General features: G+C 27.5%; 7 protein-coding genes across 13 annotated transcripts in view; 4 read left to right on the top strand and 3 right to left on the bottom strand.

Moving 5' to 3' along the window:
* Positions 1–904, top strand: part of LOC101495235 (phosphatidylinositol/phosphatidylcholine transfer protein SFH8-like) — a 5,139-nt gene extending 4,235 nt beyond the window's left edge. For all 3 annotated transcript variants that reach the window (XM_004499135.4, XM_004499132.4, XM_004499134.4), the window contains exons 13-14: positions 484–558; positions 670–904. In XM_004499135.4, the coding sequence (XP_004499192.1) occupies positions 484–558; positions 670–693 (99 nt within the window). In that variant the 3' untranslated portion in view covers positions 694–904. The remainder of the gene's footprint in view (positions 1–483; positions 559–669) is intronic.
* Positions 905–2,678: 1,774 nt separating this feature from the next.
* LOC101494480 (inositol-pentakisphosphate 2-kinase-like) lies at positions 2,679–6,615 on the bottom strand. Of its 3 annotated transcripts, none has more exons than XM_004499128.4 (8): positions 6,393–6,615; positions 6,214–6,315; positions 5,454–5,663; positions 4,964–5,147; positions 4,494–4,534; positions 4,220–4,330; positions 3,427–4,023; positions 2,679–3,039 (listed from the first exon to the last, which is right to left on the bottom strand). In XM_004499128.4, exons 2-8 carry the CDS (start codon positions 6,313–6,315, stop codon positions 2,884–2,886), a joined length of 1,401 nt encoding a protein of 466 aa, XP_004499185.1. In that variant the 5' UTR covers positions 6,393–6,615; the 3' UTR covers positions 2,679–2,883. The 3 variants fall into 3 exon arrangements, with proteins under 3 accessions (XP_004499185.1, XP_004499186.1, XP_004499187.1); XM_004499129.4 differs by having other exon boundaries at positions 4,988–5,147; XM_004499130.4 differs by having other exon boundaries at positions 5,000–5,147.
* A 4,892-nt stretch (positions 6,616–11,507) lies between these two features.
* On the top strand, positions 11,508–15,685 carry LOC101493954 (probable jasmonic acid carboxyl methyltransferase 2). Its single transcript, XM_004499126.4, has 4 exons — positions 11,508–11,699; positions 12,068–12,487; positions 12,714–12,986; positions 15,199–15,685. The coding sequence occupies exons 1-4, from the start codon at positions 11,640–11,642 to the stop codon at positions 15,559–15,561; spliced, it is 1,116 nt and encodes a 371-aa protein (XP_004499183.1). The 5' UTR covers positions 11,508–11,639; the 3' UTR covers positions 15,562–15,685.
* A 10,608-nt stretch (positions 15,686–26,293) lies between these two features.
* LOC101493428 (large ribosomal subunit protein bL31c) lies at positions 26,294–27,101 on the bottom strand. Of its 2 annotated transcripts, none has more exons than XM_004499124.4 (2): positions 26,942–27,101; positions 26,294–26,842 (listed from the first exon to the last, which is right to left on the bottom strand). In XM_004499124.4, the coding sequence occupies exons 1-2, from the start codon at positions 27,005–27,007 to the stop codon at positions 26,501–26,503; spliced, it is 408 nt and encodes a 135-aa protein (XP_004499181.1). In that variant the 5' UTR covers positions 27,008–27,101; the 3' UTR covers positions 26,294–26,500. The 2 variants fall into 2 exon arrangements, with proteins under 2 accessions (XP_004499181.1, XP_004499182.1); XM_004499125.4 differs by having other exon boundaries at positions 26,294–26,836; positions 26,942–27,092.
* Positions 27,102–30,770: 3,669 nt separating this feature from the next.
* LOC101492767 (dihydroflavonol 4-reductase) lies at positions 30,771–35,590 on the top strand. The gene is made up of 6 exons (XM_004499122.4): positions 30,771–30,998; positions 31,383–31,552; positions 33,514–33,708; positions 34,489–34,648; positions 34,825–35,017; positions 35,198–35,590. Exons 1-6 carry the CDS (start codon positions 30,881–30,883, stop codon positions 35,376–35,378), a joined length of 1,017 nt encoding a protein of 338 aa, XP_004499179.2. The 5' UTR covers positions 30,771–30,880; the 3' UTR covers positions 35,379–35,590.
* Positions 35,591–38,353: 2,763 nt separating this feature from the next.
* Positions 38,354–42,344, top strand: LOC101491984 (dihydroflavonol 4-reductase-like). Its single transcript, XM_004499119.4, has 6 exons — positions 38,354–38,614; positions 38,714–38,883; positions 40,246–40,440; positions 40,560–40,719; positions 41,355–41,547; positions 42,027–42,344. The coding sequence occupies exons 1-6, from the start codon at positions 38,497–38,499 to the stop codon at positions 42,214–42,216; spliced, it is 1,026 nt and encodes a 341-aa protein (XP_004499176.1). The 5' UTR covers positions 38,354–38,496; the 3' UTR covers positions 42,217–42,344.
* Positions 42,345–43,706: 1,362 nt separating this feature from the next.
* On the bottom strand, positions 43,707–50,334 carry LOC101491245 (auxilin-like protein 1). Of its 2 annotated transcripts, XM_004499118.4 has the most exons (8): positions 49,768–50,334; positions 46,629–48,738; positions 45,509–46,541; positions 45,308–45,405; positions 45,158–45,223; positions 44,998–45,087; positions 44,356–44,532; positions 43,707–44,014 (listed from the first exon to the last, which is right to left on the bottom strand). In XM_004499118.4, exons 1-8 carry the CDS (start codon positions 50,130–50,132, stop codon positions 43,979–43,981), a joined length of 3,975 nt encoding a protein of 1,324 aa, XP_004499175.1. In that variant the 5' UTR covers positions 50,133–50,334; the 3' UTR covers positions 43,707–43,978. The 2 variants fall into 2 exon arrangements, with proteins under 2 accessions (XP_004499175.1, XP_004499173.1); XM_004499116.4 differs by having other exon boundaries at positions 45,509–48,738.
* Positions 50,335–63,370: the final 13,036 nt, after the last annotated feature.

The following is a 63,370-nucleotide window of genomic DNA, read 5'->3' as shown; positions in this document are numbered from 1 at the left end:
TACCAGTTCTCAATTTCTAGGAAAAATATTGTATGCTGTGCTATTATTTAGGAACGAATTAGCCTGTCTACTAATAATCTGCTCAGTTATGATATTGCGATTACTAATGTGACGTTATAACTTGTTTAAGTAGTGAGTTTATTAAGATACATCTGCAGCATTTAATGCAAGTAAAAATTATAAGCATGTCTCCTTAGTTTATGCTCTTGACTTGAGGTAGATACTGCTTAGAGTTAGGAGTCTTGTAAACCAAATTGCACCTGTGAGATCTTTGTTTTATCTCACAGGTCAGGGGAACTTGTTCTGTGTTAGACTTGAATAGGAAAACTTAACAGCTTTGCGGTCGATTATATATTTTTTACACCACTTTTTGAACCGTCCATGGGCAGCTGTTTTTTTTTTCCGTATAAACTATAAGATTAGCGGAGTTTTTTCGTTTAACATGTATAGTATAAAGACTAGTGTTTTCTGTTTGATAAACAGGCTTTATACGAAGCTTTGATTAGGCAAGAAGAGCTTATGGCATACATAGACTGTCAGGAAAGAAGAAAATTTGAGGTAAGTCAATGATATTTGCATCTTGTGTAGTTTCAAAGTTTAAAAAATCCAAATGCTTGTTACTATCTTGCATGGGAACTCTTAAATTTACTGTCTGTTTTTGTAAAGCAGAAAAAGAAGTTTTGCTGGTGGTGAAGAGATATCTGTACAGAACAAAGCTGTACAAAGTTTAAAAAATCCAAATGCTTGGTTTCTGTATAAAGTTCTTGTGTGATTGAATTATATATGTATACGGCTACTTATTATCTTTCTTAATTTTAATATTGTTGAGTTTGAGTGTTGAATTGTAAATTATTGTGAGACATTTTTCAAGTTCAATCAAAGTTGTAAGTTGAAGTTTGATTCACTTTAGTTTCATTCCATATTACGCTTTCAAATATATATATTGTTATTTCCTTAATACAAGGATCTTCAACTCATACATTAAACTTTTAGAACTTGAAAGTGATTATCACTTTTCAATTATTAATAGGACCAACAAGACAACAACGCATCTTTCAAGACTAAGTCAACTGTTTTATTCGAATGTACTATGACTGAGGTTTTGATGTATTTAGATTGTACAAAGAAAGTGAATAGGACAAGTTGTTGATTGCCTACCTCTGTTTCCTTATATTTCTCTCTATACCTCTCTACATTTGTTTTCTCTTTCATAATTCTCTTACTATTTTAAACACCACTCTCTCTTATTTTACTTCAAAATTGCTTAAAATTACTTTATCGAAGTACAAAGGTAGAGATTCAATTATGTGTTGGTGTATGTTTGTTTTAAGTATAAAAGGACTTTGGTATTGGTTTGAAGGGGTTTCCCGTCTCTGTTTATTAAGGTAAGGTGTGAATTATTTTGTGGCTCTTTTTGGTATGGCAGTAGGGTTTTTCATGTGGAGACATAGGCGAAGTTAGGATAAATTTTCTGAGGTGTGAAACATAAACATAAATAAGATGAATCTCTCTCAATGTTATAAACATAAACATTTTTATTGTTGATGAAACTATCTCAATAGTAGATATTAGAAGTGTTAAAATAAGATGGATAGATTTAATAATTAAGTGATAATTTTTTTACTGTCTTGTTTCTATTAATTTTTTACAAATAAATTTATTTGAAGAACTTAAATATATATTATTAGAAATAACTACATATAAAAATATACCAAACTATTAAAAAAAGGGGTAGCCAGAGCTACCCATGGATACAAGTAGCTTCACCCCTGATGGAGGTTTCTATCCATTTTTATTGATTGTTGATGTCTTACCTCTCAAAGTGTGTGTAGTTTCTACCCCTGGTGTCTTACCCCTCTACAATAAATAGTAAGAAATAATTTTTAAAAACTAATAATTAATTCTAAATTTCGAATACGACAAATTAAAAAAAATAACTTAAAAAGAATTGAAAATAGTACTTTTTTAAATGAAGAATTTTTTTAGAATGAGATTAGGACCCGTCGGCTTCGACTAATAGTGCGTTTGGTATGCAGTTACCTACTTCCACCACATGTTCAATTAGCATTCCACCTTTAATTTTAAGAAGGAATATTTCTAAAAAATATCTTGAGAATGAGTAGTTATGCATGTTTGATTTGTTCTTTGCTTATTTTTTATGTTGTAAGGAAGAAAAAACAGGTTGAATTGTTCCTTACCACAAACAAGTGTTTTAACCGCATAAACAGAGATGTTGTCTTTTGGGTCATTGTAAATTGTATGTGTCAATAGAACAAGTTGGCAACCAGGGATAATGATGTTAAAGCCAGCAAGTATTTCATCATTTGAGCTGACATCATATGTATTCATTTTCAAACCAGCAAAGACAGAGTTCTATCAATAAATATGCCATGTTTGAGCATTATAATATATACACTTTTCACCTATGCCTCATCACTATACTTTTCCTATTTGTTATGCACAATCCAATGTGATCTAATGCAAGCACGTTGCAGATGCATTATTATTAGCTAAAATGCATATAACTGAACATCTCACATCAATGGTATTATTTGAGAACAAGCTTCTATAATCCAATGCTTCATGCAGAATACTAACTAAATATATTAACAAAAACAGTTATTTTATATGAGTTATCATATATGAGGCAACAAATAATGGAAGGAATAGAAAGATAATACACACAAAAATACAAAATAATTTTGTAAAAGAGGGAATCTGACAGTCCAAGTATACATAAGATTGATAGCAGGGTTGCACAAACAACAGGTGAGGAGGGTAATGAAACAAATACAAGTTCCATCTTCACCTTTCCAACTAGTATCACAAAACAACATTTTGTAAGGAAGAATTAAATATTATCAAACAAAAATCTATGAAATCTCATTCTGCAACTTCAGGTCCCTGCAAGTTTGCATCTTCATTTCTCCCACGATTCATTTTGCTCATCTGTTTGTAGCAGCTCACTATCTTCTTATCTAACTCATAGTATTCATCCATTTTACTCATACGCTTCAAATCGAGGTCAATGAAATGCACCTGATACAAATAAAATTGCAACCAAATATGACATTTAATCTCATTTTGACAAGTAACATAGCTGTAATACTTTTTTTTTGTAGAATGGACTCTTCAAGAATGGCAATGATGTACCTAACATATGGCTAAAGGAAACAAAATTCATAGCTATATTAATATCATTAAAATCTTGCAGTTGTAAGTTAAAATACTAACCATTGATTTTCTTATCAATGATTGAGAATGTTGAAAAATAAGAAAGTCTCAAAATGACTGAAACTAAGACAACTAAAGTGAATTGCCAGGCCTAAATCTACCAACAGAAAATGAACTGAATATATTCATATGGAGCACTGGACATAAATAAATTTGAACCAATAATAATAACAACTGTAAAGTTATGCCTACCTTAAAATCAAATGCTTGTTTAGTTGACTCAAGATAGATAGTATTGTAAGCAGCTCCAGAATCCTCCGCTTTCCTCGGTCTAAAACATATCATCAAACTGCAGTCTTTTGCAGTTGCTGCTATCAGGTAGTCCTTCACGATTCTCAAGCTTTCATCCAATGATGCAGAATGCAAAGAGGCATATCTTTTTGCCTGTTCTTCACTTAATTCTCTACACACCCTGCACTGTTGAGAAGTAATATCGTAATATGCATGGATGGCTCCTTCTATGTCAACATTATCAAGCTTCTGAACCTTCAGGAGCTGATCAAGGACTCCTGATTTTTGCACGGCTTCAGTAATAAGAGTAAGTAAGTTCTCTGTACATAGCCCATCATCAGCTTGAATGATCGAGTTAAGTTCATCTTCAAGTACTTTAGCAATACAGACATCTGTAGTTTTAGCACCACCTCCCAGTCCTCCGAGTATGAGAGAACCATTCAAAAATAGACGAAAATTGTTTTGAGGAGTAGCAAAGAGATCTTTGATAGCTTTATGAATTCTCTCCTTGGATCCAGAGAACAGATCAAGTGGGTTGTACGCACTCGGCTGTGAAACCTGCGAACACATTCAAAAGTCTCTAACAGGTTTAGTTGTAGATAAATAATAATAGATATTGTCTTGTAATACATCAATCAAAAGACAGATGATTAAATGCTCAGGCTAGAAGCTATGGCAACTGGAAGTACAAATTATGTTATGTAGCTACAGAACCACTATCCAAAGTAAAATTTTGTAGGTAAATCCGATTTACCTCTCCATGTTGCAATTTCAGAGCTTGATGCATTTCAAATCGAGTTACCCTCCTTTTGATAGCAGTTCCTTCAGATATGAATTCTGACTGAGGAAGAAACCCGCATTTGGGCTGCTTTTTGAGGAATAGAAAAGTTAAAAAATGTCCCAATCAAGCCAAAGAGAAAGAGGAAGGGGCAAGAGTGAGATAGAGATACTAATTTTAAAAATAATGCTATTCTTTAATGAGAGACAGAAAAACGCAAAGAACAATAACATAATGGAGGAGACCATACCTTTATCTCAACTGATATGCTGGGGCTAGATCCTTGACAACCTGAAATGAAACAGGAAACTTACTACATAACTTTTAATTATTTGACAAATCTATGTACAATAGTTAAAAAAACATAGATCAACTGTTTAGTACTTACTAGGTAAATACTACATTCAAAATAAAAGATGAAGCACTTAATGTAATAGTAATATCAAATTAGATTTCACGCAAGTAATTTTGCCTTCTTACATTACATTTTTCTGTTAGTAGTTGTAATTCTCATATAACATTACACCCACCATAAAATCATGTTCATATTCCGACCAATGGGAGGCAATGTAATCCAAGCACTGTAGGTAGTTTCAAGTTTAAATATTAACTTATCACTCATGTACAAATACAGTGGATGATTTCTGTGCAAGGTAAGTTACACGGTACAGTGCTAATATTAAGATATTCAATTCAAATTAAAAAAAGAGAAGTGGTAACCAGTAGAATCAAGTGCAGTAATACATGTCTCAGTACCATCAGGGAAGAGTGAATGATCCGACATGAGAAGACCAAAATCACATTGTGTATCAACCCGGGAAACATCAACTCGCCAAGCAGGACGTTGACTAACAACATTCTTCTCAACTGACTCAAGAAATTCCTTGGTCACCAAAATGTGATTCTAAAAGGTACCAAAATAGATATAGATCAGAGATCATAATCACAAAACATTCTCATGCAACATCCTCACCGTTATTTATTCGTAAAATAGGGAAGCTCACAAAAACCAATTTTATCAATAAAAATTCTTGGTGATTTACTGGAAACTGATTTGGAATCCTCAAGGTAAGCACCCAAGATGATAAAAACAACCATTTTGCGTTAATGGATTTCCAATATGATGATAACACAACAACTTTCCATTGATGTAGCAGAAACCAGCACAGGAAAATGATGTGGCAGAAACAACGAAACAGTGAGTACATACCCCAGCATCAACATACTTGGAACCAAGCAAAGGCTTCATGACATGTTGAACATATAGTTGCCCTGCAATTTCCTTATCCGAAGAGGAAATAAGTTCATGTACATCTTTCCAGATGAGGCGTTCATGTGGAGTCAGAGCTATGCTATTCCTTACTCCCTTCAATAGTGATTCCTTCCTAGGAGACTTACGTATGCGCATCACTTTCCCAATCTAAGACACATTTGGATAAACATTTTAACTAAATGTGTGTTTGGTTTTGCGGTAACAAAAATTGATTCTGGTCTAAAATGAGTTCAAGGTAAAGTGATTCATGTTTTGACACATTCAAGTAAACGTGAATTGAACAATAAATTATGTGTTAGAAATCAATTGTTGAGGCAAAAAGCTCCAAAATCTAAATTCGTGTCAGAATCGTTTCTGGAGCTAAACCCAATTCTACTCTAGAACATCCAAATATATCAAAATCAATTCTACACCTCTAAAATCAATTTTGCCTCTCCAAAAGTGAAACGAAACATACACTAAGCACTTATTCAATAACCTATTTTTAAAATATTATTGAAATAAGCTAGAAAAATCATAAATTTAATTTACAATCCAAAACATGCAACACTGATACAAGTGTTTAATGCCATAAAACGAACTCAAATAAACTCCTTAACAAAATACAAGTTAGGCTTAAAATAAACATTTATTTGAGTATCATCTAAGCAAAATTCAATTACAAACTAAAACGAAAGAAGAAGAAAAAGGAACTTACATAAGAAAAAGAGGACCCATTGTAAGATAGAACAAGATTAGCAGCACCTTCACCTCTATAAACCCAATTATCAGCGTCTTGTTCAGTTAAAGTCAACTCCATCTGTTTGACATAAAAAAATTATCACTTAGGCATTTCATCGAACAGTTTAAGAACAAACTCAAAAGTAAAAATTGTACCTTGCGTTGGGTTTGTTCCACTTCAAAGGAGAATCATCAACGTGCGAGAATAGAAAGGATAGGGAATTTGGTGCTGTTGGTTTGTGGTGTTCCTATGTGATTTGGTCTTATTTGAGTACATTTTATTTGTTTAATTTAACTAAGATTTTTTAAAATTCATAATTTTCTCAAATTTGTTATAACTGTATTTGTGTTGACCGTGGAGGACTCCAAATGTTGTCATAGCATCCACTTCACGCCACGAAATATATCATACAAATAAAAGTTAAATAAGTATTTAAATTGATATATGAAGTTTCACAGCATAAATTCAAAAGTATCTAACAATATTTAGTTTTATTTAGATATGATCACATAAAAATTAATTCATTTTAAATTAGTTGAATGTTTGATTTAATTATATTAATTGTCATTTTCAATTCTTCTAAGTAAAATTTAAATTTTATTTGTTAACGTTGCAAAATCAAACTCTTATTATTACTAAAATGACACATTATAAATAATACTATTAAAAACACGTAAAAAATAGAAAACACAATTCAAAGAAAAAAAAAGTAATACTAACAACAATAAATATATAGTTCGGTCTTAGAGACCTGATATTTCCATAAGAGTTTTTCTTTGTCCCTTTGCTATACCCTTACTGAGAAACATTTACAAGAATCTCAAAACCTTTCACCACTCTATTTTCACACAATATTTTCATCTCTCTAATTTTCTTTTTACAATATTTACATGAAATATTTCACACTTGCCTCATTCATCATACCCACATAGAGATACCTATATTCTATTTACAACCACTGATACAAGCTGCAACTGAAACATAACTCAGTTAAATCAAAATTACACATTTACTCTAATGCAAATTTCTATTGGAAGATAAATTAGAGTACGAACAATAAAATTTTGGTATAAAAAAAATATAACCTTGATTTATATGAAAAAATAAAAGAGTCAGTAACACTTTTAGTCTCTTTAATATAGATTGAATCTAGTTATAGTTTCTACATTTTTTCTAAATTTTATCCCTACAATTTTAAATTCATCCGCTTTTAGTTTTAGATCTCAATGGTAAGCATATTGTTGTACATGGTTCTGAAAATTATATCAATATTATCATTTTTTATTACAAATAGAAACATAAATTTTTGTTAGACAATTGTTATGCTATAGGTAGCTATATCTAGGAAACGATTCTTTTGCAATAAGCTTGGTCCCTTATTCTTTTTAATTTTTTGAATTGGAGTTGAATTATGTGGCAACAATGGTTGCTTAAATTTAACATACATCTGTTTTTTTTAAGTTAACATTTGAAAACGTGATTCCTTAACCATTTAATGTTATTATTTTAATGAGATTCTTTTATTGATATTTCTCATTTTTATGTATTTCTTGTTATGTATTTCTCATCATTTTTGTTTATTATAATAAAAATTAGAATAAATAAATCATATGTATATGAATTATTATTATTTTTATTTATATTTTTAAGTTTGTAATATTTAATATATTCATATGTATTAACACTACGCCAAAAATGGTATTTTACAGCGCTTTTTTTAAGCCATTTACAGCGCTTTTTCAAAAAAAAAAACGCTGTAGAATCTAGCGTTGTAAAATGATACAACAGCGCTCTTTAAAATAAAAAAGCGCTGTAAATCTCTTCTAAAAACGCGTTGTTTTGTTGTACTAGTTTTACAACGCTTTTTAAAAAAAACGTTGTAATAGGTGCATTCCTTTATTTCAGTTAGATCTCTTTCTGGGATTATATCAACAATCTCCTTCATGAATCGCAATATATAGGATCCGCAGTCTATGTTGTTAGTTTGACGAGGGCACTATAAAATAAAACATATAAGTCAATAAATATTTGTGTATTGATTGTTAATGAAATTTTAAAGGCATATATTTCAAACCTTTATTGGAATCCATGTGATTTATTTGACTTTTGCTTCGACACTGTAACACCCATTTGAGCTCGGAAAACTTGTAAAGTACTATCAAATAAATGTGATTATTAGTATTAACAAACATATTATATATATATATATATATATATATATATATGTAAGAAATAAATGAATAAATGAATACAATACCTGAAGAGTGCGAAGAAATACATAGGGTTCGTAGGGTTACGGTTTCGTTTAAGAAGGAACAGCGAGAATGCGCAGAAATACGAACGATTCGTAGGACAGAGTAGGGTTCGCAATGAAAAGAGTACGTAATAATGTTCGTAGGGATAGTAACAAATATGAAGATGGTTTGCAATGGAGATCGTTAACAATATGGTTCGTAGGGATAGTAGGGTTCCCAATGAGAAGGACACTGAAGCGTAGTGAAATTTATGTAATGAAGAGGAAACTGAAGTGTTTAATGTTATATATAAAATCCTATTACAGCGTTCTTTTAAAAAAAATATAAGGAGGTCTTTTACAGGGCTCTTTAAAAAAGCGCTGTAATAGACTTTTAAAAAATAAAATAAAGATGTCTTTTACAACGCTTTTTTAAAGAGTGTTGTAAAAGACCACCTTATTTTATTTTTTTTAAAGCCTATTACAGCGTTTTTTTAAAGAGCGTTGTAAAAGACCACCTTATTTTATTTTTTAAAGCCTATTACAGTGCTTTTTTAAAGAGCGCTGTAAAAGACCACCTTATTTTATTTTTTTAAAGCCTATTACAGCGTTATTTTAAAGAGCGCCGTAAAAGACCACCTTATTTTATTTTTTAAAGCCTATTACAGCGCTTTATTAAAGAGCGCCGTAAAAGACCACTTTATTTTATTTTTTTTAAAGCCTATTACAGCGCTTTTTTAAAGAGCGCTGTAAAAGACCACCTAATTTTATTTTTTTTAAAGCCTATTACAGTGCTTTTTTAAAGAGCGATGTAAAAGGTCTCCTTATTTTATTTTTTAAAAGCCTATTACAGCGCTTTTTTTAAAGAGCGCTGTAAAAGACCTTCTTATTTTATTTTTTTTTAAAGCCTATTACAGCGCTTTTTTAAATAGCGTTGTAAAAGACATCCTTATTTTATGTTTTTAAAGCCTATTAAAGCGTTTTTTTAAATAGCGTTGTAAAAGACCTCCTTATTTTATTTTTTAACAGCCTATTATAGCGTTTTTTTAAAAGCCTTTTAAAGCGCTTGTTCAAAAACGCTGTAAAAGACCTCCTTATTTTATTTTTTAAAAGTCTTTTACAGCGCTTTTCCAAAAAGCACTCTAATAGGTCCTTTATTATGTGAAAGCGCAAGCTTTTTACATCGCTTTTTTTTACGGCGCTTGTCAAAAAAGCGTTGTTGTATTCTCCGATATTTTTAAAATATCATACAACAACGCTTATATTTAATAAGCGCTATACAAGGCGCGCTATAAAATGTCATTTTTGGCGTAGTGTAATCTATATACTAAATAACATCATATATATCTATATATATATATATAAAACGTCAACTCCAAATTTAATTACTAATTATTATTAATTTTAGTTAGATATTTTCAGAAAAATCATCTTTAATAACTTTATTATTTTTTAAAGTTTAATTTATATCGACACCATTTTTTAAGGAACTCTAAAATTAACTACTACTATTAGACATATATTTTACTATACAAATTTATCAACAACAAATTTTTTTAAAAAATTCAAAATTTAAAATATACTAAATGATTATGACACTTAAATTTAAATAAGTTCGGATAATACATTATAAAATTGAACCAAATGAATTAAAATAAAATATACGTTATGCAATAATATACATATAAGAATCATGACAAATTTTTAAAAAAAAAACAAACAAACGCAATAAAATAAAAGCAAGATAGAAGGATGTATTGTACTCGATTCTCTCCTAGTAACTATTGTGTTTTTTTTTTTAAATGCTATAGTTTTTAATTTTGTTAAAGAAAATAGTTAAATCTATGACATTTCTTTACTTTATTTTTTAAAAAATTACTAAACCACCTTATATTTTATAACTCTCTCTCCTAGTAAATAAAAATGTTTGTTAAGAAATTCTTTTGTTATATCAAGGACCAATTATTTTGTTATAAGTTTGGTCCCTTACATTAATTACATCGGACTTGAGTGATGTGACAATAATGGTTGCTTAAATTTTAGATACATGCATCGCTTATTTAATAAGGATATATTTTAAGGGGAGTGTTTGGTAAACTGAAAAATTTAAGTTTATAGCGTTTAAAATAATAATTTTATTTGATAATTGTTTTTTTAATAAATTTATAGTGGTTTCTTAAAAGTTTATATTGTTTTTTATAAACTACTTAAAATATACAGCGTTTGAGTTTATAATGATTTTTTTTTTAATTTAAAATATACTTTTTATTTTCATTTTATAATTTTTATTAGTTCAACGATTAATTTTATCAAATATTTCAAATAAAATTAACTAATTTATTAGATATCAATTATTTATGTCAAACAAAGCTTTAGTAACGTATTTTCGGACTTTAATACTTCTTAATAGCACTATAAATGCTATTAAATTTTATTACATACTTTTTAGAAAACAGTATAAAAGATCTCCAAAACACACAGTGTATTTTTGTCTTTTTAAATTAATTAAAATTATAATTTTATCTTTTTAAATTTGTTAAAGCTGACATTTTAACTCGAATTATGCATAGTGGTGGATTTTGCGCAAGATATCATATATCAACTGTTAACATGTAAAAATTTGTTAATATATAATAGTTAAATCGCTAACTAAAATGTTAGAATTTGTTTGTTCGTTATTAGTTAGTTTATTCTTCGATATTAGATAATTTATCTATATATAGAGATTGTTGTATTAATTTTATTATATTTTATCAATATATATTTTAAAATAAGGAAAACCAGAGATACAAAAGTGGAGAGGAGAGAGGAAAAATGTTTCTCAAAACTACAAAAGTTAGAATATATTTTAATAATTTATCGCTGTTGTTTAGATAACTTATATAAAAAAAATTATTTAAAAAAATATAGGGATGTGGTGTTTCTTTCCGCTCCAAAAAAAAATACGCCAGTAATTAAGCACATGATTTTACTGTACACAATTTATCCTTTCCCTCACTATAAACAAACCAACTCCAAGATAAACTTTTTTATCAACCTTGCTATTGCTCTATTTATACTGAGAGCTCTTCCTCCTACTAATCCAAGTGATACCCTTTTGCTTAAGACAGTTTCCATAATTGAAAGGAACATTCATGCATCACCCTCTCATTAGAACAATAAGAAAGAAATGAATTCTGTGAACAAAGGAGCTGGGGAAAATAGCTATGCCACGAACTCTCTTGTTCAGGTATTAGGCTTTTCAATTTACACCAATGTATACAAGAGGAATATATTTACACAAATGTAATGTTACACTATTTAATCAATATAAATTTTACAAATTTATTATCGAATTGAAAGTTTATATCATATAAATTATTTATATAGTATAAAATCAGTTGATTGATGATTAAGACTTATAAAAATTAACGACATTTAACATGTATAAGACGTTAATTTTGATGTATTTTAATATATAATATATTAAAACATTTTAGATTTTTTTAAAATTTTACAGATATATTATATGTAAATATTTGTTAATTTGTAATTTGTTGAAAAAAACACAAATATTTAATATAAATGTATATATTTGTGTGAAAATAATATTTGTAGAGAAAGATAATATCATTGACAAATCCAGCAATAGAGAAAGCTATAATGCAAATTTTAAACTCAACAAGTGGGCCAATAAAGAAGATCGAAATTGTGGATTTAGGTTGCTCATCAGGGCCCAATGCCTTAGAAGTAATTTGGGAGATAGTTAATGCTATACACACCTCCTCATGCATTATAAATCGTCCATCACCAACAGAGCTAATGTTGTATATTAACGACCTTTTCACCAACGACTTCAACAACATTTTTGCATCTTTGCCATCTTTCCACCAAAAGCTAAGACAACAAAAGGAAAATAATGAGTTTGGTTCTAATTATTTTGTTTCCGCTGTACCGGGCACTTTTTACGGTAGACTTTTTCCAATTAAGACGCTCCACTTTGTGTACTCTTCTTCTAGCCTCCATTGGTTATCGCAGGTTTGTTTTCTAACTATTTAATTATATCATATGAGGTTAGTCCAACACTTATTAAGACCTAAAATTGTTCTGTTTATGAAAACATTATTAGTTAAAAAAAAAAAAAAAAAACAATTTTGTATGTGCTTATATGGTAATAAGATAAATGTTTTTTTTAGATGAAAGTGTAATTTTATTTTACATTGTGCTTATGTGGCAAAAAAAATGATTGTGTTATTATGTATAGGTTCCTAGAGATCTAAAAGATGAAAGAGGGAGATGGTTGAACAAAGGAAAACTCTACATATCAAAGAGCAGTCCTAAATGTGTGCTAAAAGCTTATTCACAGCAATTTCAAAATGACTTTTCACAATTCATTGAAGCACGTTCTGAAGAGATGGTAGATGGTGGACGCATGGTCCTTTCTTTAATGGGTAGGGATTCCATGGACCCAACATCAGCCTATTGTTGCTATCAGTGGGAACTTTTAGCACAGGCCCTTATGACAATGGTTTCAGAGGTATGTCATATAAGGAAATTTTATCCATTATCCCACTATTATACTTATACCCACAATATTTTTTAAATGTTAACTTTATTTTTGAAATTTTTAACTATTTTATAAATTCAAATTCATTTTTTCTATCATTTAAAATTTTTCAGATCAATTAATCCAAATTTTTTAGTATGTAAAAGATTTCTAGAAATTACTAAAGAAAAAAAAATTTATAAGATTTTTAGTATAAAAGGTTGAAAAGGTGTATACCGAAAATGAATGATTTCAAGAAACTTTTTTTTTTTAAATTTTTCGGTAACAAGGTGTGTTTCGGAAATTTTGAAAAAAAATTCTGATAGTTCCAGAAACTTTCAAATAAGATTTCTAATACCAAAAAACTTGCAAAAGAAAAAAAATTCGGCAGTTTCAGAAGACTTCAAATTAGTTTGAAGGTAAAGAGGTATATACCAGAAAACTTTAAAAATAAATTCTGAAAAATAAATTCTATATCAGAAAACTTGGAAGAAAAAAATTTGGTAAAATAGAAAAAATTAACACTCACTTTTATATCAAAAAATTGAAATGATATTGTGGGTAAAAATAACAACTTTAATATTTATATAAGAACAAATATATCAATTTATCATATTTATGAGATAAAAGTCTAATATGGGGTCTTGGATACAATTTTCATCATATATTTCTTACTTATAATGAAGGACTATTTTTCTTCGCATTATTTTGGAGAAGCATATATTTCATATTAAGGTTACCTAACATAGCATATATTTCATCCCATTAATTTTTAAACTTAACATTTATTTCATCCCAATGCTTTTTAAAAGTAGCATATAATTATAGTTCAAATTCTAAATTTCTTTTTCAAACTTTTTGAGATGCGTTAGTCCATCCATTTAAAATATGTTTTACCAATATTTGATTTTTTAGTATGGATCTAATCAAAGTTAGATTTTAATTTTGTCACACTAGATACATTGGTTACACTACAAAAAAATCAAACGTTTTAAGAAGAAAATTCTTTGGAAGCGCAAAATTCTTAAAAAAGTAGGTATTTTTTGGGGAAAAAAGTTCATCGAAACTACTCATCAAATACTATTTTTGAAAGAGCTAACTCTTTAAAATATGTTTTTGAGGATCAATCACTTGAATAAATAGTTTTGCATTTTCTAAGGGGCATACTCTTCTGAAATATTTGAAATTTTTTTAAGGGCAAACCCCTCAGAAATATCCTGATAGTCATATAAGAGACAAAATATTTTATAAAATTCATATAAGTTTTTATTTCTAGAGGTTTATTTGATAGTCATAATAAGAGACAAAATATAAAATAATCATACAAAATATCATTTTTTGTCAATTTAAATTTGATGAACAAATAAAATATGATCAATAAATTTTGAACTTTATTTTATTATGTCTTTCTAGTTAAAAGATTTATCTTAAAATATGATATAAATTAGAAACCAACATGACATATAAACTAAAAAATAATAGAATTTGACATTAGATTATAAAATAAAATATTAATAATTAGTTTCAAAAATTTGTATGGTTTTATCATTTTAACAAAGCAATAAATTAAAGTTCTATTGAAAGTATAAAATATGAATATTAATTTAAACTTTTAAAATAAATATAATTTTCTTACAAGAGTAGTATATATATTATATCTTTAATATATATATATATATATATATATATATATATTATTTAACATATAAAATAGATGTTTAATATTTAACATATCAACTTTTAATTTATTATATATATTATATTTTTATTTAAATTATTTAACATATAAAATAGATGTTTAATATTTTTTTTAAAAATCTAATACATTTTATTAACTAGTGCCAATAGATTTTTAAAATATAAATGGTTTAATTATTTTTAATATTTGTTTTGTTAATTTATAAAATTTAAAAGTATTATAAGGTAAATTAGAAGAAAAAAATGTAATTATCTCGTAAGAAAATTTTATTATTTAAATATGATATATATTATATCAATTTATAATCACGAGTTATGTTCATAAAACATAATATAATAATATAATGTTCTAAATTTATTATCAGGTGAATGTGAACCAAAATATAAAATAAGTACTATCATGTTTTTATCATATTCATATATTGTCTCTATTATACGTTATTCTAACTATTAAACGGATTATAAATTTTTTTTTGTTACTATTTATTTACTTTTTGGTACTTAGGGTCTTGTTGAAGAAGAAAAGGTGGATTCTTTTAATGCTCCTTATTATGCACCTTGTGTGGAGGAATTGAAAATTGTGATTGAAAAGGAAGGATCATTCATGGTGGATTCCCATGAAGCTTATGAAATTGATTGGGATGATGGGACAGAATTGCTAAGTGAAAATGTATTAGAAACTGTGTCAAGTGGAGAGCGTGTTGCAAAGACCGTAAGGGCAGTGGTTGAGTCCATGTTGAAATATCATTTTGGGAGTCATATAATTGATGAATTGTTTCAAAGGTATGCTAAACTTGTGGAGGATTATTTGTCCAAAACTAGGACCAAATACATCAATTTGGTCATTTCTCTTGTCAAACAACAATGAAAAACAGTAAAGCACCCATAGAAGCAAAATATATGATTTTGTTTTTATAAATTTGCAATCAAATACTAAATTCAACTTCAATTATGTATTTATATGTTTAAATAAAAGAAGTTATTGTAGCCAATTTTAATGCAATGTTTTAAAATTCGAACTAAATCAACCAATTGAATAAAAAATCAAACACATGTTCGGTTCAATCACCCTATTCAACTAGTTATTCATGTGGTTTTTTAGTGCCAATCCGACAAAAAAAAACCTATATATACTCAATACATAAACCAATTCGATCGCTTGTTCGGATTTTAAAACACTGCTTCAATAATATGTGTTGATTATATCAAACCCTCTCATTTTAGTTAAGTAGCTTCTGCCTATTGTCCATGTCTACTCTAGTACAACTTTTCAGGCATACATTTAGATGTGGAATAGTAAGGGAGGAAAATGAAAAAGGACATGTGTACTTTTTAACTATTTTAGATTTTTAGTATGAATGAACGAGTGGCAGTGATAAATTCGTTGCCACAAAACTAAACAATGTGTTGCTCTCGAAGATAACCATGCTATATTTTCATTATTGTTTATTAGACTTAATTATTTTTTTTTGTATTTAAACTTTATTCTTAATCTATATTGCTATAATTAATATTGATAACAAATCTGTTAAAAGAAAGTATTATAATCGATTGACTTAAGACATATTATCAACTATACAATATATGTTGTTTTGGTATTAGTAAAAAACTTGTATGTCAGGAAGATATAATAATATATACATATATTATCCCTAAATTACATTTACTTTTTTATATTAATTTATTTTTCTAAACTTATTTTTCTCTATTACACTACACAATTTTTTAATATTGGCATTTCAAATTCTAAACTACATATTTTTTAATGGTTTTCATTTATATTTGCATAATTATTTTGAAAATAGTACTTTATGTCATTTAATTAGCTGAATCATGTCACTCAATTAGGTCATAAAATTATTAATTAGGTTAAGATAGTTATCTATTCATTTAAAAATAAAATTACTCTAATTTAAGCTTTCAATTAAGTCATAAAGTTATTAATAATTTTGATTGATAAATATTAGATATCAAAAAATCAAATTAATTTTATAGTCTAACACCGACAAATATAGTTATAATATTATTGAAAAATTGAACAACAATTTTATACTTTAACTCAATCCTTGCAAGAAAATATAATTGTAATACTACTGAAAAATTAAGCAACAATGGTATTTTATCTAAATCCAATTTTTTTTAGAGTAATTGATTATTAGATATGGTAGCATGTATTTATAACGTTGATATAATTTAGACTAGATGCAGAACAAATCAAATGATAATCTTAATTAATTATTTTCCATAAAAACATAACTAATTTATGTAAATTAATCTACATCCACAATGGAAATAATTGTCTTATACCAAATAAAATAGTACATGTGTCAAGTTTCAGAGAAACAAAACAATTAGCGTTTTTTTAATATTTTTCATTCACACTTAGCAAAACCTTAATTATTTAACGTAATCAATTTTATAAATGATAGTTAAATTAAATTTGGAATAGAAAAATAACAAAATAGCATATTCAAGGATGTTCTCTAGAAAATTGTTGTGGACATTCGCCTATAGCAAATAATTTTTGCATTGATATGAAAATCTTTTCCATTTTTAGTTTCATTTCCCCCAATTTTCATTTTTGTTGCATTAAATTGTTATATTAAATTTTGTCATTTTTATTTTTTTTCTTTCATATTTATCTACTTTGTCAAATATAGTGCATCTAAAAAAATTAAAAAAAAATGTATGAATTTCTTTTAATAATAATATTTAATCAAATGAATTTTACTCATTTTCAAGACTAAATACATTAACTATAGTAAATACATTTTCAAGACTAAATACATTAAAACCTTAAACTTTTTTGGTCCATTAGTCGTTATGGTTGTTTGCTATTTATAATACTTCATCTCTTTCACAAAGATGACTCATCTCAAGATAAAAGATATATTGTTCATTTCGTTTATTTTTTCTTTTTATGTATGATTTTCATTCACATTTTACTCTTTTTATATATATGTTAATTTAATGTTTGTTACTCATTGTGTTTACTTATTCTTATAAATATTTGTATACCTTCCACCTATTTTTTAAAATTCCACTACTTTTCGTATTTTTGAAGATTTCTACATGTATTTCTGAATTGTGTGTGTTTTCATACGGCTTAAGAATAAGTTTGTTTCTTAGTTACTTTGTGTGGTGTTTATTTTCTCTCTATATGAAACAATCACATGTATGGAGTGTGATGAATTAATGTTTGCAAAGATGCATGCCGTGGAGTGATGGAGCTAGTTTTTAGACAAAGAAAAATATCAATAATTATTAGTTGTGCTTTATTATAAAAAAAATATTATTATCAGAAAATTGTGTTATGTCGTACGAGTTTCATAGTTTTTATTTTTAATAGTATACGTTAAGTTTCTTCATAGTTTCTGAATTCTTTTTTAAGAAATACCTAATTTTCTGGTTGTTTGTATGCGTCACAAACTTCAATGATTAATTAAAAAAATTATTAAGAGTTTTTAATAGAGACTAAACACAAAATTTCTAAATTGGACTAACAAAAATTTATTAAACCTTATTTTCATCTTTTTTTTTTTGGCTATTATTTCCTAAATAAGCTAGGAAGGAACCATATGTGGATTTTTTATTTAAATATTTCAGTTTTATTTTTTGAATTGTCTTAATTTGAAAAGTATTTATGTGAATGTCCTAATTTTTTTTAAGTAGGAAGTCGCTTTCCCGAGATGCGACCAACTGAAAGAAAAAAAAAATTTAATTAATATAGAAGGTTGCTTACCTGAGGAACGACTTATAACTAGTTTTTTATTTTATTTTAACATTTGTTATTAATTATTTAATAAATTAAAATTAATTAAATTATTTAAAAAATAAAAATACTAATAATAAATTAAAATAAAATAGATTAATAAATTATAAATTAATTTTATATCTTAATTATTATAATTATAGTTATAATTAAAATGATTAAATTAAATTATAAATTTAAAAAAAAAACATTAACATTAAAAAAAATACATCAAATTTGTTGCAAAAAATAATAATAACAATTAAATAAAAATAAAATTATATTAATAACATAAAAATGAAACGAAATACATTAAATTAACGATAAAAAACATCACATTTAAAAAGAGAAAAAACATCAAATTTATATCAATGATGACCACCTAAATGACCTCATGTCCCACGTTTAGGATGTCGTCGAATTCGTCTAGCTTTCTGAACGAGTTGAGTTTCTTCTGATTCATTCTGATTTTAATCATTTTCTTCAATGTAAGTTGTAGGTGGATTAAAACAACTGTCACCTATTTCTATAAAATTTTGATACTGAGGATAATTATAATTTATTTTAAGAAAAATTAGTTATAGGTCGTTTCCAGGGAAGCGACCTTCTATGAGAGTTTAAAATTTTTTCCTTCAAATAATCACTTTCTAAAAAAACAATTTTTTATTTTAAAGTAAAGTATTCGTGTTTCTGATGTATTCTCACATAAAAATAGTTACGTACTATCTTTTCATTTCTTCCCCTTCATGTCCTCTATTCCAAAAACATCAAGTCACGTCTTATTCCCGTTGGTGCAGTAATAAAGTGTAATAAATATCGTATTTGTGACTTTCCCTTTCCCTGAAGTAACGTCATTTTCCAGTTTCCGATTTCTTGACGACGATGCCTCGATCATTTTTCAATTCACAAGTTTATTAATTATTAGTTTTAATCCAGATTTTGGTGGATAAAAAATTTAATAATTTAAAAGGACCCTATAATTAAAATATCCCTAAATTTTTGTGAACTCAAGTTATGGATTCACTTTTTCAAAAAATATCGATATTTTAAAAAAAAATTCAAAAATTATTTTGATAAAAAAAATGTACAATTTTTTATTTGAGTAAAAAAATCAATTTTTCAAGAAAAATAATTGTTTGATTTTGCTCATAAAATTTTTCGAGAAAAATATGATTTAAAATTTTTTTCAAGAAAAATAAATATCAAAATTTTCTCAAAAGAAACATCTCAATTAACCAAAATATTTAACCTATAAGTTCTATAAGTCCCTCACTTAAGTTCACAAAAAATAATAATAAATAATGAGTTAGATTTTAAAAAATTAATTTCAATAGAAGATTTAATATTATATGCTTAGTAGAAGATTTTTGAGAAATTTTTTATATACCAACTATGAACACTCGTTTTTCTTGTTTTTAACTTTATTACTAAAATATATGTGAATCTCTCACGCAATGTTACTTATATATGAAGATAGACATTATTCAAATAGTTCAAAAAACTTATTTTTAATTGACAAATATGGCAAAAATATTATATCAATTTTCAATCAGAACTCTCTATTATACTTATATTTAAATTATATATGTAATTTGTTTTCAAGTCGTAAGGTGTGAATGCAAATGTTGTCATAATTGTTTAACAAATAATTAATATTTATTTTAATAAATAAATAAAACCAAATTATATTAATAAAAACAAAAAAAAATACATTAAATGAAAAAAAAAACATAACATACTATAATATTTTAAAAAAAAATCTCTTCTATTTTGTAGCAACTAAATTGTTAACCGCTCACTCCTATTTAACATCCTACTAAATAAAAAATAATAAACAAAAATTAAGTTATATTAATAAAATCAAATAAAATATATTAAGTGAAGGAAAAAAATCAATTACATAAAAAAAAATACATCAAATTTTAATTAATCATGTCTAATTAAATGTCTTTCAGTTTCACATCTAATAAAATACATCCGTAGAAATATCAACTCAGTATTATATTTCGTCAATGTCAGAAATACAAATCCTTTGTTACCTGACAGAACGCGATATTTTTCTATAATTTATTTGGATTTCAGTGCATAACTCTTAAATCGGCTTATGTTGGTTTTGATTCCATGTCGAGACTCAAATATATATGGAGGTAGGTGGTAATATTTCTAATCCACATACAAATTATCAAGAATTTGAGTTGCATATGCATTCAATAATTAGGAACGACAAAGAGAATAATGACAATGAGGATCAACCATAACAACTCAAGTCTTTCACAGAGCTAGACTAGTTCGACGACAGCTTAGATGTCAAACTGAAAGATATCTAGGTGGACATGGTTAATTAAAATTTGATGTATTTTTTTTTCACGTAATATATTTTTTTCTTTCAATTTAAGGTATTTTATTTAGAGATGACGATTATATTCAGACCTAGTGGGTACCCGCAAAAAATCCATAATGGATAGGGTAAAAACCCGCATAATGAATATGTGCACGATGACGTATAATTACCCGTAAAATTAAGCTAGTATCCGTGCGAGTACGAGTACTATAGTACCCACCCCACCCCCACCGCACTTATATAAATATATTATCTATTTATTTGTTTATTTATTTATTATATTATATTAGTGTTTAGTTTAATTAATTGTTGTATTTATTTATTGTTTTTATGCTTTAACATATATTGGTATTATTGGACAACTACAATATTTATAATCGAAAGATAAACGTGTACAAACTTTTTAAGAATTTGATTTTGATGAGTATGTAAATAATTGTGACTTTATAACTAAAAGTTATGTTTTATTAACCGAGACTTTATAAATATACTTGCAACTTGCTATTAGTTTTTTTTACATATCTCTAATAATTCCGCCGTATCACTTGCAACTTCATAAAGTATTATTATGGATATTTGAATGTGTATTGTAACGTGTGTTCATTTAAAATATTTTGAGTTAGAAAATATTTTAGTTTATAATACTTTATGATTGAATTTAAGATATTTGAATAATTTTTAAATTTAATCATAACAATATCATTTATTTATCGATCTATTTAAGTTAAAGCGTGAGTAATTGATATGAGTACATAGACTTAGGCACCCAAAGAATAAGAGTATGTGTATTAAAGTTGATACTCAAGAGAGTACAAGTGCAAATATGGATGTTTTTTTAAATCGCAAGTACGAGGACAGATACTATAGTACCCTACCCATTGTCATCTCTATTTTTGATTGATTTTATTAAAATAACTTAGTTTATTTATTTATTTATTAGGATGCCAAATAGGAGACAAAATAGGAAGAATTTGCTAACAAAATAAAATGTATTTGCTAATTTTTTTGCAATTGATTGCAAATTAGAAGAAAATTATTAAAATATTATAACACGTTAATTTTTTTTGACAAATCTACTCAACTACATTAACTTTGATGTATTTTTTTATTTAATATATTTTATTTTATTATTGTAATTTAATTTTTTTTTATTTTTTTTTATTAAATTAACAATTGAGTATTTGTTAAAAAATATGGTAACACATGGTCGCATATAAAAGAAGAAAAATACTTCATATAATTACATTTCATATATAAATTTAAATGTAGAGTATAACAAAGAGTTTTAATTAAAAAATATCTGAAATATGAGAAACTATTAAATGTTATTAATATTGGTGGATGAAATAATCAAAATTAATCTAAGTAACGAAAGAACTTAATAAGGAAGGATTGTTTTATCATTATAGTAGTTGTATACTAAATGTTGCAGTCGCTTTTATTGAGTCATGCTCAAGTTTTAAAGAGAAAATTTGTTTTTATATACATTCGTGATAAATACATATCTCCTGTATATTTTGTGCAATAAATTTTATATAGTGTATTTTAACTTTCTTTTATTTTTTATTTATAAAATGTCCAATAGACACACTAAAGATCAAATATACATTTATCTATTAACTAATTATTTTGATGATGACCATCTTTTAACTATTTAATGAGGGATAAATATTTGTCTCATGTGTTTGTATAATAGATGATTATTATTGCATTATATCTTTTTAGACAGTTTTTAGTAAAAAAAAAACTTTTTATACGGATTTTATGTCTCGGTGACAAATTTTTATCTCGTGTATAATTTTGTACTAAATTATATTAAATATATTATAATTTTCTTTATATGTTATTTATAAATTATTCAAGAATCGCACTAATAATCAAATATGTATTTTCTTTTGATTAATTAACATGTGAATAATTATCTTTTAACTATTTAACTCATGATAAATATTTATTTTCTGTATATTGGTATAATAAATTATAATTAGTATATTATAATTTTTTTTATTATGAAAAATATTCATCATGATTATGATTTGTATGATAAATTATAATAAATTTATTATATAGGTATTGAAGTTGTATTTTACCACAAAAACATCCTCATCAAATAGTTGATACATCTATAATTTACTCATTTTATATCAGGATTACTATTTATATCTTAATATATATTTTATCTTATTAACTATAATTCCCTCTTGTATAGTATTACATATATTCAAGAGACTCACAAATAATCAATTATACATTTATTTTTTAACTAATTAATTTGTGAATGACTATCTTTTAATTAATTGATCAATGACAAATGTTTGTTTTTCATATGATATGGACAATAAATTATAATTTACGTATCGCGGTCTAAAATTTGGAGGGTTTTCCAAATTCAATGGAATTGCCACAAAAATTTATTTAAAATAGGAGAAAAAATTGAAAAACTTTTAAAAATAGAAAAATGGTATTTGAAATCAGATTTTATGTTCGTAAGTCGCATAGCGAATGTATTAGTACCCTACGACATCTGTTAAAAAATAATTACCTATAATTTATTGTTCAAAATTATTGCTAATTTAAATATATTTATTTCTCCTTATTATTATTAAAAGACAAATATAACTTATTTTTGTTTATTAAATTTGATTTTGAAATAAAAAGTGTATTTAAAAAGATAGAGAGAAAAAAAAAATCATTATGACTGTGTTTGACAGAGTCGTCTCATGCTTCTACATACCTTCAGGTGCAAGAGATAAATCAAAACTACGTAGTTTTAGAGTTAAAAATACAGATGTTTTAGTTGCTTTTAAAGAAAACTGTTTTGTTGTGATAAACAAGTTTGATAAGAAAAAAGATAGTGTTTGGATGAAAGAAAATGATATTGAGTGCGAGAAATTAAGTGAGTTAGAGTTGGTTTGATTGCCGTAACTAATTGTTAAAAAAAGTGAATTGTAGAACTATCAAGGTGTAGAACTTATCTTATAAACGTTCGAGGATTAAAAAAATATCAAGTCTAGTTAATCCATTTAAAATAAATTTTATTTATTTATTAATTTGTTTGTGAAAAATGAGTTTAACAACTACCAAATTGTTACAACTTGTGTTATAACAATTCAAAGTTTAAAAAAAAAATTCATCTCTAATTAATATATTGATAATTTGATTATATTTTTATTTTTAGAAGATTTAATAAATTTTTGTTTGATAGTGGAATGAAACCCAAATTTTAAAGAAAGAGTGAAATTATAGTTGTATCATAGAATAACAAAAATGTAAAGGAGAATAAATGGGCCTAGAGCCCAACTTAAATCAATTTGAAAGAGTCGACAAAAAATGGTAAAAAGTAATTTAAAAAAATGAAAACCTAAAGCTATTAAAATTACATTTTATTGGTTACATTCAAATAAGCTACTTGAATTTAATTCATGTAACCTACGTAAATTTAATTTATTATATACATAAATTATTTTATTTATTATGTACCTAAACTTCATTTTACGAGAACTGATTTGAGAACTAATTTCACCTAAGTTACTTATTTGAGTGTAATTGGAAAAAACATGAATAAGAACAATTCTAATGTTAAAGTTGGAGTGTTATCATTAAGAAATGGGGAGTGTAAACAAGAATGGGTGGGGATATTGAAATAAGAGAAAGTAGAAACCGATGGAAGGTGAGCTTCAGAGAGAAAACAAAATATCCATGAAAATTTGTTGTTGATGAGCCTTTCGTGTCTATAAGATTGAGCTTTGGTTTTTTAATTGATTTTGCAGCATACATTAAGTAATGGAAAGTAAAGATGGGATTTCACTTTTTGCTGAATTGTAATCTTGGCGAAGATTGTGCCTTTAGAAGATAAAATGAGTGAAATATGAAGTTTAAAATGTGAGAGGAGGGAGGCGCAACAGGGCAACTGCACCCACATTTTATTTTATTTTATTAGTTATTATTATTATTATTATTATTATTATTATTATTATTATTATTATTATTATTATTATTATTATTCTTTCTGTTTGTTTTTTTTTTATGATGTAAATAAAACACTTTCTTAAAGTATCAATAAAAATGTGAGTTTAATTATTGGGGTAGACTTATGAGTCTGGTTTTAATTTTCTTGGAAATTTTTTAGGATAATAAAATGTGATGACAAAATTAGATAAAATTAAATATATTATTATGATTTATTAAAAAAAAATACACTTTCTAAAATGCGGAAACCAATAATAAGGGAGTGGATCCCATGAAGTTTACATTTGGGAGGCTCATTTTAAAATATATTTAATATTTAAAATAAGATATATAATTTATATTCTTGTTTATAATTTATTCTTTATTTTAAAGATTTGATATACTTTTAAATTACAATTTAATTCTATATATTGAACAACAATAAATAAAAGTTTATGACATAAGATTTTACATAAAGAGATGATATTTCTCTATATAAAATATATTATATATAATTGGACTTCTGCAAATAAAATAAAAAACATCATTAATTTTATATGGGGCAACATGACTTTGAACTACTCGTTAGATAAGCTAAGTAATTCAATTTTGACAAAGGGAATCCTTTGTTTTCATGTCTTTGATGCAGGGGCACACGTTCAAAGTTCAAAGTTCAATTTAAACATTTGCTTTGCGTCACTTTTTCCATGTGGCGCTCAACAAAAATTTTGCTTCTTAAAAAAAAGTGTTATGCTTTTCTGCTTGGATTATGTGTTTGGTCTTCTTTTTCCCATGAAGTAATTATACATTGATGTCCAGATGAATGTATGTATTTGCATTAAAAGATAAATAAATAAATGCACATATCATATTCGGTCCATAAACTGATGGGAAAATACTCCATTGTCCCTAAAAATGTATGTTCCTTAGTCACCACTTATTTTATTTTATCAGACCAAGACAATGTTCAATACCTTAACAAATTGAACAATGCAAACTTTGACATTGAACTATAATGCATCACTGCTAAAAGTAATCTAAATTTATAATTTCCTACTGCTATTGCCAAATCAGTATGATGACATATGAGATTTGTATTAGACTCCTAATCCATCATTCTTTCTATTCAACAAAATCACAATATTGTCGACTCAAAGAGAATGATCTGTGGATGTTTTCTTCTTTGTCATCCTCCAAATTCAGATAGAATTTGTATTTGGAATTGAACATTTTCTCAGCTCTAAAATTTATACTCATTGACACAATGGACAATCAAAGAAGATCACAATTCACAACCATAATTGACAATTCAGGGATAATGGCTTTAACTCCTTTATAAGCCCCTCCCTAGTTTAGCTCCAAGAACTAGAGCACCCTCTAATTCTAAATTTACAAGATTAAAACATATGTTAACTTTGTCACCATAGTATTTCTTTCACTTTGTAGCAGTAAATAGTACTCATGCTCAACAAAGTTTCTAAAGACAACACGTTCAAAGTTCAATCATCGGTAACTAACATAACCAGTAACTTACTAATATTTGTCTATAAATAAATCATATAACACATGCAACTTCCTTTTAAAACATGATAAAATTGGAAGAATCACATATTCACACACTCAAGAGATCTCAACAGTTGGAGGAAACAACATCACATGAATAACAATTTGAACATAAAAAAGAAAAAAGAAAGGAGACAATATGTCAAACAGCATACAGGCAAACACAGTTGAAATGGGAAAAATTAACATGACATGAGAAATAAACTACTTCTTCTTCCCACCTTTAAGCCCTTTACGTCTAGAAGGAACAACAATTTCACCTTTGAGGACAGGAATGTCCATAATCTCTGAGAGTCCACCGAACTTCTTGCGGAACTTCTCCACCTGATCATCGCTAATCATAAAAGCAGAACGGTTACCGAGGTAAAAAGGATGGTTACCTGACCAAACATCAACCACATACTCTTTCTGGGTCCCACCCGTTGTCATAACAAGTTCATTGTTACAATAAACCTTAGCATCCTCGTAGAATTTTGGGTGTATGTCTTTCTTCTTACACCACACTCCGAAATTACTCACTGTCTTTTTCCCTTGTTGATTCTGCAACTACAAATTAAACCACACAAAAATTAGTTAGTTAGTTAGTTAGATGAAAACGGTTAAAGCAAGAATGTCAGTAATTGGAAGAAAAAAGTAACGGAATACGTTTTTTGGGGAAAGTGGAAGGAAAGGTTTTGGTTGAACAAAGGTATTAGTTATGCACTGCGCCATTTTTTTCAGATAGATTGATTATCTATCGGTTTGATGAGATAGAGAGATTAGAATTTCAGATTGTGTTGTGTGGACATATCTTCTTGTTTTCGCTGAAATGGGCCCTTCTATTCCACTTCATACGGCCCAATTAGCCCATTAACAAGTCCCAATAATATTTGATTTTTTTTTTTGTTTGTAATCATTTTTTTTGTGATATAAAGTTTAGATATGTTTTTTTTTTTTTTTATATATATAATCATTTGTATATATAATTTAGGCAATTACTCATATTCTTGCTTTTACCAATTAAACAATAATGTTACCTATATATTGAAAAAGTGTTGGCAAAAGTTTTGGTTTGGGAAAGGATTTGACTCATATGCCACTAGAATATGAGTATAATTTATTTGTTGAGTTAGCTCTTTTTCATATTTCATAACTACGAATATGTATAAAGTTAATAGTAATTTCATAAAAAATATTAATTATATTTTAATTTGTTTCTCAATCAAATAAGTTTGTGCTAGCAAATTTTTTATTATTTATGTTACTAAATAAATATTTACATAATTTAAATATTTTAATTTATTATTTTCATAATTTAATATTAAAGAATTTTAAATACTTTTTAATAGTATTTCATAATTTATTAGTATATTTTAGTTTAAAGACAGGTAACAAATTTGAGTATTAAAGGTTATTATCCACACGGACTCGGTTGCGTGTATTTTTCTAAATATATGTGGACATTTACTATAGAATTCTACTTAGTGCTTACCCATTATTATCTCTATCTTGGAGCAAACCAGAAATAGTACTATTTGGAGATAATTACTCTCTTACTTTTGGTATGTTCTATTTTTTTTACTTTGTGAGTTATATTTAATGAATATTGTTGAAATATAATAATATAGAATTATTATAGAGTCTATTTATAGTAATTTCTTGAGATATTGAATTGGAAGAATTGAATACTTTTTGAGTATTATAAAATAAAAAATTATAAATTTATATACATACGGAAACCATTTAGATACCAAAATATGGAGAGTTCCCACTCAAGAAAACAGGGAAAGGTATTGTGATGTTCTAAAGGATTTTTCTCTCATAATTTTCTAATTATACTTAATAAATTATATTTAAATAAGTATTTTTAGAGTACTTTTTTTATAAAAAAATATTATATTTATTATATTAAAATTTCTTATAATGAATAAATTAAAGTTAATGTATATTAAATTTTTTTAAATATGCAATAAATAATTTCGAAATAATTTACACTATTTTCTAATAAATTACCATAAAAAATAATTTTTATTTTTTATAGGTAAAGTTAAATCATTTAAAAAAATAATAAATCTATCTATATGTATATGTATCGCTATCAAGTGAGTTAGCTACATCAGCCATTACCGGGTGCTATTCTTCCTACCTATTTCTTAGTTCTAACTACTAAACAACAAACAACTATTCGGTTGGTCACGTGCTCAACGTAAAGGTCATGAAGAAGAAGATGGTTGGGCACTTTCATTTTTTCCCTAAAACTATTGGCCAACTTACCTTTTTTTTTTTTTTACATTAATAAGGTGTGAAAACCTAGGATTGTTTCTAAATAACATTGGAACTTAGGTGTGAATTTTAATACAATACAATTTTTAATTTCTCATCAAAATAAATTGAGACATTTAAGTACTTAACCAATATTCACAAAAATCCATTATCAAAATGCAACCCAAACCCAACGTATATAATAGAATATGCAAAATTAAATTTTAATATCAAGTCATAAAAGAGAAAAAAACTATATCTAAAATAACTATATTGTAATTAATTTTACATCTTTTAATAGTCTTCATAAATTAAAAGATGTTCACGGTACTTTTAATTAGGTGTAAATAACACAAATAGTGTCAAGAAAAAGTCAAAAAATACAATTATATATCAATTTAGCCAATACTTAACCATCATATAATAGAAACACAAAATATTTAATATAAAATGTCAAAAATACATTAACTTAAAAAAACATAAATGCTAGAAATACAATAACTAAAAGATTTTTAAATGTCGAACGTACATTAGGTAAAATATTTTTGAATAGTATTTTTAATATTTTTTGCTTGAAACAAGAACAAGAAAAATTGTGATGTAATTTTTTTTTTTATTTAAAGTAGATGTTGAATTTAGAGTCCACACATCCATACAAGATCTTTTTAAAGTTGGAATTTTTTTTTCTTTTGGAATAAATATCACAAAATATTTGTTGTTATTGAATTTTTTATACAAATATTTTATTTTTAATCTTTATTCAATCGATGATTGAAATTATTCATAAATATTGCATTTTACTCATTTTGAAAAATAGTATTAGAATCTAACTCTGGCTTTGAAATCATAATAGAATATGCAAAGTTTTGATTTCAAGTCATAGTAAACAAAAAAATAGAGATAATTTTTATATTGATCAAATAAAAAATATAATTATAATAATAGAATTACTAACAATGTAAATAACACATAAGTAAAATAGTTAAATGTAATTAATTTTACCTCTCTCTCTATATATATAGTCCAAAAATTAAAATTTTAGCCAATAAATAGTGAACACATAAGTCGAATCATCCACCATTAGTCTAACACCATATTAAAAATATTTATTCATACTTCTCAACCACCACTGTGACAACAATTGATCTAACCAATGGTCTTGATCTATATGTTAGATGTTTTTATCATCAAGTAATATGTAATACTAGTAAAATAGTACTAACAAAGTCTTACAAGTTCATAAATTTATTAATTTGTTCACAAACTAAAGAACAAGAAAACCATACAAAACAAAAAAACAAGAAAGCAATAGCAATTTATTTTTATTTAAAATAAATTTAATTACTATGCAATGATTTCTCCACCCCTATCTTTTCAAAAGGCATTCTTAGAAAAATTAGGAAATATATGTTAATTTTAATTTCTCAAATTAATATTATTTTCAAATAATTATAATCATATTAATATTACATGAATCTTTTTTGTTTTTATTATTTTTTATTTATTTATTTATAAGAACTAATTTTTTTTATGAAATCTCAAATATATGAGAAACTACTTTTATTAACTTTTGTGAACAAATTGATTTTATTAAATAAGGAAGATGATAAAGAATATTAGTTTTTTTTTTTTTTTTTTTTAGTTTTTTTTTTTATTAAAACTAACTATAAAATAATATGCATTCTTAGTATAAAAAGCATTTTACATGTATATTTAATGATACATAATTTTTATTATTATATATTATTTGATAAAATACATTTAGGGTGAGAGAGGAAAGCTCTTATCATTTTAGCACTTGATCTAACATTAGAGTTATGTTATTATATCATTTAATAAGTATGATCAGTTATCTTTTTATAAAAATAAATATAATAAGTTATTTGTACCCAAAAAATATGATACGTTATGTCTTTTAACTTATTAAAAGATGTGTTATTATATCATTGTTATTAAGTTATAATTGAATTCACAAATATCAATATTATTAAATTAAATATTATACTTTAAATTTAACTTAAAAATCATGTGAATTTCTAATAATATTTTTCATATATAAAAAAAGTTGTCATTATATCATTTAATGATTGTATAACTCATGTAAAATATCTTCATACACGTTTTTTATATAAGTAAAAATTAATTTCAATCGTGTGTTAATGTAAAATTTGTAGAATTTGTTGATCGGCAGGTAAAGCTCATCACGTGTCATAAGTTTGTAGACCTCTCATAGCACAAAATCTTCTATAAAAGAACCCACCACATCACAAATTGTCTCCCATTCCACATTCAAGCCAACCAATACCAAAAGGGCAAAAACAATAATAAAAGAGAAGCAAACTTATGGGTTCTATTTCAGAAATGGTTTGTGTTACTGGAGCTTCGGGCTTCATCGGGTCATGGCTTGTCATGAGACTCATGGAGAGTGGTTATACGGTTCGAGCCACCGTACGCGATCCAGGTCTTTTATGTTATACAATTTTTCGTATCATATCTTAATTATTTTATATTATTATCAATTTTAAAATTAACAAAATGTTAGGAATTTGATTATGAGTGGTTAGTCTCACGTTGACTACGAAGGAAATGTTAGATATATAAAAGAGAAAACCCATATACCTATTGCCTTAATATTTTGTGTAAAGATGCAGTGTCAAAGTCTCTTAGAGATATTAGATGTTTAGTTTAGTTGTTGCACCCCGAATTTTCCAACACAAGATTATTTTTTTATACTAAAAATTGTTTAAAAATTTTATACTAAAAAAAAAATCTGACAAAAAAAATATCTCAAAGGTAAGAATTATGAATTGAGTATTAATATATAGATATGCAAATATGTATACAGATAACATGAAGAAAGTGAAGCATTTATTGGAATTGCCGGGTGCAAAGAGTAAATTGACTCTTTGGAAAGCTGACCTTGAAGAAGAGGGAAGTTTTGATGAAGCAATTAAAGGGTGTACAGGAGTTTTTCATGTGGCCACACCAATGGATTTTGAGTCCAATGATCCTGAGGTATATCTACTTCATCATAATATTTTATTTTATTTTATTTTCTAGATAATATGGTCATTTTCACACTTGATCATACACACACAACAATCACATCACCATGTTTTTTATTGACCTATAACAAACAACCTTGTATTTTCTATTTTTATCTATTTTGCTTAATTCACATCATCCCACGGTATTATTATATAGGGGAATGTTAGGAAATGAATATCCACTTGTCAATGTAATTTTTACAATTTTTTTTTTACCATTTCTCTTGACAATGAAAAAATGAGTGGTAATGTTTTAACAACTGTCTGGAAGAGTTCTAACAGATGCCTATATAGGATTTGCTGACCTACATCGCATATAGTTTAGTGTTTAGAAGTAGTGTGGTAGCTAGTTACACCTTAGGTTAAATGTAACATATCTTGGTTATTAATTGCTAATTAACTTCTCATTATTACAACATTGATAATGACTACTAAATGTAGGAATTGATTCCTCTTTAGTTGTTAAATAGAGTATTAATCTTATATAATGGTAATTTGTTTAGTTATAATTCACTAATGTATTTCTATAAAAAAAAATTGTCAAAATAGGTCAAACATAATAGATTAGTCTATTAATCTATATTTTTTTATAAGTTGAGAATAAGAAAACAAGTCCAAAAAAATCGAATCTATTTAACTTTTTTTAATTAGCCCAATTTTAAAATTGAGCTTAGTCGGATTGGTCCATTGGTTTTTGAGTTAGCCTAATATCAAGATTTCAAATTTTTTACCTCATACAGCTTTAATTATATCTCTATTCCACATTCTACCCATTTTACTTAAATAATAATAATAATAATAGTAATAATATCAAATTTAATTTATATTTTTTTAGAAAACAAATGTGTTTCGATAAATTTAAATTTTAAAATTTAGTTTTTTTTAATACAAAAATATTTTCAAATATCTATCATTTAAGTCTTTTGTGACACGGAGAATCCAATTTAAAGGGCATTTAACCGATTCCCTTCAAAGAGTTTGTAAGTGAAAAAAACATTAATTGCTTCACATGGAATAGACATCAAAGACTTGTTATTGCCGAAACCATTGGACAATATGGAAGCACAAACTCTTGCTAAGAGTGAAAAAAAAATCAAATCAAATTTTTTCATTATTAAGTCTTATAAAAAACTCTCAAATTTTATTTGAATTGATTAATCTAGATCTTTTTTTGTTATTAAGTCTTATAAAAAACTCTCAAATTTTATTTGAATTGATTAATCTAGATCTTTTTTCGTTATTAAGTCTTATAAAAAACTCTCAAACTTTATTTGAATTGATTAATCTAGAGGTTTATTTTACATATATGGATTAGTCAATTTAAACTTATATTTTTTTATCTTTGAGAACATTGGGATAAAAGAAAAAACACGTAAAAGAAATATGACCATGTTTGAATATAGAATTATTAAGTGTTTTTTCCTTTTGCAAAAATAAAAAAATCTTTTATCTTTTTTTAATAATATATATACTTAATTGTAATTTTGTTTTCCTTTATTTTTATCAATTCGTAAAATTTGTCTTTTTATTTTAAAAGTCGATAAATTTAATCTCTCATTTTAATTTTTGAAATAAAAAGGACAAATTTGACATGTTTTGATGTCCGAAATTATTAGATTATAAAATAAGGGAATTGAATTTGCAAATCTATAAAAATAAAAGATTAAATATGCAATTAAACATAATATAAAAAAATTATTTCAAAATAAATCATAATAAATCAAAGAAATAAAAGTCCAAATCCACAAATTAAACAAAAAAAATAATCAAAGAAAAAGTGATTAATTTCAAGGAATATATATCATTCTAAAAATAAATACAAATTTACAACCATTCATTAAAGAGCTATTTTGAAAATCTTGAATTGTGGATAAAATATTTATGCAAATTGAGTATGATATATGGTTTGAAATTTGATTTGAATTACAGAATGAAGTGATAAAGCCTACAATAAATGGATTACTAGACATCATGAAAGCATGCGTGAAGGCCCAAACTGTTCGTAGAGTAATTTTCACATCCTCTGCTGGAACTCTCAATGTTACTGAAAAACAAAAGCCTTTGTTCGATGAAAATTGTTGGAGTGATGTTGACTTTTGTCGAAGAGTAAAGATGACTGGCTGGGTTAGAAATTTATTTTCAGTACCACACTTTTTCTTTTAACTTTATTTTTTGTCTATAAATAATATAAGAATACTTAAATTTAACATATAATTATATAATAAACTATTTATATATGTTGCCAGAGTTTGAGTTGATAGTTATTTACGCTTTATTTGATGGTTCAATTGTGGTTGAATTAGTGACAATTAAATATATATTTTTTAATTTTTATGGTATATTTAGTAATAAAATGATTTTGAAATATTAAGAAATTAATTCACTAATTAACAAAAAGTAAAAGAACCAATTTCATATGATAATGTTTTTTGTTGATGAGTAACAATTAAAATATTAAGAATTAATTTCATAAATTAACATAAAATGATTACATTATATGTTTTGTAAGATAAGAAAATCAATAGTAAAAAAATTAAATTATAAATATTTGTGTATATGAATTTTTAAAATAAATATTTGTTGATTGACACTAAAAATACGACATTCAACTAATAGTTTTTTTCTTATCAATTTTGTTTTTATTTGAATTATTCAAAACCTATTTGATTTTTTATATTAAACAGATAAGACAAATGACTAATTCTCAGTTCAACAAATTGATTTAATCCAATTTTCACTATCATAATTACTAACATTTATTTCCTTTGTTTACTTTTTAGTTTCATATTCTAGATCAGCAAAATATAATGCTTTGGAATTTTGTATTCCAAGTTAAAGAGGTTTATAGTTTAAAAGTTATATGATAATCACTTTTAATTAATAATGATTTTTATATTTGTTTAGATGTATTTCGTATCTAAGACAGTTGCGGAGCAAGAAGCATGGAAATTTGCGAAAGAGCATGATATGGACTTTATCACAATCATTCCACCTCTTGTTGTTGGCCCCTTTCTTATTCCAACTATGCCACCAAGCCTAATCACTGCCCTTTCCCCTATCACTGGTACAATATTTTATATATACTATTCATTCTTGATTATAAACAAAAATAATTAAGTTATATAAATATTTGATTTGTTGACAATTTGTTATTAATTGTTGATGAAAATGTTTATATATAAACCTTAGGATACATAATCATTATGATATATGAAAAGTTATGATTACATAAATTGGCAGGAAATGAGGCCCATTATTCGATAATAAAGCAAGGTCAATATGTCCACTTAGATGATCTTTGTGAAGCTCACATATTCTTGTTCGAGCATATGGAAGTTGAAGGGAGGTACATATGTTGTGCATGTGAAGCTAATATTCATGACATTGCAAAATTAATTAATACAAAATACCCAGAGTACAATGTCCCCACAAAGTAAGTATATATATATGTATATACTCTATGCTACTTCTTTTTTAAATATTGTAATGTGTGAAATGTTTTTTTTTTTTTAATTACTAAAAAGAAGTATAATTTTCTTGTAAAGAAAAGTATTAAAATTCACATAGGTAAAATAATATTAGGGTAATTAATTTGTTCACATTGGATTTTTAGGTTCAAGAATATTCCAGATCAATTGGAGGTTGTCAAATTTTCTTCAAAGAAGATCATGGACTTGGGATTCGAGTTTAAATACAACTTGGAGGATATGTACACTGAAGCAATTGACACATGCAGAGAAAAAGGACTTATTCCTAAATGTATTGGACCTCCAAAAAATGGAGTACATATATAATAAATAAATAGGATGTGTGTGATGGTTTAAACTTTAAAGAGATATTTTTTTTTTTTTTTTATCAATAAGGTTTTCTTTAGTAATCGGAATATTCGGTCCCAAAAGGCCAAATTCCCCCTTTTGTCTTTTAGAAGTTATTATGCAAGTTGAGTAAAAAAGAATTATGTTTTATGTATGAAAAGTCTCACATAGTTTAGACAAAATTTCATCTATTATTGTTTTCTCTAAATTTTAATTTGAACTTTCCAATCCAAAACTAAATAAACACGACATTAAGTCAATGAGAAGGAGCATCCTTCGGTGCCAATATATAAATGCATTTTTATAAACTCTTGTTAAATTGTTCAAAGTCCTATGTTTCATTGGAGTTCTTTTTTAAAATTTTTATTTGTAAAAAATAAAAATAAAATTGGTGTTTATATATTTAATATGCATCATGTTTTTTAGTAGGAACTTTTTGAAAGAAAATATGAATTAAAATAAGAAACCGAATACATTATACGAAATATTAAATTTTACTATAATTATTGTTAAAATCATATAAATAATTAACTATGATGTATTGATAATTTTTTTTTAACAAATGTATGAAAATTAAACTCTTATACTTTAAAATTTGAGCATTACATGGATTATGGGACTATGAGTGTAATTGTAGGGGTATAGAGTAAGTAAGTTTTTCAATGCTTAGTTTATAAAATGGGCCTTTCTTTTCTTTCCAACAAGAATCATGCCTTCATTACTCTTTCCATTGAGTTCTCCATATTGGGCTTCTTGGATCATGACAAATAATGTGAAAATTTACCTCATATTCACTCAATTATATTTCTACTTCCACATTTTAATAAAAATTTAAGTTTATTATTTTTTAAATTTTCTGAAATTTATTTGTATTTTGAAAAAATTTGAAAAGTTTTTCATAATACAAGATTCGAATTTTTTTAAACACATGTGTTTTAGAAGATTATTATTATTTTTTTTGGAACTTAAATTGAATTTAGTGGGTTGAATATATATATTTTTTTTCTAAAAATAAAATGGTAAAATTAAGTAAAATGTGGAGTATGGATATAATTTGGAGAATATAGAGTAAGATTATCTAAAAATATATAAACAAAAATGATAGTTTGTTGATTTAGTTAGTTAAAAATCTTGTTTAGATTGATCAATTTTTCAACTACCATTTTTACTTAAATTTTATTTTAAAAAGAATAATAAATTTTGAAAAATTTAAATTTGACTTTTTTAAAACACATATACATATCAGAAAATCCATTGAAATATTTGAAATTCTAGAAATTTCAATTTTGACTTTTCTATAACACATTGTAAAATTTTGAACTTGAATTTTGAATAAAATGTTTTTAGAAATTTTCAAAATTAATTTTTTTTCTGGATTTTAAAAAAAATCAATTTTGAAAATTTTAAAATGTAACTTATATTCTAAAATAAGTTCAATATAGAGTGGTATAAGATAAATATTAATCCTAAATATAAGTTTGTTTAATGACCTAAGGAAAGATTTAAAAGCAATCTTGTAGTTGTTTTGTTAGAAGTGAAGCTTATATAGATAAGTATTGCAATCATTGAAAGATAACAAAGTGAATGATCGAAGAAAGTAGTTTCTCAAGTCATAGTTCAATTTGCTGCATCAAATTTAAAATAGAATAAAAAAATAAAAATAAAAACTCTAATTTGAATAAGATGGTTGAGAGTGGCAGACAAGAAGAGAACAGCAAGTGAATCCCCCACTTGCCACTACCAGCTCTTCATTTCAGCTAACAGCCTCTTCTTCGTACCATACCGGCAGATGATCACGTGCTTCTTCCAAATCTTCTCACTACTACCCATCACTCACATTATCATCTACTCTCTTATCTTATGTTACATTCAAATTATTAATTCATATAAGCTGGATACTTGTTATCTTCTATAATATTACACTTCCTCATCCTTTATTTATTTTAGACTGCTTGGAATACTTCATTTAATAAAGTTTTATTTATAAAAAATAATAGTAGAGATCTCTTTATTCTAAAAATAATTATATCATAAGTTATTCTGCTTAATAACTCATTATAAATCATAAATTTTTATAAAATTTTAAAATTATTTTATTTTTTATTAAATAATTTAAATAAATATAAAATAAATATAAAATAAATATTTAAAAATATAAATAAATATTAATACTTTATATAATTATATATTTTAAATTTATATAAAACTTTGCTTGTTTGATATCACAAAATTACTTATGTTGATACCCACTCTAAATACAAAAAGATAAATAAATAAAATATATAGAGAGGTTTGTTTACGTACTAGTTACACCAGAATTAGCAGAACACGACAACCTACACAAATAACGGGGTTGCTTTTAGGGATATTTAGACACTGTACAATGTAGAACACTCGCAACCTCCTACTATCTTGGATTGTGACCAAATAACAGTTTTCTCTAACCATTAACCCAAAAAAATTAATTAATTTTTATTATTACTACAAAAGTGTCTATGTTATATGTGATTCTGATATTATATATTTAATCTTGTGATTATGCAAGATTTATTCTTTATTTACTCTCAAAATATTGTATATAATTTTGACATTATCTAAACTCGTAACCGTGTTAGCTAGATTTTTTTTTTATTCTAAGTAAAAATTATATTTATTTAGACTTTAATTTAATCAAAATACATATACTTTTGAAGTATTTTTGTTATAGAAAGAGTATTTTTTTTATATTTTTATAAGGAAAATATTTAATGAACACTTATATATTTAATATACACTTTGAGAGATAAAAAAATAGAAAATATAATATAAAAATATTTAGAAATTTAAAATGCTTAAATATCGTTAGTGATTTATAACTCATGGATCAAATAAAGAGAGAGATAGACGACGAAAAAAAAAAAAAAGAGGGAGATTGATAGTATTTAAAGACCAAATAAAATAAATGATTCATTCATAAATAAAAGCACTGCGGCTCAAGCTTCTGTTCATTCCTCTATATCTATGTGTATAAATTAAATACCCACCACATTGATTATACATCTTTGATTCAAAGTTTGATAAGAAAATAAAAAATAGTTAAGAGAAGTGAAAATATAACATGGGTTCTGTGTCGGAAACCGTTTGCGTTACCGGGGCTTCAGGTTTCATCGGATCATGGCTTATCATGAGACTTATGGAGCGCGGGTACACGGTTCGAGCCACCGTACGCGATCCAGGTTCCTTTTTATTTTATTTTAATGTTGCATCATAATTTTTTCATGTCATGCCTAATAAATCAATTAATTCACCTCTACTATGAAAATAATATAATGTAGATAACATGAAGAAGGTGAATCATTTGTTGGAACTACCAGGTGCAAAGACCAATTTGACCCTGTGGAAAGCTGATCTTGCTGAAGAGGGAAGCTTTCATGAACCCATTAAAGGGTGTACAGGAGTTTTTCATGTGGCCACCCCAATGGACTTTGACTCTAAGGACCCTGAGGTATATATAAATATATATTCATGAACTTCCTCTAAATCAAATTTATTTCTAAATAATTTTATTCTTTGTTCATATTTTGGCTAGCTCTTGCATCAAGTTATGTACACTCAATTTATGTTTTCATTAAAATAATAGAACATTTGTTTTGTTTTACTAATCAATACTTATAAGTTAAATATGTTTTAGTCTTTATAAGTTTTGAAATTTTCTTTTTTATTCTCTTGATTTTTTCTTCAATTTTTAATCCACATAATGTTTTTGCTCACATTTATAGTCTTTATAAAATTTAAATAAATTGAGGCTTTCATCGTAATGTTATTAAACTTTCTATATACAGTTTATGTGTTATGATTCAAGGTTTTGAAAAAAATGAGCTCACAGTTTTATTTTTAATTTTAAAATTTCAGTTATTTTAGTTTCTTGAATTTTTTACATTTGAAAATTTATGTTAAAAAAGTTACGTAGTTTTGTGGGAAATTTTGTTATGGGAAATTTTGTTATAATGTTTTAAACATGTCTCCCAACAAGCTATTTGAAAATGAGGAGGATAAGTCTGCCATTGATCTTCAAATCTTAAGCCTTTCTCTTTTTCAAATCTCTTGAAGTAGAGAACTCATTAATCACTTAGAAAACCATACTCCAACTACTAGAAAGAGACCACAATGATTGTAAACTTCGATATTTATCATAGTTGAAATATTCAAATGACTTTTTAAACACTCATTATTGAAATATTTTATAATTTAATTATATTTCAATGTTATTATGTTGCAACTAAAAAAAAAAAAAAAAAAAAAAAAATATTCCAATAACTTTTATGGCCCAATAACCCAATAGCACTGGTCTAGTATAACCTGTACTGTTTTGTGTTATTTATGTGTGTGACAGTTTTGCAAGTTACTTTTGGAACAGTCACAAAAAAAAAAAAAAAACTATTCCAAGTACTTATATGGCCAATAACCCAATAGCACTGGTCTAGTATAACCTGTACTGTTTTGTGTTATTTATGTGTGTGACAGTTTTGCAAGTTACTTTTGGAACAGTCACAACCACTACTATGATTGTAGGACAACAAAAATATATATGCCGTCAGCAAATTTCTGCTTCCCTTGATTAATTATTAACATTTATTTATGCAAAAATAAAAATATTTCCACAAGAGATGATAAAAATATTAATAAAAAAAATTTTGTGAAGTTCTTGATAATTATACATTAATTATTTCTTGTATGAAAAATAAATATTTCCTCAAGGGATGATAAAAATATTCATCAAAGTTAGTTGTGAAATTCTTGAAAATTATGCATTAATTGTTTCCTATGGAGTGTGATATGATTAGAAAAAATGTGTTTGGAAATGCAGAATGAAGTGATAAAACCTACAATAAATGGATTACTAGACATATTGAAAGCATGTGAGAAGGCAAAAACAGTTAGAAGATTGGTATTTACATCATCAGCTGGAACTGTGGATGTTACTGAGAATTCAAAGTCCATCTTCGATGAGACTTGTTGGAGCGACGTTGACTTCTGCCGGAGAGTCAAAATGACGGGTTGGGTCAGTAAAGATTTAATTTATCATTTAATATTTTATTTTAAGTGATTTTGATTTTATGTTAAAGGAATGTGATTTTCTATGATGAATATAATTCATTGGTTCAGCCAATATTTTTGTAGATGTATTTTGTTTCAAAGACATTGGCAGAGCAAGAAGCATGGAAGTTTGCTAAACAGAACAACATAGACTTTGTTTCAATCATTCCACCGCTTGTTGTTGGCCCCTTTCTTATGCCCACAATGCCACCAAGTCTAATCACTGCTCTTTCACTTATCACAGGTACACCTTAAATAACATCAGCACACATAGTTATATTCAGTTGTTTTATTTTTTAAAATTATTATTAGTGTCATAGTATCAATATCAGTATCAACGTCGTGTTCGATGTATATATGTATTAGGGGTAGACAAAGTTCAGTTCTGAACTAAAACCGTTTGAAAATTGAATCGAACTGATTTTCAGTTCGAAAAAATGAACCGAACCAGTTTTCAATTCAAAAAACCGAACCGAACTGGTTTTATAAAATGGTAAACCGGTTTTTTATTTTGAACTGAACCGAACCAGTTTAACTTAGTTTTTTGTTCATATAGGCCAAATTTTACATAATTACCTCTAATTACTTATAAAAAACAAATTCGGTTCAAGTTTTTTGAAATAAAAACCAGTTCGGTTCAGTTTTTTCAAATTAAAAACCAGTTCGGTTCGATTTTTAAACTGAATTCGGTTCAGTTATTGTTTTAAAAAATCAGTTCGAAAACAGTTCGGTTCTCAATTTTTATAAATCAGTTCGGTTCGGTTCGGTTCAGTTCAGCAATTTGGTTCAATTTTTGGTTTTTTTAACACCCCTATTATGTATCAATACTTCGTAGTTTATTATGCTAATACTGTCATGGTTGGGCTACTGGTATGGCAGGAAATGAGGCCCATTATGCAATCATAAAGCAAGGGCAATACGTCCACTTAGACGACCTATGTCTTGCTCATATATTTCTGTTTGAGAATCCAAAAGCTGAAGGGAGATACATATGCTGTTCACATGAGGCAACCATTCATGATGTTGCAACACTTATTAATAAAAAATACCCCCACTTCAATGTCCCTACAAAGTAAGTAGTAATTGGATGATTTCATATGTGTGATTTATTCCCCCAAAAAAAAAAAATGATTTTATTGATATACATCGTTAATATAATTATTTTTTATATTATCGGTAAGTTATAACTATAGAATCACTAAAACATTTAATTTTAACTATAATTATTTTTAAAGTTATGAGTGGTTGTGATTTATCAACAATAAATTTTTTTACATTTATATGATTTTTTTATTTTTTATTTTTTTTTTCTTTGTCCCATAAAGATATTGAATAGAGTGAACTATTACTTTTTTTGGTTGAAATTTTGAAAAACAAATGAAACAAATTTATTTATTGAAATAAATAAGTATGAAAATTAATTTAGAAAAAACATGTGATTTATTATGTGACTATTTGTAATATTATTAAACTATTGCTCCCTTGGAAGAGTATTAAAATACACGATAGAAACAAAATTTGTTGTGCTGATTTTGTGCATTTGATTTTTAGATTCAAGGATATCCCAGATCAATTGGAAATTATTAAATTTTCTTCAAAAAAGATCACTGAGTTGGGATTCAAATTTAAGTACAGCTTAGAGGACATGTTCACAGGAGCAGTAGAAACCTGTAGAGAAAAAGGGATTCTTCCTAAAGCTGCACAAACTGATCCAGTCAATGGTACCACCACGCAGAAATGAAGATGCTTTTGTGTCTCTGGTGGATTTGTCAATTTGTGTGCGGCTTTTTCTTTTTTTGTGATTAATTAAGGTTTATATGTGCTTTATGAAATGCTAATCATAATTAATATTCCATGTTTATGAGCCAAGTTGTCTTTTATTTATATAACTCATTATATTATGAGTTTATGATTGTTGTATGTTAATGATATTGAGTATAAAGAAAATCAAAAGGTGAATAAGGAGATTTATTACGTGACATAAAGAAAAGGAGCATCATTATGTTGAAATTGATTACGTGTAATACGTACTTATTATAGTGTATGATTTAACATTTGACATAAAATGAGAGGATAATGAAATTCAAATTTTACTTAAAAAGAACAGAAACTAATTTTTCAAATTATTTACAATATTTATAAATTTTCATAAAAGATATCAAGTGTTCCTAATTTGATTTTATTAGATCAAATTACAACTTTGTGAAAATATAGAGAATCAAAAATTCAAACTTGAGTTCCTACATATCGATTTACAGTCGCCAACTATGTTCTACTTTGGAGATAAACATCTTTTAGTAGTATCTTTCAAGCTTTAACTTATATTATCTACCTAAAAAGAAGCTTTAACAAACCTTAATAATGTTTATCTTATGTTTGCCATTAATTGAGTTTGCTCAATTGTTATCTTTCAAATACAATAATTGAAGGGCCTAATAAAGATGTAAAAAAAAACCACATAAGTTAAGGGTACATATTGGGAGACCTTTCAAACTTAGTTGTTCCTCTTTCTTAGAGTTTTTACTTTCAAACTGATTGAAATTAAAACAATAAATCAATTTTTAAAAAATTTAAAATTGTACAAAATTATGAGTACCTCAAAATATTTAAAAAAATTGGTTAAACAATATTAAATATATTTATTAAAAAAACATATTCCACTATTAAAACTGTTTTTACCTCCTCTTTTTTTGAGTTATCCGCTTTCCATTTTCAGTCCATACAAAGGGAGACGTGTGCTTGTAGATGCATGGGCCAGATTACGAAATTAAAATTGAAGTGCAAACTAATTCTGGACCTCATCAATTACCAATACCACCATCATGAAAAGAATAAACAATTCTCTTTTTTTTTTTTTTAACAGCCAATAATATTATGTTAGTATGGTTAACAAATGTTAAAATTATGCTGAGTTACAAAGTTGTGAATTCGATAAATTAATTCAAACTGAAATATAAGAGCAAATTGCTTGAACTATGTCGGTAGAAGTTGACTTTATAACCATACATATTATCAAGAGTAATTTGTCTCATGAAAACATTTTCCCACCTAATTGAGTTCAAAACCATTTTGCTGCTTATAATCGGGCATGGAGACCAGAATCCCTTAAAATTAAATAAATTGGACATTTTTTAGGCGAGCACGGATTGCTTCACATATTACTTTTTGCACTCTATTCAACATCTCTATCTTTTCAGCCAAGACCCAAAGGAAGTTATTTTGCCAGTTAGCTATCTTTTGAGTTAATTATTCATTCATTAAAGGCTTATTTTAAATCATGATAAAATAGAATGATTTTAAGGGGGGAACGATCTTTTTTTTTTGGGAAAAAATTGTAGAACAGAACAATATAAGCTGTATTTTGAAAGTTTTCACCTGCATGCCATCTAAATTTGCCCACTTCATTCAAATATGAGCTCACTTTTCATTCAACTACTAATCATTTAAAAGAATTGTCACAACTGAGCGCATGACCATCAGGAAGCACAATTACCATGTACTGTTCACCGTTCTTCCATGTTGAATCTGTTCCAAGCTTCCTGAAGACAATTAAAATATTAAGGAAATTGAAATCTAACTTCATCCTAAATCTGAAAGTTGAAATTTTGCCCTCATTTTTTCAAAACTGTCATTTAACACAACGATGCCAAGTTAGTAAAAACCAATCCCAATCCCAACATATATTATTCCATTTATAAGATTAAAGAGAAAAAGTGTAAGGCAACCATTGCAATCGGAGGTTGAAATGAATGAATAAATAGTATAATAACTCAGTAAGGAGAAAATAATAAATGTTTTCTACTTTTGGAGAAAGAATGGTCAATGGAGTAAATATCAAGAACTAATTTTCATGTTGTTTAATGATGGATGAAGACCAAACCTTTAGAAGATCAAAAACCTTCTCACAAGTGTACTTTTGTTGAATGCTTGCCCCCCTCTGCTGCAGCTTGTCCGGATGCACAACAAGAGTAGCTTTGCGATAAGCTTTCTTTACAGCAGTTGCGGTTACTATTTCTGTTAAAGGAATTGGTTGCCAGCCGCTATCGGGACCAAGGATCTGCGAAATTTGAGTGTTATGAGGAGATTTTCCCAAACAAATTGGATCTACCCAGAAATGCTAATGACAAAACTAAAAGGGCAAGGTAGTAGTCACAAAGCAAGTATGTTTTCAAGTTTAAAGCAACCCAACATTTGGTGTATTAACGAAAGTGACTTATTCCCAATACATAAACATGATATTGATGCTTATCAATCCATTGGTGTGTCTTTTTTTAATATTCCAGTCAAAAAAAGTATTCAAATCCCTTTAGAAATAAAATGAACACTTTCTCCAGATCAGCCTAGTTACAGACTGCCCAGATTAGTAAGGGTACTCTTCCCCGTAATTGTTCAGTTAAATTTCTTGTTTTACCAATGCCCACCCCCTCCTGAAGTTTACAAGGAAAGGGCCAGTTTATGTGCCATATATCAACAAAAAGTTATATTCTGAAAGGAGGTATAATTAGAATGTTCACACCCATACATATTGTAATGTTGAAAGCAATGCTCTCAAGTTTCCTGCCTTCCCACTTGACCACCTTTTAACATCGGCATCCAGAGCTTCAGCTACCCTCTGCAGGAACAAATATTGCGTAAGACAAAACGAAAAAACACGTGAAACGCAAAATTTGATAGAAAATTACATTTCTCTCCTCTTGCTCTTTCTGCACAAGCCTATCACGCATACTCTTTTCTGCAAGAGCCTTTGCCTGCATAATGTAGAACAATGATTGCAGGAACCATTTTGACCAATAAACAAATATAGAAGACATGGGCAAAACAAGGAACCATACCACACGTTCTCCTATTCTCTGATGCCTCTCGGACCTAGCTTTACATCTCTGAGCAGAGTCAGCATTAGCTCCATCGAAGACATCAGTAGAGTCGCGAACTTCAGAAAATGCAATTTGTACAGAATCAACAAATAATCAATTAAATAAGAAAAAGATAGTAAAGATGGACCAGGTAAAGCAGAATTTTTAAACTTCACATACCACCATAGGTGAAAGATTTTGAATGCAAGTTTTGCTTTGTTCCATTATCTCTGGAAGCGCCAACACACTTCTCTGCAACAGACTTGTCAGATTTATTTCTTGCATCAGAAGCAGCCTTCTCAGACAGTGCCCTCTCTAAGGCACGTGCTCTTGCCTCTGCAGTTACTCTCTCCACAGCAGCACGTTCAGCTTTAAGTTTTGCCTCCATAGCAGCCTTTTCAGCTGGCGTTTTCTCATTTGCTTGACTAGTGGTTTTTCCTAGCTTTTCTCGCCCATTCAAAATGTTCTTTTGACGTGCTTCAGCTGCAACTCTCTCCAGAGCTGCCCTTTCTCTTGCATCGGCAAATGCCCTTTCACGAGCTTCACGAATTGCTCGTTCTACAGCTAATTTCTCCTTCTCTCTTTCTCTATCTTTTGCTTCATCAATTTTCTTGAGGAGTTCGTTATCCACCTCTACCTTTCGTGACTTACCATCCTTCTCTTCCATTGTTATAGATGTCTGATGACTCTCCTCCTTTATGTTATCATGAATTGATTTAACCTCTTCTTTTTTTATGGGGCTAGATTTCCATTCAGAGATACTAGGCATCTGAGACACTTCTATATTGTGTTCATTGTCAAATAACATTTCCTCACTAGAAGAGTTAGATCTATTCTCCTCGATCTCTTCATCTGACACAACTCTTGCCTCCTTTTTATCTTTGCATATTTCTATAGACTCGGGAGTTGTTTCTTCAACAGCCATAGCCAGATCACAATCAGATTCTGCCTTTTCCAAACACTGGTCTTGATTTTGCCTAACCTTCATGTCAATTTCACCAACATTTGTAGAATCATATTCAATTATAACTGTTTCAAATACATTTTTCATTTGATATACAGTTTCACTGACTTCAGGGGCACCTTGATCAGCTGGAGAAGTCTGGCCTGCATGGTTCTCGCAGAAACCATTAGTCTCTTGAACAGATTCCGGTTCTTCATATTTCTCTTGATGTTGTAGTATTGAAGCATTACTTGTTACCGTTATATCATCCTGAAGATCACATGAATAAAACTCTGGAGTTACTTCAAGAGTTTCATCATTTTCATTGACTGTATTAGCAATCCGAGTTTGGCTCACCTGTTCAGTTTCATCTGGCTCATAGCTAGAACTGGGTTCTGTGGTGTCGCCAGATTCCTCTGCTCTTATCTCCTCATAAATTGGATCATTTTGAGTCTCTAAAATTACTTCTTGCACCCTGTTGTCTTTCCTTTCACTCTCATTTTCTTCCATCAGATGTGCTGCTCCCTCAAGTTCATTTCCACTAGCATGGACATCTTGAACCCGCACATTTCCGTCTAAATCACTAGCCTTTGTATTTATTTCGTAAATTTCTTCATTGTCGTGAATATGGTCAACAATATCTTCCAGTATTTCCTGCACAGAGATATCACTAAACGTACTATTAGTGGCTTCTTTCCAATAGGAATGTTCTACCTCTTGATTGACATCCAGAAAACTAGATTCATCCCTTCTCTTCTTGTCCTCTAAACAACCCGAGTTATATATTTCTTTGTTCGTGCTTGTAAATTCTGAACGATGAGGACTGTGCGCTCTCTCATTGTCTATTGGCTCCAGAGACTCTGTCAACTCACATTCTTCCAGTTCACCGACCTCTTCAACTTTATCCTCACTTTCTTTTCGCTCTTGAAAAATGTTTTCCTCACCTTCTCCCAGTTCCTGAATAGCTCTCAATTGTTTTTGGCATTCTTCTTGCTCAATGGACCCTTTAACCTTTTTACCATCTTCTGGCTTATGGTCAATATTTTCTTTATTTTCTATTATCGACTGTTGCCCACCCAGGTTACTTAGACAATCTTTTGATTCATTACACGGTGTAACCTTGTTCACGACTTCTTTGATCTTCAATCTCTTGTCCATCATTCCACTGTCAAGTGTCTCCTGAATCAGTTTTGTTTCACCACCTTCTTGACATCTATGGTCAGATTCCATATCTGCACGGACCTTTTTTTCATCATTCACCTGTTCCCGATATTCCCTAACCATTTCTATTGTATGGTCCGATTCTTCTGGTTTTTCAGAGACATTTCTTCTTGTGTTTCTAATATACGGTGCTTTCTTAGCATTTCCTGCTTCTTTAAGATCAAGATCTTTTCCTTTACGATCTGCTTCTTTCGGTTCAATCTCTTCCTTATGTTCTGCTTGAGAAATTTTCAATTTCTTCTGCGCTTCTTGTACAGCTTCATTTGCATTAAATATTTCTTTAACCCCAATATCTGATCTTACTTTCTCTGTTCTCACCGCTAGCTTTCCTACCTCAGAAGAAACTTGCAGCAAAGCATCCATTTCTCCTATTGTTTGCCTTGTATTAATCTCTTTAGCTTCTGTTGTTTTATATGTAAGCTTAGCCTCCTTTTTTTCCCTGACTTTCAAGTCAATACTAGACTTCCGTTTGACACGACCAGGAACACCTTCTTTCTTTCTTCTCATTGATTCTTTTGCTACCTTTATTCTTACTTGAGCCTCTTCTATTGCCTTCCTTAAAGCAGCTACAGAAGCCGCTGCCGCTGAATTTGAGTCAACCATGTCTTCTAAGTATGTTGGTAATTCGGCACAAGCAGCGCCTTCACATGTTCCAGTATTAGATGCAGTGCTTTCATATGTGCCACTTTTAGATGTTTGGCATTTGGTTGCCATTGATCTTGAAGCATCAACGCTATTATCAGTATCCAAATTACCTGTCAGAGTCTCTGAAAGAGGAACTTTGACTTGATGAATTCCATCACTTCGATTACTAATCTCACAAGCATCATAAAATAGGTCAATAGAGTCAGATCTATTTTTAGCTTTCCCTCCATTGTTGGAAGACTGTTTCTTGGCATTATTAGGTGAAGGATCGATAGATGATTTAGCACAATGTCCACCTTCTTTTATCCCCTCATCACAATGACTACCAGAATAAGTATCCTGTGCTACTGGTATAGATTTTTTAGCTCTGTTCATTTTCACTGGATTGACTTCTTCAATTAAATGAGTGTACGCAGGGACAGCATGGAGTTGGGCTATATGTGTTGTCCCATTCGTTCCATTATCACTTCCTTGATTAACTTTATGATATGACATATTCACCCTTCTGTCATCACTGCATGAACGTGATACTACTGGAATTTCGTTTGAAATATTAGTACGATCTTCCCAGCAAGATTGTTCTCCACTTTTGATTTTGCCCCTATTAAATAACACATGTGAAGAACACTATTAAGATTAATGTCTGTATTTTATGCAGTTTACAAGCTACAAGCACACAGTCTATTAATAATGCTACAAAATTGGTTGGTACAATTAAGTAGTTTTCCAAAAATATATCTCCAATTCTCCTTCCCCGAGGACCAGTTTATGAGTCTGCTTAACATTCACACACCCCACCCATTTTGGAAAGGGTTTGCTTAATTTTTTACAGAAGTGTACCATTCTTGGTATATAATACAGGCATAAATTTCACCTGTAATGTGAATAAAACCCCATTAGTGAGATAATGATGTCATAATCATTTTGTAATGATGACTGAAATTTTTACAGCCAAGTTTGATGATGGGGTGGTACACAAAGGTCGCTCGAGATTAAAGATGAGAGGAACTACATCCGGTTTTTTTTTTTTAAAAAAAATACAAGCACAACTTTGAAACAAAGGGGAAAAAATACAAATTCATTTAAACTATATAGTATAGGAAGACATTGACATCCATCCATATATTCAGTAATTGTATTTGAGGAGCTATATAAATCCTGGGTAAAATTCGAAATTTACACTTTAATCCTATTGCTGTATTTGAAACCTTGACCTACAAGATCTCCTCAACTGGTTAAGTAGAATAAAAAGAATGTTGAACGGGATCAAGAAGTTCCACAAAGCATTATATTCTCATTGATTCAAATTTTATTTTAGAAAGAAAAAAAAAGTGAAAATTTATTATTACTAATTTGGCATCAAATGTACTGTCCACTACACAAATAAATATATTAAAAAAAGAAAAAGAAAAATGCAGTTTATCTTGTGATAGAAGAAAAATCACATGATGACCGACACAAGGAAAAGGCATAAAAAAACAAAAGCAAGTTCAAAGAACAAACATTCTCCAATCTAAAATCTGGATTTCAAGCAAAACGCATGCACATACACGATTCCAAATCAACAATAAAATAAAAACCCTAACAATACGGAAAAAAAATAAACGATTGCGTCAACGATTAATCTCACCGTTTTGATGCTCCGTTTGCGGAACTACCTTTCTCTTTAGGTTGAGCAACCACCTCCTCGAAAGGCACGGCAGTGTCAAGATTCTCGAACCCGCCGAACACTTTCGAGTAATCGAGCTTCGAGTTCCGATGCTGAACATCGTCCGTCATTCTCCTCTCGTTGAGCTCCGGAAGTTGCAGAATCGGAATCGATGAAGAAACTTCGGAGCCGCCGAAAATCTCGTTGTAATCGTCGAATTGAGAGAAGCTTGGAGCTCTTAGCTTGATAGGAGTGGCGAAAACGCCGTCGTAAGCGGATCTTCCGGTACCGCCGTAGCCGTTAGAGAGTTTCTTTGTTAGGGTCGTTGTAGCGGCTCCGAACTCCATGATGACGGTGACGGTCACGGAAACTGTTACCGTTTGATTCTTACTATTTCTTAGTCTGTGTTTGGTTTTCAAAGACGGAGAAGAGAAGCAGCACGAAAACGTGACTCGAAGTGAAAGCGACTTTTCCAACGGAATGAGAGGGAAAAAAAAATCGCGGTCTTAACCGTCAGAGGAAAAAAAAATACACTGTCAATGGGTGTGCGATTGGAAACCGGCAATGCTGGTAAATAATTAGTAGCCGTTGGCTGGTTTCAAGGGGTGAGGTAACCGAAAGGAGCACCGGTGACCGGAGGAGTCGGTGATTCTCGAAAGTATTTAAAACACAACAAAGAAAAATAGTAATTTTACAAATTTTATAATACATATTTTTCAACCCATTTTCTATTAAAATATATATGAATTTTATTAAATCTATAAAGGAGTCATAGTGCCACTAACTTTATTTATATAAAGATCATATAATTATGAATGAATTAGAAAATGTGTTGTTTTGCCCTTTAGAAAATGCGAACAGCGGTACAATTATAACGTGATTATTATAAGGGGTAGTTTGGGTATAACAGTTTTATTACATTTTAGTTTGGCTGGTTGATTGTGTTGGTGGTGCTGCCTACAGCTGTCTGCTGCTTACTCCCTGGTCATTACCAGTACATACAAACAAGGACATGTTGATGCTTTTACTCGTTTCTTTTGTTGGCTCCATCTAATCTGGACCGGTTCTAATCAAATCATGTTTGATTTTGTGGTTATATTATTGCTTTGTTTAATGTTTAGTAAAAATTTAGTTTATATTTGATAAATTAATAGATAGATTATACTACTTTATACTTGATATTTGTTAAATTAATTAACATATTTAATAAATTAACGGTTTAATTAGTTTAACAATTAAAATAACATAAAATAATATTTTAAATTAAAAATAAATTTTAAATCAGTTAATGTTTAAAATGTTTTAAAATATGTTTAATTGTTACATAGTTTTACCAAATTATGTTCACTTATGAGTTTTACCAAATTATGTTCACTTAAACTCAATCATTATAAAATCTACCTTCTTTAACATTTATTATTATACTTCGTCTAATTACTACAGTAGCAAATAAAATTAATTATTTAGATTTCAGATAAAATAAAAATTAAATTTATTAAATTATCACTTTTAATGTCAAACATTCACTTATCTACATTAAATGTTTTTTAATGGATTGAAATATATATTATGAATAATAGTATCAAATGGTGACAACAGTTAAACTTTTTTCAATAGTAGTGATTAAATTATTACTCTTACCACAGTTTTAGTATCATACCATGAAACTTGTGTTCAAAATATCTGTTTCATTAATTTTGAAATGCAGATCGAATCACACACATCATTATCAAGGACACGGACATTAAAATGCAAAGCTACAGGAGCAAAAGCATTGATTACTCGGGCAAATATGGTGCAAAATAAAGTTGCAAAGAAGAGGTACACAATATCAAAATGTAGCAACACATAAATTATTGTAAAAATGTTATTAAAAAAATATTGTAATAGAAGTTTGTTTTGATTTAATAATATAGCATATTGTATTAATTAATAACATTCGAGATTAACAACCATAGTAGTCTATACATATTTACACATTTTTTACCGAACATATTCACGCAAATAATAAAAAGACATAATATATAAAGTGTTAAGCATATATAGAGTGTTAAGGATATATAGAGTGTTAAGCATATTACTATAATGTTGTCCCGTCTTCTATCCTGATCGCATCACCATGATAGTGGTTCTCCTCCAACATAACCACAATGAGTCCACGTTCAAGTTTGTTATAACGAAACTGCTTCTCATTTGCAGTTCTTTATTCCTTGCATCAATCTCAATTGATGGAACTCTAGTAAGTGTTGCTCTTGTCCATTTCTTAAACTTGATAATTTTATTTTTCTCACTGGATTTTTAATCGACCTTTGCAAGCCGGCAATTGCATAATTAAGTTTCAGGTTGGTTATCACCTCAAATTTTATAATAAATTATTTTATTAATAAAATATAATTTAAAATAATTAATTTTATATTAAAATTATTTTAGAATATGTGTTGATTAATTTTATGGTAAATTTGTTTTATATGTGTGTTTTGTATAATGTGCTAATTTTATACACATTTGATTAAATGAGTAATATAAATAACAAATATTATATTTTATTATTTTATATGTTTTTCTAAAAAAAATAATAGTATTTTAGTGTAAATATTTAAGAAAAAAAATAAGATTTTATGTGTATATTTGTAGCCAATTAATGTAATATTTTTATGTGCGTTTGACTGATGTTAGATATTCATATAGTTACATTTTAATTATTTATAACTAGTTCATATTTTTAGTTATTTATTTTATAAATAAATATATTGAGATATTAGTAATACTATGATTTATTTCCTTTATTATTATATACTTGTGGCATGGTGATTTTATACATATTTATTGTGATTTATTATTTTGACTATTTTATAAAGATGGTAATATTTTTTATGTAGTTATTTTGAAAAATATTATAGTAATAATTTATAGTTATTATTTTAAATATGATAGTTTTGGTTATTAATTTATTTTAAAAGATTAATTAATTTAATTACTTTATTTTATAAAATATTAGTTTTGAAATATTAGTAATATTTTAGTAATGAAATTTTGTTTAAAAAAGTGTTAAAAAATTAGTTTTAATAATTGTTTATTGTATTTTAAAATGATAAAAGAAGGGAGTGAAATATATTTTATAAATTAGACCCATATGCAAGAGTAAAACTTAATTAAGTAATAAAAAAAATAATAATAATTGGAAAGAAGTAGAAGAAAATGTATGAGAAAAAGAGATGAGCGGAAAATGAAAGAGGCACTTAGAGAGAAAAATGAAGAAAATTGATATATGTCATCAATCATTTTTCAAAAACTTTTATCTGTTATTATCTAAATTTCAGTGTTGTTTGATTCATTGAATAAGTCAATTAATCACAATTTTTTTCGAAATTTTAATCATCTCAATTTCTCTCTATAATATATGAATTCAACTCGTTATTTTGCACCGTTCTTTCTCAATGTAAGTTCGATTTAAGTGAAACAAACGCTAATATGTTTGTGTGGAAAGTGAATATATTATCCACTAATTGGTTTTCTGATTATGGTAAGTTTTCTTGATCTAATTTCGAAATTGAGTTTTAAAAGTGTGTTCTTATATTTTATGTTTGAAGTTTACCCATAAAATGTCGAATTTGATCGAGAAGTCAAATGAATGAAGGCTTTTCACTTGTGGCATTTGATATTACTGTGATATTAGATGTCAAATGAATTTTTGCATATTATATAAGTTTATATGATGTGATAATAAAATATGGATGTATTGTATGATATAAGTTTCTGTGATGATGTTGGTGTATGATTGAAGACAGTAATGTTATAAATTTGTGATGAAAATATCGAAGAAATCCGATAATTGATGAAATAGTGGCGATTCCAACATGTACTTGAGATGATGCTCTTAATTGAGTATCATATGTCAATGAGGGGAGAAACTAGATGTTATTGGTTTTTGATGTGGAGATTATCTTGTCATCTTATAGGTATGACATAACAAGACTAACGATGTTGGGGAAGTACAACTGAATGAGTCTGTTCGTGGCGGTCTATTGTTATGCTTTAAGGAAATATTATTAGACCATAGGGGCACTCTGGTGGAGAATTTCTAGGTGACTTGGAGGTAACCCTCCAAATGTCTGGAGCTGTCATGCAAGACACGTGTACCTCGACTATCGCAGAGACGTGTCTCAGGTTGAGTTGAGGAGATCTATGAGGACAAAACCAATTTGAATTGTTAGTCCACTTACATGGTGGCGCGATATTAAGCCTCATAACCAACCAAGTATTTCAGAGTTAAAATTCTACCAAACGATGAAGGAGTATAAAGAGTCTAAACTCGTACATATCATTGCATTTTCTTGTGATTGTTTGTTGTGATTATTGTGTATCAAAAGTGATAATAGTTTTTCTTAGATTATTTTTTGCATGTTATAATGAGATATCGATTTTTATTTTATTGACTTTGATGTTATAATATGGTATTATTGATTTGAATATTTTGATATATTATAATGTGTTATGATACAGTCTATTATGATTATTTGTGTGTTCTTCTTATTTATATTATACTATCAACATGATTTCAAAACTCACATTACACGTTTGTGTTTGACTAATTTGACCGGACGTTTACGAAACGACAATTATTATAGGTTAGTGAGTATTGAAGTTCAAATTTAGAACAAATTTCACTCTAATACGTGACATCGGGAATGAAAATTATAAATTTTATTTTACTTATTAAATTAGAAGTTACTTTTTATAAGAAAATCTTGTTGGTAATATTAAGTTTTTGAAAATAAATTAATAAACTATAATTAAATCAATTTTATTGATATTACAATTTTTTTTATTTGAGAAATTTAGTTTAAAGTGTCTCGTATATTATTTAAAAAATATGATATCTTAAATCGCTTGTAAATTTTTTTATGTTTTTATAATTTTTTTATTTGCCATAATTTATATCAAAAATATAATATAAATTATTATATCTATTATTTTAAGGTTTAGATTGACACATTAGTAGTATCATATATGTCTCTTCAATCAGACCACTTGGGACATATTTTAGTCAAATGTCAACCTTGATTCATTTGTTTAGGAGTGCTGCTTGTTAACTATCTATAATTGTTTACCTATTAGTCGAATAAATACCTCTGTTGCATCTCTAATTACAATGTCTACCTTATATGAGTACTTTGGTCATAGATGCACACTTCGTACAATTTTACCAAATTTGTCTGTAGCTTTATGTTTTTAACTGAAAATTTGTCTCGAGTTGAAGCATACAAAATTGATATTTGATTGATTGCAAATCTTTTTTTATAAGTAATAATTGATTGTAAAATATGCTGGACATGTAGTTTTTTAAATTAGTACATGTAGTTACTCTGAATTAAATCTCAATAATTATTTTGCAAGTAATTGATATTTGATAGCAATAAAATTGAGTTGGTTTGTTATATTGAATGTTTAGAACTCTTACTTGTTTCCACCATTAAACTTGATTAGCTAATATATTTTATTAGTGATTTTAATTTTCCTTTAAATTCTTTAGTATATCTAAAGTTTAAAGCATGTTGTTTTACTTTTCTTGATATAAATTTATTTAAAATAGTTTATTTAATATCTAATTGATATAAAATTATTTTTACAAAATAATAATTTTTACTTATAATAGTCACTAAGATTTAAAACTTGTTTATATTTATAATAATAATCAAAGTAGTACTCATACCTCTTTATCTTCGTAAAAAAGTGATTAACAAAATGATTAGTCGGGTGAGTGGTTGTGAATAAATTGAACTTATCCACCATCTGTTTTTTTTTTTTTTTTTTTTATATAAATTCTAGGAATTGAGTTTTGGAATAATACCAATTGCAGTTTGTTCGTACATGAGTTAAATATTTTCAATAAAAATATAAAAAATTGTAGAACATATTTGGCTGCCTCGTTGTAGTTTGTTTGTCTCTAATTTTGTGATTTCAAACATGATATTATCTTATTGTTGCGATTTAAATAATATCGTGATTTCTAATATAATCTTATTTTACATTTAGTTTTTTTTTTCCTGTAATTTCATCATTTTAGTATGATATATTGAGTTTTTTCATTTTTGTTTTTGTTGTGGTGTTTGTTGGTTTAATCACTAACTTTGACGTCATTAATACTATAACTTTAACAATATAAATATTTTAGATCAATTTTATTATTAAAAAATATTAAATTATGTATACATGTGAGATCTCCATTGAGAATGGTCTAAGTAGTCTATTTCTTTATAAATTCAATGTTCTATTTGTTGATTTTGTAGTTAAAATGCTTCATAAAAATGAGTACCTCTCTTTAATCAATTGATAATTCAAATGATTTAATATAATTTGATTGAAATGAAAGAAATACTGACGCTTGAATTATTATATATTCTAACAAGTTGTCAAAAAAGATTATTTGAAAAATTAAACAATGATTTTTATTTCTAGATATAATTAAAAGAGTAAAAATCCATTTTAACCTAGTAAAAAAATTAGAGATAATTTTAGTCCTTGTAAAAATTATAGTGGAACAGTTTAATTTATAATTTATTTACACTTTGTTTGATTGATGAAAAAAAATTAATTAATTATTTAATAGTTTTATTAAATGACATAACTTTTTTTAAACAAATAGATATGATAACAAGAATAAAAAAAATATTGATATTACAATTAATAAAGATTGTAAAATATAAAAAGAAAAATAAAGAGAATAAATTTCGTAACAATGAATTATTTTTAATAAAATACAAATTGTATATTTTTACTCTCATTTAGTGGAATAAACTTCCTTTTTGATTCGGTGCATACGCTTTGCTGATACTGACATGTTCCTATTTTCCACCCAAGCATGGAGGTTGCCATCTATTAATTAAAATTTGGTTTATTGAAATTGGACCAAAGGATTTAGCAATTAAGCAGGTTACCATCTTATATATGATATTTTGTTTCTACGCTATATGTTCAGTGAAACACCAAATTAATCCTATATTTTTATACGATTACAATTATCCGTGATGTTTTGAAGTCTCCGCTCATGAAGCACGAACACACACTGGACACAACACGAGCACCGGTAGACAGTGGTAGCGGTAGTCCAAAATATAGGATGTCAACATCATTATATATATACTCCCTCTAGTCACTGTTATAAGAAAAAAAATTACTTTCATGATAATTAAGAAATTTAGTAAAGTACAATTTATTTTTCTAGATTTCATGTAAAGTATAAATAAAGTTTACTAAATAGTCTTTTTTTTTCTTCATATTTTGTGGAAAAACTCATTTAACTAACCACTTTAAATGTTTTTGAATTAAATAAAGAGGATATTATGTAGCATTAAGTATATCAAAAGTAGTAAACTTTTGCTTATAATGGTGATCATGATTTGAATCATATCTTTTGCTTATAATAGTGACTCAAGGAGTATGTTTATTAGGATTAATCATATTACACCCGAAAAGTTATATTAACAGTAATTTATTAAATTATTATATTGTAATATAGAGTGTAATTAAGAACATACAGAAACACATATTTTAAGAATATGCTGTGAACATATTATCTAACATTGGGCTTATGGAAGCAAAGCCCTCTTCCACATCAATGCAGACACACACAATCAGCACATTGGGCTTATGGAAGCAAAGCTCTGCTCCACGTTAATTGTATTTGTGTTGTGTTTAGTGTTAATTATTTTCTTCATGTTTCAATCCACTTAACATTTTGTCGATTGGTAATGTTAGAGCTATCCTTCTTTGTGATCATTTGTTAATGCTCAAGCTATTGACAAACTTGGTTTATATTCACTTAAAAAAATCAGATTTGATGCTACAAAAGTTCTTTAATTAAATTTTTTATTTCTTCATCCTCCCATCAATCTGTCATGCTAATGTGTTACTAATTTAAAACAATAGTAATGAGATTTGTATATGTTACTAATAATCGGTCTAAGGGTAAGGTCATTAAAGCAAGCGCTTTAGGCCTCCCTAAAAAATAAAATTTTTTATTTACGAAAAAAAGCCTTAAATATTTTTTTAGTTAAGAAAGAAGGCTCACATTTTAATATTCTTAAAATTAATTTTGATAAAATTTTATATAAATTAAATAAAATATTTTGTTTTTATTACAAATTATTTAATAATTATCTCAGTATAACTAAATTGGCTAATTAAGACACTAGAAATGAGAGAAATATTAATTATGAGTACATTATGAGAAATACTAGTTATAAATTGAAAGATCATGAGACAAAGTAGTGAACATATTGTTAATATGAGTTGTTGGAGTGATACAATATATACACGTTATTTTCTTCTTCAACTAAAATATGGAAAATTTTACATGAGTTGTTGATGTTACCCTATAACAGTTGAAATGTCTTATTTCATTCTTTGAAAAATATAGAGAAAATAGATTTGAAAATGCTATTAATTTTGTTAAAAAAATTATATAATTATTAAATAAAATATTAATAATTTATTTATTAAATTTTGAAAAAACATTATCTACTAATTTCGCTTTAGGCCTCGTAACATGTTGGGCCGACCCTGCTAATAATTTCAGTCACAGAGACATTAAATTCAGAGTTATGGCATTCTTGTGCTGGCCCACTTGTATCCTTGCCTCATGTAGACAGTCCGGTGTATTACTTCCCTCAAGGCCAAATCGAACAAGTCAAACATTTTTTAAAAATTTCATTTATACCTTTCTAAACATTATTAGTTTTGTCCAGTGTAGTTATATATATTTTCAAAAATGTTCATGAACACTTGCAAACCAGCTAAAGAATGAGGTGTTAATTCAATTTATCTTAGTGTTAATTGAATAAACCGTCCATTCAAGTGAATTAACCACTTTTTTTAAATGTGATTAATTAGATGTAAACAAAAGTAGGTGTACATGTATAGTTTTCAGATGCAACTGAAGTGTATGTCTTTTGTATTTATCTGAATAGGGGGCTGCTCCCACCACAAGGATTCCCAACTATCCCAATCTTCCATCTCAGTTGCTGTGCCAAGTCCAAAACCTCACACTTCATGTCAGTCTTATTATTTCCATCTTCTGTATTTCTCCTCAATTACAAATTATAATTTGCATGTCACTTATGATAGGCCGACAAAGAAACAGAAGAAATCTATGCACAAATGACCCTCCAACCATTGCATCATGATGTATTCATTGAGGTCAATAATCTATCTCCTTTACCTTCGGTTGGGTTAAAGGCCAATGCTAGCAAGCATCTCTTCTGCAAAACTTTAACTGCTAGTGACACCAGCAAACGCAGTGGCAGCTTAGTGGTGCCACAGACGGCAACAAAGGACCTCTTTCCACCCCTGGTACGTTATTATATATATCACTATAGTATGTATGATCAAACATTTCGTTTTTATGCAAACACGGCCTCAACGAGTTGATGTGATTGGTGGTGATAAGTGAGAGGCTCATATTAGTAAATGTGGGCAATGACTTGCAATTAGTTTTGAAAAATATATACTTTTAGTACATACAACAATAAAAAAATAAACTATATGATATGTGAACCTTCACTATATGTGTTGATTTAAAAAAAAATAAATGAATGTATGTTGTTATAATAGTCTTTAAATGTATTCATATTATAAAAACAAACTTAGTCTTTAGTTAATTAATTTAATCATCACATTTGGTTAGTCATTTTAGTCTATAATATCATTAACAAAAGATTATAAACTAACAGATATAAAAAGATTATAATTGATATTGAATTAGATTAAATGGTGGTGTGGATACATTAAAATTATTTATATTGCGATGGCATACATGCAATTGTGAACGGTTTAAGATGTTGTCATTGCATTTTAGTGAAATATAAATATTGACAAATAACACGGAAACACAAGTTAAAACCAACAGAACAAAATCACAAACTGATGATACGGTGACGTTGGTGTACATGTAGGCGTGTAGGCGATTTTTGAGTATAAATACAGCATACTACAACCTAAGAATTGCAAAAGTGAAAGAAAAACAAAAAAACAAGAGACAATTGAATATGTCTTCCAAAAACAAAGACTCGGGTTCCAAATATGATGAATCTGATACCGAATATAATCGGATTCTTGACTTGGCAATCTTGAAAGGAATTTGCAGAGCAATGAAGATGACAACAAGAAGGACGATGACACCACCAATAACGGGAGCAAGGAAGTATCAACAACATCGGACCATTAAAAATTCAATGTCCTATAAATTAGGAGTCAAACATGATATGATATAAATTAGGAAAATATAAAAAATAAAAATATATATATAAAATAGGAATATACATATATAAAAGTTAGGAATGAAAATATATGTTTAATTAAAAATGGTTGAGATCATTGTACGATAGCACTCCTTCTGTTGAGATTGATGCTCGAATTCAGGAAATGCATAGGAGGATGCGGTTGCGTGAGAACGAACTTCAACGACTCATTATCACTACTTTGGAGCAGAACCATCGTCGTGGCTAATGAGATGAAGATAGAAGACCAGAAAGCCATATATATAGTTAGTTATGTACACTTTAACTTTATATATTGTGTGTTTTTTTTTTCTTTCTTTCTTTCTTTCTTATGTGGTGTGTGAATATATAATTAAAAAAAGTGTGTAAAGATATATGTAAGGACTGCCATGGCTGTTAATTTATAATATTATGTTTTATATTATTAGATAAGACTCTCCATATATTACTATCGTCTTTGTGAAGTGATTACCATTAATTAATCTTAATAAAATGCTGTATAAAAATTAAAATGATCATTGGATTTACGAGAAACAAACACTCAGATCATAAAATATCAAGTATATTGATAAAGGCTATACATAGTTGAATTTGGTATTAAAAAAAAAAACAGAAGTTGAATTGGTATTATCATGTTTGTTTTAACGTTCACCACGTTACTTATTTTGAATGTTCAAATTATGATTAACCTTATAATTACTCGATTAATGTAAAAATGATGGATTTCTCATCCTGGAAGTGCTTATATTTTTCTTCTTGCCAATGTATTGTATTTTTAATTTTTAATTTAATGTAAGTAAATACATGTAATTCGTGTTCATAAGTGGAAGAGTGAGTGCGCAAGCATTTCAATTACATCTTCAATAATAATATTGCAATCGAGTACGTTACAGAGGAGTTCATTTACATTTACAGTTAGTTAGTTAGTTTATCTTATATATCTGATTTTGAAAAAACAATAATAATGTGTAAATTAGATATTTCTTCTTGTCTTTTATATGAAAATTAGATTTCATATCCTATATTTTGACTTTACCCCATAATTTTGAAAAAAAAATCCTATTTTATCCCTTTTATTTTAATTTATTTTTGATAAAAAAGTTATATTTTATAAGTTATAATTGGTCAATTTAGTCCAAATATATATTTTATAAGGTATAATTGGTCAATTCAAATGTATATTTTTGTATATATAAGAGTATTGATGTGAGAAAATAAACACTCTTGTTTTTATTGAATCTTCTAATGCAATTATAAAATGAAATGAGGATGTATTTCTCCAATCTAGAGTTGTCTCTTAATATTTGGATACTATTTGCGAAGTTTAAATTTAATGTCTTATTTTTTATACAAGTTCTTTATTTATTTTTATTAATCACATATAAATAAATATAATAAGTGAACATCAAAAAATTAAAATTAATTAAATTAATTTACTTAAGTATATAAAAAAGTTATTGGTTAAATATATTTTTATGTCCTATAAAATTAAAATTTGTTTTTTAAGTTTGTAAAACTTTTTATTTAACTTTTAATTAACAAAAAAAAAACTATTTAACAAAACTATTTAACAAAAAAAAAATGATAAAATTTGTTAAAATAAACTATTTAACAAAAAAAAAATGGTTAAAATACAAGAGTGAGCCGTCATATTGTATGACTCATGACAACTTTTTATAGAAATATTGGTTGTTCATAATCATACAAAAATGTTAACAATATTGACCATCACTCTCACATTATATAACACAAAAAGTTCCCTTCCCTTCCCATTGAGTTGCAAAGATGCTTATAGTGTCTTGTTCATTATCTTATGTATAGCTCATAGTTTATTAAATTAATTATTAGATTCTAATATAGAGTGTAATTAAGAACATATACAGAAACACATAAAATATGCTCTGAACATATTATCCAACATTGGGCTTATGGAAGCAAACCCCTCCTCCACATCAATGCAGAAACACACCAGGCTGAGGGCTTATGGAAGCAAAGCCCTGCTCCACGTTAATTTGTGCTGTGTTTAGTGTTAATTATTTTCTTCATGTTTCAATCCACTTAACATTTTGTCGATTGGTAGTTTAGAGCTATCCTTCTTTGTGATCATTTGTTAATGCTCAAGCTATTGACAAACTTGGTTTATATTCACTTAAAAAAATCAGATTTGATACTACAAAAGTTCTTTAATTAAATTTTTTATTTCTTCATCCTCCCATCATGCTAGTGTGTTACTAATTTAAAACAATACTAATGAGATATGTACATGTTACTAATAATTTCAGTCACAGAGACATTAAATTCAGAGTTATGGCATGCTTGTGCTGGCCCACTTGTATCCTTGCCTCATGTAGACAGTCCGGTGTATTACTTCCCTCAAGGCCAAATCGAACAGGTCAAGCATTTTTTCAAAATTTCATTTATACCTTTCTAAACATTATTAGTTTTGTCCAGTGTAGTTATATATATTTTCAAAAATGTTCATGAACACTTGCAAACCAGCTAAAGAATGAGGTGTTAATTCAATTTATCTTAGTGTTAATTGAATAAACCATCCATTCAAGTGAATTAACCACTTTTTTTAAATGTGATTAATTAGATGTAAACAAAAGTAGGTGTACATGTATAGTTTTTAGATGCAACTGAAGTGTATGTCTTTTGTATTTATCTGAATAGGGGGCTGCTCCCACCACAAGGATTCCCAACTATCCCAATCTTCCATCTCAGTTGTTGTGCCAAGTCCAAAACCTCACACTTCATGTCAGTCTTATTATTTCCATCTTCTGTATTTCTCCTCAATTACAAATTATAATTTGCATGTCACTTATGATAGGCCGACAAAGAAACAGAAGAAATCTATGCACAAATGACCCTCCAACCATTGCATCATGATGTATTCATTGAGGTCAATAATCTATCTCCTTTACCTTCGGTTGGGTTAAAGGCCAATGGTAGCAAGCATCTCTTCTGCAAAACTTTAACTGCTAGTGACACCTGCAAACGCAGTGGCAGCTTAGTGGTGCCACAGACGGCAGCAGAGGACCTCTTTCCACCCCTGGTACGTTATTATATATATCACTATATTATGTATGATCAAACATTTCGTTTTTATGCAAACATTTGAAAGTAATTCAAATTTGAAATTTAAAATAATATACAAACATATAAGTAATTTTAAATTTGAAAGCTAAAATAATATACAAACATTTCGTTTTTAATTAATGATTTTATATTATGTATTTTTTAGTCTTTGATTAAATAAAAAACTATTCACGTACTCGAATTCGTACCACCTACCAAAGCAAATTGGG

Source organism: Cicer arietinum, chromosome 4, assembly GCF_000331145.2.
Source record: "Cicer arietinum cultivar CDC Frontier isolate Library 1 chromosome 4, Cicar.CDCFrontier_v2.0, whole genome shotgun sequence".
Taxonomy (NCBI): Eukaryota; Viridiplantae; Streptophyta; class Magnoliopsida; order Fabales; family Fabaceae; genus Cicer; species Cicer arietinum.
This window is presented reverse-complemented; position numbering and strand designations above follow the sequence as displayed.

Coding starts and splice junctions, on each gene's coding strand:
- LOC101493428 (XM_004499124.4), bottom strand. CDS start 27,007: ATGGCGCAGTGCATAACTAATACCTTTGTTCAACCAAAACCTTTCCTT. Junction 26,843..26,941: donor TTCCACTTTCCCCAAAAAAC/GTATTCCGTTAC, acceptor TTTAATTTGTAG/TTGCAGAATCAACAAGGGAA.
- LOC101493954 (XM_004499126.4), top strand. CDS start 11,640: ATGAATTCTGTGAACAAAGGAGCTGGGGAAAATAGCTATGCCACGAAC. Junction 12,488..12,713: donor GCCTCCATTGGTTATCGCAG/GTTTGTTTTCTA, acceptor TATTATGTATAG/GTTCCTAGAGATCTAAAAGA. Junction 12,987..15,198: donor TTATGACAATGGTTTCAGAG/GTATGTCATATA, acceptor TTTGGTACTTAG/GGTCTTGTTGAAGAAGAAAA.
- LOC101494480 (XM_004499128.4), bottom strand. CDS start 6,315: ATGGAGTTGACTTTAACTGAACAAGACGCTGATAATTGGGTTTATAGA. Junction 5,148..5,453: donor CCAAGTATGTTGATGCTGGG/GTATGTACTCAC, acceptor GGTACCTTTTAG/AATCACATTTTGGTGACCAA. Junction 4,331..4,493: donor GCATATCAGTTGAGATAAAG/GTATGGTCTCCT, acceptor CTCAAAAAGCAG/CCCAAATGCGGGTTTCTTCC.
- LOC101491245 (XM_004499116.4), bottom strand. CDS start 50,132: ATGGAGTTCGGAGCCGCTACAACGACCCTAACAAAGAAACTCTCTAAC. Junction 48,739..49,767: donor GCAAACGGAGCATCAAAACG/GTGAGATTAATC, acceptor GTTATTTAATAG/GGGCAAAATCAAAAGTGGAG. Junction 45,088..45,157: donor AAGAGCAAGAGGAGAGAAAT/GTAATTTTCTAT, acceptor TTGTTCCTGCAG/AGGGTAGCTGAAGCTCTGGA.
- LOC101491984 (XM_004499119.4), top strand. CDS start 38,497: ATGGGTTCTGTGTCGGAAACCGTTTGCGTTACCGGGGCTTCAGGTTTC. Junction 40,441..40,559: donor GAGTCAAAATGACGGGTTGG/GTCAGTAAAGAT, acceptor ATATTTTTGTAG/ATGTATTTTGTTTCAAAGAC. Junction 41,548..42,026: donor CACTTCAATGTCCCTACAAA/GTAAGTAGTAAT, acceptor TTTGATTTTTAG/ATTCAAGGATATCCCAGATC.
- LOC101492767 (XM_004499122.4), top strand. CDS start 30,881: ATGGGTTCTATTTCAGAAATGGTTTGTGTTACTGGAGCTTCGGGCTTC. Junction 34,649..34,824: donor TGCCCTTTCCCCTATCACTG/GTACAATATTTT, acceptor ATAAATTGGCAG/GAAATGAGGCCCATTATTCG. Junction 35,018..35,197: donor GAGTACAATGTCCCCACAAA/GTAAGTATATAT, acceptor TTGGATTTTTAG/GTTCAAGAATATTCCAGATC.